Source organism: Fringilla coelebs, assembly GCF_963513975.1.
Source record: "Fringilla coelebs genome assembly, chromosome: 6".
NCBI lineage: Eukaryota > Metazoa > Chordata > Aves > Passeriformes > Fringillidae > Fringilla > Fringilla coelebs.
In genome coordinates this window covers 8,698,077-8,768,978 of record NC_140034.1, presented here as the reverse complement: position 1 = coordinate 8,768,978, position 70,902 = coordinate 8,698,077, and the positions used below count along the sequence as shown (strand labels likewise).

The 70,902-nt window shown below is 44.1% G+C and overlaps 1 protein-coding gene across 5 annotated transcripts; it reads left to right on the top strand.

Annotated features, from left to right (window-relative positions):
- The first annotated feature begins 12,001 nt into the window (after positions 1-12,001).
- Positions 12,002-70,379, top strand: CEP170B (centrosomal protein 170B). 5 transcript variants are annotated; one of them, XM_084208523.1, is made up of 21 exons: positions 12,002-12,082; positions 13,316-13,451; positions 25,389-25,478; positions 28,513-28,593; positions 31,208-31,264; positions 32,506-32,644; positions 41,011-41,112; positions 41,669-42,145; positions 44,372-44,434; positions 45,377-46,125; positions 48,140-48,325; positions 48,520-48,628; positions 50,082-51,857; positions 55,198-55,342; positions 57,562-57,721; positions 61,538-61,576; positions 62,123-62,266; positions 63,697-63,785; positions 64,326-64,419; positions 65,329-65,380; positions 66,107-70,379. In XM_084208523.1, exons 2-21 carry the CDS (start codon positions 13,347-13,349, stop codon positions 66,340-66,342), a joined length of 4,893 nt encoding a protein of 1,630 aa, XP_084064649.1. In that variant the 5' UTR covers positions 12,002-12,082; positions 13,316-13,346; the 3' UTR covers positions 66,343-70,379. The 5 variants fall into 5 exon arrangements, with proteins under 5 accessions (XP_084064649.1, XP_084064646.1, XP_084064648.1 ...); XM_084208520.1 differs by having other exon boundaries at positions 55,093-55,342; XM_084208522.1 differs by lacking the exon at positions 44,372-44,434 and having other exon boundaries at positions 55,093-55,342.
- Positions 70,380-70,902: the final 523 nt, after the last annotated feature.

Genomic DNA, 70,902 nt, shown 5'->3' with positions numbered 1-70,902 from the left:
TTCATGATATCCATTAGTAGTAAGCAGAAGTTGCCTTGAGACAGACTTTTTGTTAATTAACTTTCTGAACACGCACTTTTGTTTCTAGCTGGTGAATGAATTTGGTGTTCAAAGTCTTTCTCACATGCCCAGGCTTTTGTCTTTTTCTCTTCCAGGTTAATGGCTTTATAATTCTTCATGGATAGTAAAATAATCACCAAAAGGCAACAGCAATAATTACACAGAGCTGAATAAATGGACGTGGTCACGGCCTCAGCTAATGTTAAGAGATTTTGAGGGATCTGTTCCTCCTAGATGAGGGTGTTCAAAGATTTTCCTGCCCTTCTTCCTCCTCAAAAGAGGAATTTGGAGTGTGTGTTCTCAAGGATGTGAAATTGTGCTGTGTAAAGCTGTCAGCATCTTCAGGTTTACTTCTCAGCTTTTTAATTTTATGCTAAGGAAAGCATTCAGAGCACAGATGAAACACTCATATACTCATATTGTAAATGCATGGCCACCGATGAAGGAAGGAAGGAATGATGAGGAAGACTCCATGTTCTCAGGAGTTACTTTACTGTATTACTTTATTATACTATATTATATTAAAGAATACTATACCATACTATACTGAAGAATACAAAAAATATAGTTACTGAGTGCTAAAAAGAAAATAATGAAAACTTGTGACTCTTTCCAGAGTCCTGACACAGCTTGGCCCCAATTGGCCAAAGAGTCAAAACAACTCATACTGGAGTCCAGTCAAGCGATCACCTGTGGGTAAATAATCTCCAAACACATTCCAGATGAGCACAACACAGGAGAAGCAAATGAGATAAGAAATGTTTTTCTTTTCTCTGAGGCCTCTCGCTGCCTTTCAGCTTCCCAGGAGAAAACCCTGGGCGAAGGAATCATGTTCAGAGAATGTGAATGCCACACACTGAGATGTGCTAAATACTCCCAGCACCACTGCTTTGGTGACTGAAAACCAGAATCCCAGGTGCTGAGCCTCTTGCACTCTGGTGGGTCCATGAAGAGGCACGGTGGCACAGGGGGCTGGGAAGTTTCCAGGAGCAATGATCCAAATCCAGCCAGAGAGGGATTTCCTGAGCTGAGAGGGTTGGAGGGATATCTGGGGGGCCTGCATGGGCTCAAGAATGGAGCAGTTCAGATCAACTTGCTTCTCTGTCTGACCAGCTCTCATCCCTTCTGCCACAGCCCAGAGAGAGGCCCCAGGGCTGAGCTCCTGTCCTGCACCACTCTGGATTTCCTAAACCCTGAGGGACCAGCTGTAGCCCAGTTATACAAGGACATTTTTTAATAGCCAGTAGCAGGGAAGGCAGTGGTGCAAAACTGGCTTCAGCTGGCACCCCTACAAACCATTCCCCTGTTTTTAGCAGGAGTCAGTTCTACACAAACCACACACCTTAGAAGAGGCAGCAGAGTGATGTTGGCTGCAGTATCCAAACCTGGTTCATTCTGTTTCTTGCCAAGTCTTTACTGAGGCCTGTATTTCACTTAAGACTTGCCAATTTGTCACTTCTTAATTCACCTGCCTTAATGCTGTTACTTACTGTGATAACTCTTGCAACCAATAAAGCAATCTGCAAAAGGCAACTATTTCATATCAGTTTAGAAACTGTTATCAGCCAGGCAAATAATTTATGGAAATGACAAAATGAAGCTTCTTTCACAAGCCTTTTTTCCTGTAAATTGTGTTGACCCCTACTATATCCACTGACATTCTTCATTGCTGATTTCTATACTAATATTTCCTTACTTTGCCCAGAATGTCTGGCTGGATGGCCTAGAATTACTTACATTGCCCTAGTGATTTTCTTAATAATTTACCCAAAACGCAGCATTCCACCAGTCCTCTAAAACATTTGCAGTCCTCCAAGATTAAGTGGGAGTGGGTCAAAGATCCTTTGAGCCAATTCATTTCAGTTCTGAAGATGACAGTTGTCTGGACCTGTTAAGGTAATAATGTTTATCTCTAGTAATGCTGTTTAATAGCTTCCTTGGTTACTAATGGGATGGAAAGTGCATTGTCCTCCTGACATTTGTGCACGATTCTTCTTGTTTCCAAATTCAGAACAAAAATATTTATTGAACACCTCAGTCCTTTTCACATCATCATCAACAATTTTACCATTTCTACCACGTGATTCAAGTGTTTTTGAAGTGAGCATCATCTAAAATGTAAACTAGAGCCAAATGCCAGCTTCTTGCTCTGTTCTATTTAATGCACTTGTAACCGATTTAGGACTTGATTGTTCAAGACTGCAGCAATATGAAAATCCCACTAAAATCCTAGAGGACCTTCAGGGGTGAACTCAACCCCCCAGATGCTATTGGCTGCCAAAATTACTTAAAAGATTAAAATAGGCAATGAGTGACACAGCATACCAATTGGCTTTATTGATTTTGTTAAAGCTAAAAATGGCTACAATTCAAGTTTTAAATTAGTCTGAAAGGCAGCACGGTACTTTTATTAAGCCAATGGCATTCTTAAATTTATTTTCCCACAGCAAGCATCTTTCATATAATGTTTTTAAAAGCTGGTCTCTATGTGCAATCCTTTCTAAGTGTTTCCAATATTAAAAAAAATTAACCAGCTGTAGCTCAGAGAGGGAAGAAAATTGCTTAACTGCAATAGCACAGCACAGAAATGGCAGAGAGCTCCAAAAGTGCTCTGTAAGAAGTGCCCAATGGCCAGTGACATCACTGCTGCCACTGTTGTCATCCACAATCTGTGACCTAACCTGTGACTAGAGGTGTGCAGGGACTGAAACACCTTCCTGTGGGTTATGCTACATCAGGTAGACTTCTCTCCTCCTGGGCACTCCTGGGCTCAGGCTCCCTGCTGCTGTGGGAGCTCCCCACCAGCACAAAACCTTTCCTGATATTCCCTGTGCAAAGGGCTCAGCGGGCATTAGGACTGATACAGTCCCTCTGGTCCTCCAACTCCATTCCACTTTTCTGTAAGGAAATATAAAATGTTTTAAACTATAGCTATTTGGGAGGGTTGGTTGGGGTTTGGGTATTTTGGTGGCTTTAATTTTTTTTTTGGATGAATGGTTGGTTGGTTTGGAGGGTCTTTTTTTTTTTTTTACTTAAAGCAGGAAATGCCATCTCTTTGAAAGGTGTTGTGCCCACTTCTGTTTGAAAGGCAGATCTGTAGGGGCAAGGAAGTCTAAGCAATACTTCTGCATGATCCTTTATCCTGCAGGGTGGAACAAAGTAACCTGGCAAATTATTGGCCAATGCTCTAGGCAGAGTTCAAAATGCTTTCAAGTATTAACTGGAAGTTTCGAAAGTCCTTTTGTGTCACCAGTACAGTATTGTATTGCTTATTTTCCTCCCTTGAAAGACTTGCAAAAGACATTTGCATAAGTTTTGCTGAGCTCACTGTCAGAGGGCACTGTCAGAGCTCTCTGCAGAGTGTGTTAACCTCAGCTCCTCTCCTTGTCCAGACGTGTCCCCAGCAATCAGCTTATGGCTCAACAACAGATCACAGGACCAGTCAAACTACACACTGGAGGATTTCCTTTTCATCTTCTCCTTGCTCTAATAAGATGACTTGTTATAAATGTGATCATTTTTCTGCTCAGCTATTACCAGTCCCACAAAGAAAGAAATTATAGACCATGTCATCAACCTTAACTATTTTCACCAATTCTCTCTACTTCTCAGTTTATTGTCTTTGTAGATAAATTCCTGTAAGACATTATCTCTGGTTTACCTTGGGTCTTAAAGAGATCTGATTTACAGCCGTGCCAGGTATACGCCAGCTTCTGTTGAATGATTATTTATATTAGAGGAGTGCTGAGAAGCTCAATGCATAGTACAAAAACATTATTTAAGACAGTCCCTGATTAAAAATGGTTGCAGTCTACTTGGCAGAGAGGCAAAGCTGTAAAGTGGGACAATTCTTACGTCCCACCCATTGTTGTTACCTCTCAGTCTCCTACAAGACCTGTGTGTACTGTCCTCAGGATTTTTCTTGCTCTCCTTGCATTTTGTCTTGCACTTGAGTTTTGCTGACCACCCTGTCTCAACCACACCACTTGGAGAACCTCTTCATGACAACTCTGCTGTGCTGGCTCCTCTGTTCTCCAGCATGATGAAAATACAGGCCCAGCTACTGAGAAATGTCTCTTGTAGAGTGCCGAAATGAATAAGAAATTAAGATAAAATACAGTGCTAATGAATGTTTCTGCATTCAAAGTTAACTCATGGTGTGTGGAGAGAAAGCTCTAGGACGTTTCCTCAACATCCCAAGAGCAGAAATTCGACCTGTAGCAGCTAGTGGCAAAGGCAGGATGAGGGTAGGCATGACTGAGATGGGGATGTGCTGTGTTGTGCCCACTGATGTGATGCTGAACCTATTCTGCATGCCCCAGGACAAAAAGAAAAGATGTCTAAAATCCTTTAGTGAGATTTAGGAGTATAATCTGTTCTCATCCCTAAGTACACAGCCTGTGCGCAGGTGTGACCAGCATTGACTGGGGTGGCAGTCACTGCTTTTTCCTAGAGAAAAGCCTTGCTTGCTGGTGTTATCTACCTCCTTTTCTCTCTGGAACCGCTGCCAGGGTGTTTGAAAAAAGGAGAAACCTGCACAAATCTGCTCTGCCACAGGAAAAGGAGAGGCATCAGTCAAAGCTGGTGACTGGACCCGCCTCTGAGAGCTCCTGCACCCCCTGATATTAGATGTGGCCAGAAAGCTACAACATGGTCCTTCTGCCTGCAGTGGCCAGATGTGGTCAGCTCAGAATTGTTTCTGCTAAAGCTTTTCCTGCAGAAAATACAATTCAACCCCAAACAATGAAGCTGATTGTTAACAAAGGGGTTGTGTGGTGCCATTATCTCCCAGCAAGCATCCATCCTATAGGCAGAGGTATTGAAAGGGCCCAGAATTTCATTAATCTTGAAGAAATTGTGCAAGGTGATGAAACTTAGTAGAGGTGAGAGACATTCTGAGTCTCTTCTGGACAATTTAGACAAAGCAGCCTGTGTGTGTAGGAAGGGAACAGTTGCTTCATGCTTGGCACATAATCAAGACTGTGGTACCTCTCTTTTTTGTTCAAATGTCATTTAGCCTTCCTCAATCAGCTACCTCAACCTCCCACAACTCATTTTTGGGAATTAATTTCACCAGCATGGAAATACCCGGGAACCTGAGTCTTGCTAGGAGTGTTGCAATGACACAGAGATCTGTGCCCAGGTTACTTGAGAGCTTGTTTCAGTTGTGATCACTGTGTTTACCTGAAATGAATGGAACTTCTACTCACAAACTGTGCAGTGAAGACAGCCATGAGCTATGTGTGTGCAGTCAGAAAAGTGCATTTTTTGCATGGTTTTAAGAAAGTTTAATGAATGTGGAACACATGGCAGTTCATGCACCTGCTGACTAAAGAAGATTATTCTAAAGTATCCTGAAGCTTTTAAGAACCAGCATGTAATGAAGCCACCACTGCATCTCAAAAATACTGCTCTGCTGGTCTCCTGCTTGTGGCTTTTATTCTCCAGTGGTGCTGGTAATACAACTGTTTTCCCCAAAGAAATAAATATTATTCTGATGAGCTCTCATAAAATGCCTAACAAGCATATAAATCTCCAGCTGATGGCTTGTATGCTATAAATTACTAAATCTGCCCCTACAGCTGACCCCATCAAAGTGGGCTGGCTCCTCCTGACACTGCTGACCTTTTCTTCCACATTCATAGCATTCTTCCACCATTCTCAAGTGAAGAAAGAGCATCACTAAAGATCAACACAGTGGAGTATGGTTTTAACTTCACAGGGCAGAAAATATGTGAATCTCCAAGTGATTCAATAAATTATTCCCTGCAGGGCAGCAAATTATGAACCTTCTCTTCCTGAAAGACCTTTGCCAATACACTGGATATTACTGAAGACATATATTCTTCAATTTAAAGGGAACTATATTTTTTTACATGTACCTATTAAATATTTCATCAAAGCTTTTCATCTTGCAGGCAAAAATGATAATGCAAGAAACCAAGAAGACAGTTTCAAGCAGAACTGACATTTTCATTAAACCAGATGATCTAGTGTCAGTCAGCAGAGCAAACACTTGTTTACAGAGGCAATAATAGTGATTGCTTTAGAGATGCAACTGTGCTGTTACCTAAAATGTTCTTTATAACATCAGCAAAATAAGCTTATTTGTCTTGGATTTCCAGTAAAATGCATGAATTTTCTCAAATCATACAGGAATGATTTCTTTTCCAGAAGTTCTCATTTACCCATTGCTGAGTCTCTAAGTCTTGTCTTAACAAGTCTCTTAGGCAAGGAACAACCTTAAATAGTTCATAAATCAGTGAGATCCTGTTGAATGACAATGTTGGTTTTCTTTGGTGTAAACTGATGTTTCATTTTGAACTAGAATTTTTATAATCCTCATGTATTTTAATCAAACAGCCCCACTGAACTAAATATGAAGAGGATTTTCCTAAAAATGCAGAAAATTGAACCAATGGGAGAAATTTTATAAAGAATCTTCTGACTAAGCGGACCCTTGGGAAAGGGTAGCAAAGGATCACCCGCATGGAACAGAGTCTGCAATTAATGTACTTGCAAAATGAAGCTTGGGCCAGATCTGAAAATGTGCAAGTACATGACTGGAGTACAAGGGAAGAGGAAGGAGAAGAAATAGAGGGGGTTATTGCAGCAAAACTGCTTAAGGAAATCCTGCATTTCCGGCATTCAACCAAATATTCCTGCCTTAGCATTATAATAACAACCACAGAGGAAGAGGAGAAAGAATTTGTTCATGGTTGGGAGGGCAAAGTACAGCCCTCTGGCCATGTGTGTTGTGTTGAGTTCTCCAGGCCATGTGAAATCATTTTTCTGTTCAAACAGGCTTGCAACCTTTCTCTTAAGAAATACACACATATATGAAAATTAATTGAACGAGTAAGAGGGAAAAAACCTCCTGAAACAGAGACAATCTCAAGCTGCCTGTTGTTCCCATTCTCCCACACAGGAGGCCTCAAAACCCTGCTGCTTCTCTTATGAAACCAATCAACTTTCCCTGAGAAGCTATTTCTTTAAATGTGATATTGAAATGGCTCTGACTTGCCATAAGGTGATTCCCGTTTAGGATGCCACACCATACAACTATGTATAATCTGACCTAATCTCATCAGACAGCACGACATCATCATTGCTGAGCTTTTACTAATTAAACCCCCCTAAAACGAGCTCACTTAAGCGTATGTTTTAATTCTTTCAGCGAAGTTTTATACCACACAGATCCTAGATGAGACATTCTGACAATGTTCACACTAAACCAGCTCCATTCTTTTATTGCGCTGATAATTCTTCCTGCTCCCCTGCCACAAGATATGAGGGTCATAAATTAAAAATAGTTGTACAAATTCCTCTCCATATAAAAAATAAGATATTTTTTGTGGGTTAGCTGGGGAATAAAAGAGGATCACTGGAGAAGGCCATACTGCACATTCCAAAAAGAAGTGTTAACACAAATGGGGTTTTATTTTAGTGAATTCCATAGTAGTAAAATTAAATTTCATGTTGGTATGTAGGACTATGCCGTGGGTAAAAAAAAAATACAAGTAAAATTCTCCAGCTGGTGTAAAACAAAGACGCCAAACTAAAGCTGTTTTGGGCAATGCTACCACACTCCAGCTAAGAATTTCTCCCTATAACCTTAATAAACAGGTTAAAAACACAAGTATTGTAAAAAGCCATCTCATAGAACCATCCAAACACCAGAAGCCTGTCCCAGTCAGACTGTATCTCTGCAAACATTTATGCCAGGCAATAACCCTGCACATGAATGGTCTTATTGTTTTACAGTTGACTGGGCAGGATTGGGGCTTGTTCCTGGCTATACAGGAGAGGAGAATGTTGGCAACCAGCACAACTGAGGTACTGGGAAGAGTAAAGGATTGGTGCTTAGACAGAGAGGAGGGGCAGATTGCTTTTGTTGGTCCAAACTCAGTTCAGCAAGGTTCCTACAGCAAGCTAACTAAAATTAAGATAAACATCCATTTAAAAATAATTATTTTTAGTCATTTAAAAATCATCAATCATCAAGAAATGAACAAAAAAAAAAAAATCGAGGGAAATATTTTTGAAATGACACATAGGAGGTGTATATTCAGAAGGGGGATTATTTGCATTTTATGCTGATCCAGCTCATGCTGATACTCAGAACCAGTGATGAAAAGCTTTGGTTTCAGGCTCCATAGGAAAGGGCTCAGTGCTGCCCTTTCTGTTGGCAGCCAACAGCACCATTAGCTGTGTGAAGTACACAGGTCCAGACCTGCAGCATTCTCTTGCAAAAGCCCACAGATCTTTCCTGGTTACAGTAAAAATCTAGGCAGAAATCCTGACCTGAAGTGAGAATGCTGCAGGCACACATCTCCCTGCAGCAGGGCTCAAAGAGCTGGCATGTGTCCAATTCTGGTTTTCTGGGAAAGAAAGTAATCACTGAGGAGTGGAATCCGTTCGAATGAAGAAGTGGTTAAGAAACCCTGTGTGACCTACTTGTGAACCTCTCCTCATGCTTCTCAAAGTGAGTTAACAAAGAACAAATGAAATCATCTCGGGGAACAGTGACTGACAACCACTTCTACTGCCTTGGACGCAAAGCAGCAAGGAATTCATGAGCTGCACATGTACTCATGAATGTGTGTGCATACAGCTGTGCACACTGGATTTCAGCCAGCCTGCAAAGAGTTAATGAGGCCACGTTCACTTAGCAGTCCTGCACACCTTCATCTCTAAGCTACCCACCATGTTGATATCCAGCTCATGGACAGGGAAAACTGCCCTTCAGAGGGGAGCCTAACAGGACATCTGGATCAGGCTATGATCACTCTGGAACAGAAGCCTCCTCTGCAGCAAGATGCAGCTCTTGTTTGGCAACTCTGTCAAAAATCTCCTTCACATCAGAGCCTGCCAGCAAGAACTTGATTTAGCTCAGCTCCTTTGGGGATGGTAGGATCTTTGTTTTGAAGCAGGGATCTAAAGTGGTTCTGCTTCAAGCTGTGGGTTCAGGATGTCAGATAAGGTATTTCAGTGGAGTGGATGACCTGATTCAACATCTCTGGATACGGATTGCCCTGTGACCTGTTATTCTTCTGCCTGGACATTTTACCTTGCCCTCAATCTCCTTGTTTAGTGGGAATATGAGTGCTCTGGGACAGGGACTGGTCATTACTCTGCATCTGCACAATGTACAGAGCAGTGAACCTCCTGCCACCTGGGCCATGCAGGTTATCACAGCTGTGAGCATGTCCCCTGTAGCTGAAGGTGACAATGCTGTAGATGAATGTAGAGAGATTTACATGATAAACAAATGCCCCAAATTTAGTGGGAGCCACATGGTGCTGCTGCTACACCCAACTTTGTGAAGTCTTTCCCTGGCCTTTCCTCCTCCCAGCAGGAAGAAGTGGGTTTATGTCACTTTTATGGGGTTGTATTTTCCAAGACAGTTGTGTGTTTGGCTAGCCTGGGGGGTTGAGCAGCCCAAGGGCCACACTGCCTGCCAAAAGGGCTTGTTTCAATATGAAAAAAAAAGTAAAACTTAAAGTACAGCAGTGCAACAGCTTGTTTTCCCCATGGACACATTCTCTGAATGTGATTTAAAGATGACAGTGTAGCACCAGGATATGCTGCCCACGCACTCTTTTTGGAGGGGTGAGAGGTGAGGAGAGAGGACAAGGAAAGACACCACTTATTATCTTTTTTATTCCTTTTAGATCACTGGAGTAAAAGAAAGAGGCTGCAATGCAGTATTCAGCCAGGCCCAAGTATTGGCCCAAGCTTCATCTTCAGCCAGGTCAGAAGACACATGGTGGGAACAGGGACTTTTTTTCTTCCTTATAAACACTGAAGTACTGACTGACTGACTGCTCAAATAAATACACGTGGATAAATGCATGGTAAAACTGGGCTTAAAGAGAGACTAAAGCAAACACTAACCTTTTTATAGCAACTTATAACAAAGATTTGCCTAGATGGCAGGCTTGTATAAAGAAGTAAATTATCCTACTTCCTTCGAGGACTATAGAGATGCTCTAAACAGACTGGCTTATAGAGCAGCCTCACCAGTAGATAGATGTAGTTCATAAAGAAGTGAATAATATATATAAAAACTTAAGCAATAGGTCAGTTAAATCAATAATAAAACATCATTTAGTGACAGGATGAGCTGGCAAAATAGGGCAGAAGCCCATTTTTATTTATAAAGGATTTCTATTACTTCATGGCAGCTGTCAGTATAAAAGCCTTCAAAGTGCCATGGAAGTGGCAGCTGCTCCCTCCATCCTCCTGCCTGGTGTCTGAGGGACATGGCATGCTGCAAGGGTGTGGTGCTCTGCTCCAAGCAGAGACCAAGAGCACTTCAATAAAACACAGATGCTGCAGCTCAGCCAGCTTCCAAGACTTTGAAGATAATGATAACCTGAAATCACTCTGGGGCATGATGTATCTGCCAAGAAAGAAGACAAATGTTGATTTAAAGAAGGCAATAATACCATTAATTAAACAATAACAAAGTCCTACTGCTCTTCAGAAAGAGTAGGAAAAGGAAGAAATGCTGTTTTCCTTCCATCCTTACAGTCCTGCTGCAGTTCACTTTGCCGTTCCTGGTTCCTCAGCCTTGCCCTTGCAGCAAAAGTATAAATCAGGAGTAAGCCCACAAAGTGATGTGGCTAAAGGCCACCCCCTGCAAGTGGTGTGCCAGACCCATGGTTTCCATGCCATCAGACTTTATTAAGATTACATCCTGAGACAAAATTCCAAAGTACACACCACTGAAGACACCAAGAAAAGTTCTTGCAGGTGACTAAGAATCAATACTCAAACCCAACTGTACAGTGTATAAAAGCAAAGCTGTCTTTCCAGCAGGAATATGAGTCTGGGGAAACATCATTATGAACTTGGTGTGTTCCTATAGTCTTCCTTTAGCAGCCTGTGTCAGCTGGAGCCAGAGAACCAGTTCAGCTGCTGCTCTTTGCAGCTCCACTGACATCAGCAGGAGCTGGGGCTCTCTTGAGAAAGCTTTACCATGATACCCAATGCTCCTCACAAAGAGGGGAAAAAAGATGTAATTGCTTGCTGCACTTACTGTTCTTCAGAATTTTCTAGTTACCTACAACTGAAAAGAACTCATAAAATGGCATGTCCTTTCACAGCACCCATTTCAGGCTCTTGTTCCACGGTTAGATGCTCAAGATTAACTCAGTCCTGCCAACTGCATTTAGGTACTGCCCTGCAAGAGGACAAGGAGGTTATGTGGAGATGGATGCCAACATGCAGCCTGATGGAAAGTGAGAGAGGCTGGTGCTGAGGCTCACTTGGGTGGCTGGAGAGGCTGTGCTGGGACTCGGGCTGGAGAAGCAGCTGGTGTTGGGACTTGTGTGGGAGAAGAGGTTGGTGTTGGACCTCCCTCGTCCTGGTGTTGGGTCTGGTCCCGGCGTCTTGCAGAGACAACATCTCCAGTCCCATGACACCAAGCTTGCATGTTGGACCTTCCCAGACGGCTGCCCTGGTCAGAGAGGCGCCAGGGGCTCTGCTGGCATTCACTGAGCCCCTCTGAGAGCCCGAAGTGAAGGGGTGCTGAACCAGGGCACAGCACTGCCACAGGCTTCCTGGGGAAGCTCTGGAGGCCCCATCCCTGGAGATGTTCATGCCAGGCTGGATACGCCTTTGAGCAACCTGGTCTGGTGGTTGGCATCCCAGCCCAGGGTGCCAGGGTAATGACCTTTAAGGTAGATGACCTTTAAGGTAGATGACCTTTAAGGTAGATGACCTTTACGGCCTCTTCCAGCCCGACCCATGGCATGGTTGTGTCCCTGCAGCGATGACACGACCCAAAGCCAGGCCAGCACCTTCCGCTCAGGTGCCCGGCGAGCCGGGTGCGGGACCGGCCGCAGCACCGCCGCCTCCCCCGGCCGGGCCCGGCAGGGCTGGAGCCGCCTCCTGACGTCGGGAACCTGCGGCGCGGGGGCGGAGCGGGGCGGGCGCCGGGAGCGGCCCGCGGGGCAGGCAGAGCCGGCTGGCGGGGCGCGGTGCCCGGCTGCCACCGCGCCGAGGGCCGCAGCAGGTAGGACGGGCGGGCGGCGGCCGGGGGGCTGCGGGGCCGGCACACAAAGGGCTCTGCCGGCGGCTCCCGGCTCCCCTTCCCGGGCGCTTTGTTGGGGCTGCGGTGTGAGGGGCCGCTCGCATGTCGTGACACGGGCGCGGCAGCCCGGAGCGGCGGCTCCCGGAGCGGCGGGGAGGCGGCGGGGGCCGTGCGGGCTGTCCCCGTCCCCCCCGGGTGGCACTCATCCCCACCTGCGCGCCCCGCGGCCGCTGAGGCGGCGGTCGGGCCGGGGAGCGCCGCGCAGCCCGGGGAAAATGGAGATCTCCTTCCCCCGGTGCGCTTAGGAATGCAGTTGGGAGCCCGGGAGGTGGGTGAGGGGAAGGCGAGAGCCTGGCGTGTGCCGTGAATCCTCCTTCCTTCAGCCAGGGAGGGGAAAATGGGATGTTGTGGGAGAGGCGGGCGGAGAGGCCGCAGGAACAGGCTGCCCGCAGCCGGGCTGTGGCAGCGACAACAAACAGGTGTGGCCGGGAGAGCGCCCGGTGAGTGCCGCACGCAGGTCACGGCTGCCGCCCCTCCGCCCGCTGGGCACCGAAACCCCGCTGGGAATCGCAGCCTGTGCTTCCTGACCTGGGGTCCAGGGCGGTTCGGTGTTTGGACCAGCCGTGCAGCGGGGGAGGAAGGAAGGAAGGATTTGTGGGCTCCCAACTTACATCAGTGTGGAAGTGGGATGAGCAATGGGGAGGTTGGTCTCCTCCCTCCTAGGGCTGGTGTGAGCGCTCCTGGGAATGCACTGTGAAAGGGTAGAGGAGCCACGTTATGTCACCTCACTGATGTGCTGGTCCACATGTCTGGTGATGGAGGCTTAGGCTCTGTAGCACTGTGGTAGTGGTGAGGAAATGTTCTGGAAAGGAGATCTTTATTTTATCTTTTTTCCCCTCCATCATATTTCATAATTTCATTCATTGGATTCAGCTGGATGCTTCAATTTTTTAAACAATCCTTTCTGCAGATCCTTAGTCTTACTTTGCCATGGGAATATTTCCAGGGCTGCAGAGCTCCTACACATGGGCAGCAGGTCCTGGCAGACACTTCACAACTGCTTGTTGTCACCAGAGATTTAAGATAGGAACACAAGTGCATGAGGCAGCATTGGGTCCCACGGTAGAGGGAAATTTGGGAACGGCGGCTACACGCTCTTGTACTTGCACACTTCGTTAATAGCTAACTGTGTCTTGTGGGTTTTTCTGTGTTTAGGATGTATAAAGGTTAAGTGCCAAGCGCCAAAATGAGCGTGACTTCGTGGTTCTTGGTGAGCAGCACTGGCATTCGCCATCGGCTCCCTCGGGAGATGATATTTGTTGGAAGAGATGACTGTGAACTGATGCTCCAGGTAACATGGCTTTTTCTTTTTTTGTAATTATTTCTTCTGAAGATGCAGTAGATGTGTATGTAATGCTGGGAATGTGTAGAGGTGTTTGATGCTTTCAAGTAACACCTTTTAAAAGGAACTTCCTCTTTTTATCCTCAGTCTGTGTTTCCCCTGAAGACTTCATGTTTGTGACAGCACGAGTGAGGTTTTCAAATTGCCGTGTCATCAGAAGGATAGGATCTGTAGTGGTGGGAGATTAATCAAATAGATTAACTGTCTTGATGCTACTAGAAGCAGTAAACAAAGACATTACATTCTGTCCTGATCTGTGATTATGCTGCTGGCTTTTTTAGCTTTTAACACATGTGCTGTTTACATGTGATTTGAATGCAGGCAGGGTTTTTTGTTTACCCGTTTTTGTCTTCCAAGTTTGATTAAATTATTTATGCTGGTATTTTTCAGGTGTTTTTATCATGGTAGGAAATGCTGATGTTTAACAGAGGAAATCTGTTTTGGTGAGCTGAGTAGGCTGGTGACCTCTTCCTAAAGTAATTGTGTTACTTGGGCAAACTTTCAGCTTCTGTTAGTACTTTCCATACCAACATGTGTCTCTGCTGGACCTAATCCAGCATGTCTGAAGTGTTGACTCTGGTCTGATGTTTGACAGCATAATGTAGTAGATGTCACTCCAGATGAATGGGGCTGGAATCTTGCAAAGAGCTTTTGACAGGAGCAGTTTTGCTCAGGATTTTGTAGAAGCTCAGAATTAAATTAGTGATTCTGCTCAACCCATGCTATGAGTACTTCAGTGTACAAAAAATGTTCTCTTGCACCTGCCCGTCCTCCTTTTGCCCCTTTGTGAAGGTGGCAAATGTTCCTGTGGCAAATGTTTTGGTGGCAAAATTAGGAAGCTGCCTCCACAATGGAAACTCCCTCCTCATAATTTCCACTGCTGACCTGATCACAGGTATGCCCTAAATGCTGATGTAGGAGGCTGTGTTTGTAGTTGCTGCAGGGATTTTTTATGATATGTCAGTAGAAGGCCTGTTTAGAGATGTAGAAGTTCTTGTACAAGGTGTAGTTGAAGGACAAGGTGTTGTCTAGCTGTAATAAAGTGTCAGTGTCCACAAGAGGAAAGCTTGCAGTGTTTGTCCTGCTCTGCCTGCTGGCAGTGAGTGGCACAGCTGTGTTGCAGTGGTAGAGTTGGGACTCCTGTTCCACAGCAGATCATTTGTTTGGGCTCTCCCATGAATCACACTATCTCTTATTTCATGTTTCTATATGTCTGGCTGATGAGGCATGTAGAGGTGAGACATTAAAAATGTCCTGATATTTGCTGTACGTCTGCATTTGGGTGCTCAGGAACCTGATTGGCATCTTCTCTCATGACTTGAAGGGAGAAAACACACAGTGGCCCTGGTTTCCAGAAATGGTCTGAGTTTTAGGCTGCTCATCTTCATATCTTATGAAGAAACTTGAGGGTTGTTGTGCATTTTTCTTACTGTCACCTTTCAGTACTCTGACAGTCATGTCTCAAGCTGTGCATTCTAAAATAAAAGTACCCAAATACCTGTTATGCTTAAAATGCACGACTTGTTTCTCTGGTTGCTTATGGGGTTAACTGGATGTCATGGATTGTGAGCCACTCCATACCAATCAGAGTATTTCATGCTTCTTTGCAAGTCTGAGCTGGCTTGTCAGTGTTGCTTGTGGAGTACCCAACCTTGTGAGGCTCTTCATTTGCCATGCACTTTTCTGCAAGGTAAATGAATTGAGATTCCTGGAGGAGCCAGAAATATCTGTGAAACAGTTGTATCTGGGGGCTCATAGGTGGTGGGTGGTATTAAAAGAGGTTTCCATTATTTCACCAGAGTGAAGGCTCTAGATTGTCTATAAAAACCAGCAAGCTTGTGTTCATGGGGTGAGCTACATGTGACCCTTTATAAACATGCTGGTCTGCTATCTCCAGTAATGAAGCTTTTTCTAGGCTCACATGTAAGGTCTTGTTTTGAACAGCACAGCACATTCTTTTCCTAGCCATTTGCTTATGAAGATGTTTTCCAGCGCTACCTGGAGCTCCAAATGAGATGTTTGTAAGTAAGACTGAGTGCAGAAGAGAAACTGTGAGCAGAGACTTCATATCCAAGCAGAATTGTATGTGAGCAGATGGAGGATGAGATCTAAAAATAGACTTCTTCCCTTCTGTGACTGTCCATGTCACAAAATCGTTGTGAGGACTGGCACAATCATTTGTCTTGGGGGAAGCTTAAGAAGCAGGGCAGTGATCAGAGCAGATGGACAGAGCTCTTGTGGCAGTTGTTTGCACCTTGTAGTCTTTCTGTGGTACTGACCCTGAAACTGTATATTCACTGCACGGTTATTTTCCATATATATTTCAAGATACTGGCATTTAATCCTTTGAAGTGCACAGCTGGGAACAGACTGGCAGTGACTGGGTGACCTGGTCAGTGTTTTTTCATCTCTAAGGCTGTTACTGCTTATTGATTTCATCGTGATATGGTTTGTGGTTCCCTGTTGAGACCATGTGTAACACGGAACTCAAACACACAGCATGGAGATAATCCTTGTCCTGGAGACCTGCAGTCTTACCTTTCTCATTTTACTGTTTTAGGAGTGTCTTGTCTATTGATATTTTCTTGGAATGTGCTGTCTCAAGGTATCAGATCTCTAAACAGCAAAAAAGGATGGATTTGTCACCAAACAATTAAGCTTTAGTTATGTCTGGTTTTCTTATTTCATAATACAAGTAGTGGATTTGCTTTCTGATTAACAAAGAGGTGAAGGAACTCAAAGTCTTTAATCTTAAAGTAGGTCTGATAGTGGGGAAACATAATCTACCTTGGTATCTTCTATACCTACTAAGAGGATTAGAAATATTTTAAATGTTTTTGCAGCTCTCTAAAGCTTCTAGTACAAGTAAATGCGAGAATTACATTGGGTTTGAATGTTAATGCATGGGTGAAAATGCCATGAAGCCATGAAGTGTAGCTGTAGCTTGGCATGCAGTGTTGCTACCAGAGCCAAGAGCTCACTTCTGTCCTTTTCCTAAGAAAAAGGCTTGATTTCTTCAACGGCCTTACTGCTTCCTACAGGTAACAGGCAACAAACTGCAGGAGTGTGGAAATCTGGACCTTCACTAACCTGCCCTGCTGTGGGTTTTTAATGTGAAACTCAGGGGTGGTAGGAAGTAATGCTCTGAAAAGATCTACTCTTTTTTTAAAATCAAAAATAAAAGAATTTTGGGACCATCCTGAAGAAAATAATTTTTCCCTCCCCCCAACATCATTCTTTTGGGAAATGCAGCTGCCATTTTTATCAGCTTTGATAACTTGTTTAATGTGATGGGTACTCAGGGGACAAACATTTTGCAAACTCAAAAATTTCACTTAACCATTAAAACATTCCCCGCTGCTCCTAAACAAAACATTTTTTTGCATTTTTGCTAAATGTTAATATTTACAGAATGGAAAGCAGTGTCATGATTTCCCTGCTTTTGTTTGAGAGTGATGTTTACTGGAAAATTTGGGGAATAGAAATGTTTAACCAGTGCTCCCCTGATTATTTCCCTCACTTTAGAGTGATGCTCTGGGCATCACTGTGAGTTTGTACATGAGTGTGAGTTACAGTAGGAGTAGGTGCAGGCAGCATGGTGCTTTTTCTTTTATGCCTGTATCCTGTATGCCTTTTGAGACAGCCTGACATTTCCTATCAGGAGACACTGCTTGCAATTGCTTATAACTCTGCTAAACTTTGTAGCTGTTTGGGATGAGAGTTTACTTTCCAGGCGTCAGTTTTATGCAGTGTGTTCTGGATGCAGTCATTTATCTCCTCCCTTTAGTCTTTGCTGTGAGCGACTCTGAGAAAAATGCAGTTTTCTTCAGGTCAATTATTTAAAGGTATATTTAGCCTGTTCTTTGAAGTTCTGGCATTGTAGTAGAGTTGGGTCAGTGAAGATTTTCAAGAGTGAATGACTAGTTTGGAGGTGATGGGTTTGTTGGGTTTTTTTTTTGCTCACACCGCGTGGCTTTGACCAAGTTCCAAATCTTTGAATAAAATCTGGAGTTTGAATGTGGTCAGCAGGGACTTATTTGATAGTATTGCCTTAAGTAATTTCACCTGGGAGTGATTTTGGCAAGGGGATGAAGTGGAAAAGTGTCACAGGTTGGGCAAAGAGGAGCTGGGTACAGGTATTCACAAGGCTGGGGTGTAGATGTAACAGCAGCTGTGCTGGATTAGATCAGGGTACACCTAACCTGGCATCCTGACTCAGTGGTCAAAGCAGCTGTCGAGGAAAGGGCAAGAACAAGCCAAGAGTGCAATGATACTTCCAGAATGCTTGTTCAACCTCTTCACCTGTGTTTAAGGAAGCCACAGGTCAGATCTGTGCATGTAGTGGTTGGATTTCTCCTCTAAAGAGCTTCACCAAGTGATGAAGATTTGGCCAAGTGAGGAAGCACAGCAAGTACAAGTGAGGATTCTGATTGTGCAGAGTGAGAGGAGGAGCAGCAGGACTTGGAAGAGTGCAGAGGGTGGTGCACATAGGGCAGAAGCCACTTGGTGTGGGCAAAACGGGCATTACAGGATGTGGCTGCTGAGCAGCATCGCCCTTAGGCCTGAGATGGGTCAGGACTTGCTATTTATTATTCTGGTGTCAGAAGAGAGCTGTGAAAGCTCCTAGCCAAGCATCTGTCACTGGTCCAGATGGGACTTCGCATGCTGCTTATGGTACCAATTAGTTGGTTCAAGTGGTAGGGCCTTGTGAGCTGGACATACAAGTTCATTGTGGTGAATTGCACAAAGGTAACAATTCTGCGTTTCCATCTTTTTAGCTTGCTTTGTTAAAAAGACAGGGAATTGCAAGCATTCCAGGCACTGAAGGAGTATTCTTACAGCTGCTAAGTCAAGTGTTTATAACTGCAGAGCAGTTACAACACACTAGTGTGAAGGCTGCTGAAGGCTGCCTGTGTAATCCTGCCTCTGCCCCTGTGTACATAGGCATGAAGATGCAATCTGTTATTGTGTCGTTCCCGGGTATTTTTCCCCGCAGGATCTGTTCTATGTCTGGTATGCAGGGTGCACGGCATGCTCCACAAATAATAGAGTGCAAAGATGAACGCTGCCTATGTGTGACATCTGGTCAAATTAAGGTTTCATTGACCTGATGTATCCTGCCTTCCCTGGGCCATACTTCATAATACCATGTCTCTCCTGTGCAGTTTAGTGAGTGCATACATAAACAAGTGTGAATAGGTGTGGTGTGGGCTGTCTGCAGCATTATGCTGGGAAGAAGCAGATGGTGACAACTTGGTATATGATCTTTTCCCTGGTCCTTCTAGGTGGATTCACTACAATGCAGAAATTGTATCCCTCCATTGCTCATGTATTTTCAGCACTGGGAGTTCCCAGAAGAAGCCATGAGGAGTCTCTGCTCGTTTTTGTGTCTGAACCTCCCTCCCCATGGCAGTGTAGGGTGGAAGTGGGAAGCTGCAGTTGGGACAGGGAGATGCCCCACCTGTGCTGTTTGACTGCAATTATCCAGAGGGCGTGAACAAGCACCTAAGTTAGTCCCTGGGTATTGGGAATTGCCAAGAGTGATTCATTAGGTGTTATAAAGGAAGTAAGTGTCTTACAGAAGGGAATGGATCTAGCCTTGGGAAGGTGCTGCTTTTTGACAGGTAGTGTTTCCAGGTGCTGGGACAGCAGCTGTGGGAGGAAGGATGCACATCCTGTATTTCCAGGCCTAGAGTTGTTTTTTTGGCTCTTCCTTGTCCCATTGTGTTCTGTTAATGTGCATTTGATGGGAGGAGGTTATGTTGCCTGATGGCATATGAGTGTAGGAGGCTGGAGGCATATCTAGACTGGCAGACCTGGGAGGGGAGTTCATTGCTGGAGGCAGGGTAGGAAGCGAGACAATGGTGACACTGAAGGCAGGTGGTTATAAGAGTTGAGAAGGCTTCATGCAGCTGGCAAGGTGCTGGAAGCCTGGACTGCCAAGAGTTTGTCCCACTCTGGAGTGGGCAGAGAAAAAAGGGAGATGTATCTTCCTTATGTGAGATCCTGATCCAGGCAGTAGCAACTCAGCTGCACTATAAAAGTTCAGGCTTGTGTCCCACTTAAAATGATGCTTTTCCATTCCTCCTGGGTGGCCATGTAAAATAAGGGGAAAGCCAGTGCATCTGTGGGCAGCATGCTCCCTGCCTGAGGTCAGGATCTGACCCTGGGTCGCTTGAACCAGTTCACTTTGGAAATGGAGAACCAGCGAGCAAAAACCCATTTTAGCCCAAAACAACGGGTTAAGTTTTTATGGGAACCGTGCCAGCCTCCAAATCCCTTTGCCAAGCTGTGGGGATTACAGTTTCATTTTCCTGGGGGATTTCTCTCTTTTGTTCAATGCCTTATTTTTTGCTTGAATACTCAGGCCCTGCTTCGGCCACAGATCGGCAAAGTCCAGGATTTTGGCTGCAGCAGAGCCGAGGTCAGGAGCCTCTGCAGCCTGGGAGCTGTAAAGAGAGTCCAGCCCCAGGATGAGGTGGCTGCACTTGCTGAAGAGATTTGTCTGCTTAGGGAGAGTCATTAGAAGCTGGCAGCAGCTGCCCCTGGGAGCCATCAGGCTGCCACAGGGGTGACAAACTTGCAACCAGCCTGGGGCAGGATGGAGCATTCACTGATATTCTAGAAAAGTACTGGAGGGGCCAATGCACACAACGGCTGTGAAATGCTTTGTGGTGAAAAGAGAAGGACCCAGTGTTCACATCTGTCATTAAATGTTATCCAGCATATGTTTACTTTTGAGGAGCAAAATTCACATTTCAGGCCAGAATGCCTGGAAATGGATTTTTGTTGTTATTATTGTTGTTTTGTTGGGTCGTTTGTGTTTTGTTGTTGGGGTTTTTGTTTGTTTGTTTTGGTGTTTTGTTTTGCTTTTTTCTTTTTATTTTTTTTAAATTTGGTTTTGTCGGTCTCCATTCTAAAGTGGGACAGCAGCAGAGGTTTATATTTCCTTACTGGGACACTTGTGCAGAGCACAGTACTGGCAGAAATGTAACCTGTTCACTATGGAAAGTATTTGAATAACTGTTTTATTGCATGCTGCCACCAGAATGCTGCAGTTATTTTGTGCCAGAAGTGCACAGCAGACTGCAGTGAGGAACAGGGAAACTGCTTATGTTTGTTTATTTTATCTCCAGTGCCACGATGCCTCGCGGCACTGGCAGGGCTGAGGTCCAAATCTCAACCCCAACCGGTAGGTTTTCACCCATGGTAATTCTCCTGAGAAAAAAGTAGCATCTGTATCTGCACAGACAGCTGAGCTGTGTCTGCTCCCTGGCCCTGTGGGGAAACACAGGCTGTCTGGCTGTATTTCTCCTCCTGCCTTCCTAAGCAGGTCTTTTTGCCTTGTGGATTTTGCTTGGCATCTCTGCCGCTCATGCTTTCATCCCGAGATCCCTGTTCTCTGCATCAGACCCTTCACCAAACACAAAGCTGTAGGGTGTGTGCAGCACATGTAGCCACAGTGTGATCTGTGCCTCTGTGGAGATTCCTGCAAGCTTTTGAAGCCGATTTTGCTGATTTGATGATGTGTGCAGTTTTGAGAATCACAAGTGAGCTGCCTGGTTGCATGGCTGATTGGAAACTGGTGAGCCAAGGTGTTGGTAGCACTGTGGGACTGGCAGACCCCCAGGTACCATTCCTGTGTTTTGTACTATCTGCTTAACATGACTGTGGAAGTAGGAAGAGCCATATATAAAGTACCTCCATCCTCAGTTATATGCTGTGTATGCATTTTGTCTACTAGGTATTTAAAACATGATGCATGGTAGATAGTATGACAGAAAAGCAACGCAACCTTATATTAGGAAGTGATTTGAATGTCTGGAAATTCCAGCTCTGGATGAGGGCTGAGTGTAGTAACAAATCAGTGTCCATGTTTTCCCTGCAGAGAAGTGTAAATATTCTTAATCAGAAAAGCACATGTGTTTTCCTGAGAGTTGTTTTCATTTGATAACAGCTCCAGTGTTGGGACATGGTGAGAATGCTATGTGCTTCCTTCATTTCCAGCCTCTTGGAGTGTAGCCTTGTTTCTTGCCTGAAGATCACCATGGCTTAAGAGGATACCTTCCTTCCTTCTTTTCCCCTTCTCAACCTCCCCTGAGCTGCTGCAGCTCTGGTTTGGTTGTTTGGATCTCTTACCCATAGCTCAGGACTGCTGCTCACCCATCACAAGTACATTTCTGGTGAAACAGATTTTTTTTTTTTTGCTTTTGACATCTGGATATAGGTAATTGAGGTTTCTTATTAACACTTTATTGAAAATTCTGTCTTTTTTTATTATTATTATTTTGGATCCCTGTATCTATTTGTGACAGATCAGTCTTGCCTTTGGTTATGGAGGTCATGACTGATCATTAAGCAAGACTCAGTATTTGGTGCATGTGTGCATTTAGGCTAGAAGTCCTCTTATGTTAGTGATTCAGTCAACTTAATTGCAGTTTTTCAATTTATAGATGCCTAAAATCTTTCCAGTGAAGTTGCAGATGGCTGGGAGCTCTGCACTCATGGGCAGCTCTGTAATGTGTTGACTCAGGCTTCTTAAATCACTTTCTGTGATTCAGCAGGTCACTCCTTAGAAACCACTGGCCTGCTGGGCTGAAGTGACTGTCCCTGGGCTCTCAGCTGTTACCAGCAGGGAAACTGGTTAGTCTCCTCTTGGGAAGTGGGATTGAGGGAGCCTGGTCTTCTCTGCAAGAGACAAAAGCACCAGCAGCCGCTGGGTTGCTGCTGGCACTGCACACAAGAGCAGTTTATGTTAAATGTGACTGATGTTGAAATAAACCACACCTCAGTTCTCAAGTAAGAGTGACCTTTGGCAAGTCTGCATCAAAATAAATAAGGTGTGATTTTAGTTACTTTAAGTTGAGTTTCCTTGGAGACAGGCCCTTAGGAACTCCTGCTGCCAGTTCCTGTGATGTTTGCTGGCTTAAAGTAAAAAAAAAAACTAAGAAAATTCCTCTCTTCTCCACAAAAGCATGAAATTTCACAGAAGTGCAATCTGCATAACAGTTTGCCTTGTTCCTGATGTGCTCTTAAAGAGATGTTGAGAGGTTGGATGAAGACTGTGGGACAGATTTTGCATGTTGTTTTAACTCTTTTTGCTGTAGGTTTTCTTGAACACAGCTGAAACTTCCTTGGAAAACAGGGTGGCAAAAATTGGTTCCTTTGGTGACCTCTTTCTCCATTTATGGAGCGGAATATCATGTTGCAGAAATACATGTCTGCTCCCCTGAGATGACCCCCATCTGATTGGGGACCCCTGAGTGGCTGAAGTCAGCTGTTGTAGAACACAGCAGACCAAGGGCTGGGCTCAGTTACATCAGGGTCAGATGCAGGGCAAATTGAATTTTTCTGAGACAGCTGGTTCCCAGAAATAAACTTCTTTTTAAGTGACCTGTGATACATTTAAAATCAGATACCAGATCTGTCCCAATTTTCTGTCTGGGTTAACTTTTTGGGCTGGAAACCTTTCTGCCCTTGGAAGGGAGCTGAATGGTTTGCTCTGCCTTTAGAATCTGTTAATCTTTAAATGAGCCTCCATGACGTGCCTGTAAAAAGCTAAAGCAAACACTGCTGCACCAGTTTATCAGTATTCCCTTGTATCTCATTGGGAACAGTGGCATCCACAATTTTGAGCAGCAGAGGGATCACAGGGGTGACAGACCACGTCTGTGCTGTGCAGGATGGTCCCCTGTGCACGGCTGTCTTTGACTCCAGTGCCATGAAGCACAGCACATAAATGCCCATGGACAGGGAGAGGGGATGGTCATCCCCCTCTGCTTTGTAGGTGAGGTGTGGTGAGCTCTCCAGGAGCCCTGTCCAGAGCAGTGCTCAAACAGCCAGACTGTTGTGGGGACAGATTCTGGGCTCACATCCTCCAAAGGAACCATGTGATAGATCAGGAACAACCCCAGCTTATGTAGCATCAGCTGCTGTGGTACCTGAGGCTGTGCCTGGAGACACTCCTGTCGTCAGGGCCATGTGCTGAGGTGCAGGGCCTGGGCAGTGTCCTGGACCATCCTTGCCTTGCACTGCCCACACCTGCCACAGCCACCTGGGTCATTGGAAATGGACTGAGGAGCTGCATTTGGTGTGGATAAGAGAGAGAAGCGGTGCTTGAGATTTTGGTGTTCAACCCCCGACTTGAGATCAGGGCTCGGACACCAAGGGTGGGAATGGCATGAATGGTACATTTGTGTGTGCCCCTTCTGGGAGGGCTTTGCTGTGTGTTGCTTCTCCTGTTTAGTGCTCAGCATAGCAGGAGGCACATGTGGGCTGTCCCCAGTCATGTTGTCCCTGCCTGTCCCCCCTCTGTTTGTGGCTTTGGGGGGTGATTGCTGTTCGAGCAGCATCAGTTGGGCAGCAAAGAATAAGGTGCGTCCTTGGAAGTCCAGCAGCATGTGGATAACTATTAGTGAGGGAGCTGGAGGCAGGGGGGCACTTGCTCCTGTCCTCACTGCCTCTGCTTGGGATGACATATCATGAATAGTGTGAGAGATGTTTCAAGGTGGAAGGGTAATCTTATGGCCAAGTATGTGCTTGCTTCATATTGGTACTTCAGGGTTATTCAGTGTCTCCTGGGCTGACGGATACTCTGCAGGGGAAGGGGATGCCATTTCTCAGGTGTTGTGGTACTTCCCATGTGCTTGACATTGGCTGGGCCAGAAGAAATTCCTGCAAATAGTAGCAGTTTCTGTGGAAAAAGTCTCTTTTGTTTTCACCAAGGAATTGCCTGAAACAATCTTTGCCTCTGCATGCTTGCAAGAAGCCAGATAATGGCTTGCTGAGAGCAGTGCTGTGGAAACCAGTGTGTCTATACTTGGCAAAAGGAAAGGACTTTCAGCAAGAACTTGTTGGTTGGTGCCCAGGAGGATGAGGATTAGCTGACTTGGAGCCTGGCTGCTCTCCCTGCTCTGCTGGCATAGCCTCCCCTCCCCTGGCCTGAGGTACCAGGGAGGTCTCAGTGCTGTGTGTACGTGCTGATGGAGTGACTGCTTCCAGTGTCTGCCTGAGGTCAACTGCAGCAAGGATTCAAGTTATGAGAGGCAGCAGGTCTAAAAACAGACAGTCTGGTGTCTTTATAGCTGTAACACACCATATTTCAAAATTATTCATAGATCTTGTTCTAGCACTTCTTTCAGAAGTCTGACATGATGCCTGCTCAAGTGTCACGCTCTGTTTTGAAGATAAGGTGCATTACTTGTGCATTGTGACAAAGCCCGTGGCACCAGATCACTGTTAAGTTCAGTGTAGTCAAACCCAGTTTACAATTTAAATTTTCTTGGAGTTGCTTTCTGTCTAATTCCAGGTTTACTAACCTCTCTCTAGCTTGGAACACATCCTAAAATTTAAATCAATTCCAGGACATAATCCCGGGAACAGTATAAATTTTTGGGAAAAAGTTTGGTTTGTAACTCAAGACACTGATTTTTTTTCTCTTTGAAAAATAGGAAGAAATGATCCCAAGTAGGAGCATCCCTAGTGTTGAGGCCACTGGCCTCAGCAATTGAAAAATTGAGATCTTCTAGCTCTTGCTGACTCAGATCCTGGCCTCCAGGCTTTCAGTTTGATTTTGTTCAGTGTGTATTGATATAATTTATTGAAATTGTGGCATTGTCTTGACAGCCTTCAGCAATTTTTTAAAAAACTTTTTCTTTTCCCTTCTCCATGAAAATAGCGTATTGTCTTCAAACTCTGCAAACAACCATGGAACCATTTACTGCTTATCCTTCCATTATTTATAGTGGTAAATAGTAGTTAATCCTTGCTGCTTTCCCCCTCTGTCCCCCTAGCCCACATGAAGGCCGTTTAATGTCTCAGTGTTGCTCTGATGAGCAGTGTCTCTGTGCCTGGCCGCTCTCACGCTCCTTGTGCTTCCCTTGCCAGTCCCGCAGTGTGGATAAGCAGCACGCTGTGATCAACTATGACAAGGAGAAGGATGAGCACTGGGTGAAGGATCTCGGCAGCTTAAACGGAGTAAGTACCAAACCTCCAGCTGGCAGGGTGGCCTGGTGATGTGCTGAGTCTGCAAGCACTCATGTGCTTGCTGAATCCTGCTCTCAGACCCTTTTGGGTCACTGCAGCTGTTGGCATGAGTTAAGCTAAACATGCATCATTTGCAAGGCCTGAGGTGGAGGTCATGTAGCATCTCATCTTGGGAGGGGCAAGCTTTGGTGAATATTGTATTGCTTTTTCCCTCTCTGCTGGTGTCCTTGCAGAATGCTTCAGGGCTCACTAAATTATAAAGCCTTTTGCAAAAGGAGAGGAAATAAATTCAGTTTCATGTTGGGGATGTTACCTTTAAACTGGTGGAGATTCTGTAGCAGCTGTTCAGCATGAGCGGGGTGACCTTTTGGTGGTTTCATTGTCAGTGCATGGAGAGATTTATGGGGTGGTGAGACATTTAATTTCATTGGGGAGAATCTACTTAAAACCACCTCTTTTTTCTTTTTTTTCCTTTTTTTTTTTTTTAATAATAAAAATTGCTCTTTTGCTTGCCTTGAGCCTGGTTTGCATGAAGACCGAGGAATACTGTGAGCACAGAAGAAGGAACTGAGCCTGACTGGATGTTGACCCTTGCTCTGATTCAACTTATGCAGTAGTGTTAGACACCTGAATTCCATGATACTTAAATACACCATTGTTGTAAAAAATGTCCAGATGTCATAGCATCCCTCTGTTTTGGTAGTTTTTTTCATACAAGTGGATCTGTTCCTCTGCTGGAGCAGGCCTAAGCTAGATTCACATAATTGTCTTCCCAGTGGGGGTTTTACTGCAGCCATTGTTTTATTGTTTTGGACATAGAAGCCCTCCACCATCACAGCCACAAAACCACAAGATGAGCCCAGAAACTTGTACAAAAACAGTGGCTAAAGCAGCCCTCAACCAATCTGCCTCTTCTGGCATCTGAACACAGCAAGAATGAGTGCTAATCCTTCTCAGCCTAATAGCTGAAGGCATGGAGCCCTGCTGAAATGGGAATATTTCCAGTAACTGCTCTGGACTCTAGCTGGATCCCTGGTTCAAAAGCTAGGCTATTTAACTCATGATGGCAAAATAGCAGCTGAAGATTCTGCTAGCAAGGGAGGGAAGACTTGTACCACTAATTATTTTCTGTCTTCACATACTAAAGCATAAGAATTTACATCATTTTAATGGTAGACTTATGCTTAGAGAGGCAGTGGAGTAAAAGGGAGTTGCAGCAGTGCCTGTCTTCTGCAGCTGATCAAACACTTCTGTTGAAAAAGTCTGTTGTGGCCAAACCAAATTTTGCATGCAATAAACATATTTTATTTGAAAATTGTCACAAAAACTTACGTTTCAGGGGGGAAAAACTTGTTTCCCCCTCCGAAACTAAAGAAATCACTTCTGAGCACTTTGATTTTCAATCCATTTTCAGAATTTCCTTTTATTTTGTATTTGAGTAGTCAGCAATGCATTATATGGCTTTGCTGGATTATCTGGTTCATATTATTGTCAAAGTGTTTTATATTGTTTTTATTATAATGTTCAGGTAATTCTGCTGTCTCTATTCAGAGGTTTTTGTTTTTAAGGGCAGCATTTCTATCCAGATTAACAATTTTACTGAAGTTACTTTATCTCAAGTAAACATGAACAAATAGGTAACTATCAAAATGAGTTCTTGCAGATTTTTTTTAAGAAAATTCAGTAAACAATTATTCCTATTCCAGATGCAACTGTTGTGGGTTTTTTAAATTTTAAAAACTTTAATGCAAATTGGAATTCTGTGCCTTTTAACTAGCTTCACTGTTTTTATTCTGAAATTACAAGCCTGTTTCCCAGCTCTTCTGTAAATTGCCAGGAAACTGGGGGCTGTTGTCTGCTGAGGTTCTAGTTTCCTGCTCTACCGTTTATTTTTCCTCTGTGGTTAATACTAGGTCTTATCATGCATGTTTGGCTTGGCTGAGGTGAGAAGACAGAAGGAAAAGACTGCGCTGCAGTCATGAAAACATGTAAATTCATTTTCTAGTATAATTTTGTTTCCTCAGCTGCATTTGCATTAATGGCACAAAGCCCCAGCAGCAGGCTCCTGGTCTGAGAGGCTGGGTGAATCCCACCTTGCCAAGTAGGGTAACTCCTGGTGTCTGACTGCCTCAAATCCAGCTGGGGGAGTGGCTAATCCCCATCAGCACTCTGGGGCTTCTTCAGCCCCTTCTTATTTTTGTTTGGCCCAGGTTATTGCAAAGGCACATGGGTTTATTTGTGAAAGATGTCCATGCTTGATGTGCTTGATGTGATCCTCGATTGGTCTGGGAGAATTGTTTCATAGTGGGTCCCCTCAGGAAGCACAGACATCAAAAGACATTTATCCACAGCTGTGAAATACATGTCTTGCACCTTTAGAAGGATGTTAGTTCCTTTCAGCGTCAGTTAACTGCCTGGAGCATGGGAAAAAGGGGTGGGGGAATTTTTAGCACGAGGGGTTTGGTTATTTTGGACAGTGTGGCCTCAGGTGTCATGGTGATGCTCCTTCAAATTTTTTCCCCATTTCCCTGTGCATTTTCATTTCCCTTTCCTCTGTGATAGGCTTTGCTTGTTAAATTATCAGGCCTTGGGGCTGACACCAGTCTTGTTTGCCATCCAGCAGAAAGCTGATTCCTAGCTCAGTAATTAAGGGCATGAGTTGCAACCGTTTGCTGGTTGAGACGGGTGTAGGAGAACCAAGAGCATTTGAAGTTCCTAACTTCAGGCACCTCATTTACCTGCTCAAGTCAGGGACTAAAATTGCATTTGCAGTTGGTGCAAAGGAAATCTCCCTAAAGGTCCCTTCACAGCACCTTGCTTTGAAGCATAATTGGGGTGCTCTGACTTGCCTATGGGAGCCATTTGCTGGTGTTGGTTTTTCCAGGGAACTTAGCTCCTAACTCCTCTGAGTACATGCAGTGCCATCAGCAGATGGACATGGGTGCCCTCCAGGAGCACCATCCCTCTGAGATCCATCACCCTGGTACCCTCAGTCCAAACCCATTCCTGTGCTTCTCTCCTGCAGACGTTTGTCAATGATGTGAGGATTCCTGACCAGAAGTACATCACCCTGAAACTGAATGATGTCATTCGCTTCGGCTACGATATCCTTTCTGGAGAGGATTGGGACTCGGGCTTTGTTTGGGTTTTGTGCTGTTGGATGCATGAAGAGGTACCAGGGCTAATTGTGTCTACTGAGTAAGGTGTTTGTTTTGCATCTTGGAGCCTTTGGATGGCTCATGAGCTTGTGTTTCTTCACCATCAACCTGATTCAGAGCGCATTAATTATCATGCCTGCTTTTTCAGATGCCTGGACTTTGGATCAGGCTCTGCACCAGCAGTACTGACTGTGGAAGTGCCTCTTCAGTCTCCTCCTAAGGAAGGGTTCTGGTTTTTTTTTTTTACTTGGGTGGCAACTGTAGCTTGTACCAGCTGGGAGCAAACATAGTTCATATATTTTGTATGAACTAATATCTTCCTATTTTTTTTTCATTCAATTTGCCTTGTTTTATTAGTCATTTCACCCAGATGCTTTCTTTCAGACAATTTTCAGGCCTTGAGCCTTCAACATTTAGCATTGGAGCTTGTGGCCAGACCTTGACTGTGTACTGATTAAAGTTTGCCTGTGCAAATTGGTTCTGCCACAAAATGCAAGAGTAAATCTTTAGCAATAGCACATTTCACCTCTAGCAAGGGAAGCTAGGTTGCAGTTACTGCTTTATTTATAGACCACAAATCCTGCCAGTGTCTACTAAAACACCTTTGCTTTCATCCCTTTCCTTTTTTACCCTGATGTGACAGTATGGCTGGCTATAAGAATAGATGTTGACAAGCCTTTCTGAGCCTGAAGAGCAGTAGTGATAAGTAGAGGCTCCTATTGCTGTCTTTTCATGTAATCTAATACTTCTTCCACTTCTTTTTCAGTTGCTTCTATCTGCCAAACTTTGCCCACTCAAGCTGAATTTAGAAGTAGCAAGTGTCTTCTCCAGGGCTTTTTTTTTCTTTGCTGGGGAGATGTCAATTAAAACAGTCCAGACATTTCTGAGAATAGAGGCAGAGACTAAGTTTTACCATTTGGTGAGGGAAAATGTTTGGCTGGAAAACTCTTGTGCATCCTTGACCCCAAGGCCACATTCTTCCGCCTTTTGCTGTCCCCATGATAATCCATTTGTGCTTGGCCATGTTTTAGCCCTTGAAATACTCCCAACCTTTAGCCTTGCTGGTCTTCCAGGGATCTGGTACTTCAGCTGTCAGCAGTGACAGTGCAGGAGCACTCACTGTTGCAACCAGGATTGCTTAAACTTGTGTGTGCCATCCTGGATCTGCAGGAAAAGAGAGTTTTCTGGGCCATGGATCTGGGTCTTGGTCACTCTTTTCTGGGATCCTGTCATTAAAGGTGGTGTCTTGCTGCATATGTGATGAAATCTTTTACAGGCAACCTCAGTTGAAGCTTTTCTTGACTTTGCAAATGTTTGGGGTTTTTTAATGTAGCTGCTTGTGTATGTTCTGGTCTCTTGGTGTGTGAGGAAATGCAGAGAAGACTTGCTGTGAACTCCAGTCCTGGGAAGGCAAAAGTCAGTGCCTGGAGCATGGGTGGGTTCAAATGGCTGCAATACCAGTTTAAACTTTTTACAGAAAGCAATTCTCAGCAATGAGCAGCTGATTTTAAGTATTTAGTCCTGCAGCCCTTTCATGGATATTCAAGTGAAATGAATGATTATACTTATGAGCTGTAGAATTTATTGCCCTCAACAGGAAAATTTTAAAGAATGTGGGTTTTAGAGTAAACTTCATAAGATGTACTGTACCTATTGCAGCTATAAGGTCTTTCTCTGCTTTGCTGTTTTGGTGCCACTCTGTTTAGCAGAGCTTTCTGTGCACACTGCAGTCAGCTTGGTGTGGATGGCAGCATCTCCTGAGATTTTGAAGTCACTGTGTCCCATTGCATGAGAGCATTTCTCTTTTCCATTTACAGTTTCACTCACAGGCTGTGCAGAGTTTCCCTGCTAGGCCAGTATCACTGGATTTATTTTTAGTCTAACATTTTCCATCTTTCCTTTTTCCTCCTCTTTTGCTTTCTGCTGTGCTGATTGGGTTGTTCATGATGACATTCCAGATGCCAGCTTTTTTCTTTTTTTTTTTTTTTTTAATACAGCATTGCTGAGGATTATTGCCTGGGCTCAACCATGTGAATGCCTCCCTTCCTAAGAGGTCACAGCAGCTCATGACCTGATTTACTTTTCATCTAGAAAACTGCAGTGACTGAAAGGCCTTGCCAGGGCAGGAGAGCACCATAGTCCCAAGGATTTGAGCAAGGAGCTGAACTCTGCTCCTCCTTTATCCAGCGTGTGAGACTGGCCCATCTTGGCCGGGATGCTGAGTGATCTGCCTGAAGCCACCAGCCAGGTGGAGAGGATCAGGGTGTGCGCTGAGCTGGGGCTCTGGTTGCTCTCCCAGGTCCTGCATAGAGCTGCTGGTGTTCCTCCAGGCTTCTCCTGCTCAGGTCCCCATGTCTGCTGCCCCTCAGGTGTCCTGGATCTGCCCAGCAAATGTGATTGTGCACAGCAAAGACCGTGCTGGGCTGCAGCACAGGCAACTTTCACTACCATGTGTATTTTAAGACTTTCTGGTTTTATGATCCTATTTTTTCTGTGATTAAGTGCTAAATTTCTTTGTCCATTCAAGTCCTTTGTCTTTTCCTTAATGAATTTTCTGTACATTCGAATATGTATGTCCTGGAACAAATTCAACACAAAGTCCCAGAAGAAGCATTAAAGGTAAGACTGGCTGGGTGCAGTGCACTTTTTAAAAAAAATCTTCTAACTACTCTAGTGATGGTCAAGCAGAGGGAAATATTAAAATACTCTTGATGGCAGTGAAGTGTTTCAAAATGTGAGGCTCTCCTTGGATTTGGACTTAATGAGACCCTCCTTTGAGGAGAGATACATTTCCCAGTTATCTCAACTCTGATCTCCTATCCCTGTACTAACATGTAGATCAAGTTCTGTATGTTTCATGACTGCCAAGAAAAAATAGGTTACTTAAAGCTGTAACATGTTAAAGAATAACCAGCACATGAACTTGTGGGTGAAGCACAGCAGAACTTTTTTCTTCCCAGAAGTGGAGCACAGATGTCTTTTTCTGAGCATGGTGACTTATGCCAGCTCCACCACACCTCCTCAATCAGGCTGAAGTTTGCTTAATTTATTCATTGGTACCATCTCATTTTTTGTCTTCAAGCTCCCAATTTTTACTTACTGAGCAGTCAGTCCTCTTAGGAGTGAGTTGTTTTTTAAACATTGTTCAGTAGCAGGTAAGAAATATTCAAGCATCCCTTTATCTAAGGCAGAAAAGCAACCCCCTCTAGGCAAGAAAGCTATAATGTTCAGCTGTGGGACTGGGCTATCAGTGCCATGCATCAGCTCTTGGCTAGCAGATAATGCCTTCCTAGCCCTGGTTCCATGTTTAGGACTTGGCAAGAATAGGAAATTTAAGAGCTAGAATTGGGCAAATGATTCATTGAACTTATTCAGGGATAATCTGGATGGGTTCACCCTTTTATTAATTTACTTGTAATAAACCAGCTTCTAAATAGCTCATTTACTGTGGAACCTGTTTTGAGGCAGAATCACTTTCCTAGCTGGGAAGAGGGTTTGGAAAACATAATTAAATAGATTACAATTGCCTTTGCTGAAAAACTGAGATAATGCAGATGGGCGCCCTGAAATAATTTATAATGTTCCTTTAAGGACAAAGGGGATTTCAGGATTTGAATCTGAGAGGAGAATGGCCTGAGATTTTTCTCAGTCTGTTTTTTAAAGGATTTTCTAATTAGCTGTTTGTCAGAGCTAAGTCACAGTGACCTTGTGTACTAGAATTGTCACTTAATGGCTTCCAAATGGGGTACTTCTCCTGTTCTCAGATGTGCATGCTTTTTGTTGAAGGACAGAGCTGCAGTGGACTTTTGGGTGTTCTGTTGGTGGGGAAGAGGGGTTCACTGCTGTTTGTGTCTCTGCAGCATGAGAAGTACACCAGCCAACTCCAGATGAACTACAAAGGCACGGCCATGAAGAGGGCGGAGCAGCCCATGGAGCACAGTGTCTACACAGAGTCCCCGCAAGCAAAGCTGGAGAAAGGAGAGAGGAAAGCAATTACAGGTTGGGAACCAGTTCATCTGGATTCTGAACTAAGAGCAGCTTGAGCCCTGTGCTGGGTTATGATTCTAACAGTAGAGTCTTGTTGGTTGCATTTGGGAGCAGTTCTGGAAGGATCATCTTTCTAAACTCCTGGAGTATTCCAGACTCTGGGTTTTGGAGATTCAGTCTCAAAAAAAAATCAGCTGGTGTGATGGCTCCTACATGCCTTGTCGCTGTGTGTGTTCTGGAAAACCTGTGGGCAGAGCAGGTTTGGTAAGTTCTCTGGCACCTGTCTGGTCTATTTTTAATTTCCTAATCGTGAGCTGGTGTTTGAACAGAGAGGGTGACTCAGAGTAGAAAATGTATAGCTGCTGTGGCATGGTGCTGGCAGGCAAAGAAGCAGCAAGCCATTTCTTTCACAAAGCCCTGGATGGTTTTAAATGGCTTTATTTCCTAACTGCCAGTATGTGGATTGAAGCTGACTGCCAAACTGGGAGATGTTTGCTTCAGATTCACTGTTCCCTGGCTTCAAACCTTTTCTATTTGAGAAATTCCTTCTCTTCTCCATTTTGTTAACCACTGCTGCCTGCCTTTAGAGATTCTTTGTCGAATTTGGTTACTCTGTGTTCCCCATTATGGTTTGCCAGGACCTTCCCTGCAGTCTTGTCTCCCCCATTTCACCCTAATTCCTGCCTCCTGTGTGTGCTGTCTTGACAGGTCTCTCTCCCCAATTCTGGTCAAGTGTCAGTTCATGACTTTCTGGAGCTTGCTGGTGCGTGAAGGAGCAAATATGGTTTTGAAGCATACTGGTGACATGACTGCCAGTGGTGGTCTTGTGGCTTCAGAATGGTAGAGCAATTGGAAAGCTTTAGGGTTTAGCAGGGGGAGTTGCCCACTCTGTTGGAGGAAGAATCAGGGAGGAGAATGGAGGGAAGGGGATGGCAAGTAAAAGAGTGAGGTAAACATCTTGGGTGTGTTTGCCTAGAGAGAGGTACAGCAGCTTTCTAGAAAAGTGTACAACTTTGGGTACATCTGTTAAGGCTTCATGATAACTAATTGGGGTGGGTTGATTTGCCATAATCTCCCATGTATTGTCCTTAGGAAAATCCCCCTAAACTGGCACACTGCACTAAAACAGTGAAATGTTCCTCACTGGTCTCCTCACTGTCTGCAGCTGTGTGGGGAAGTACATGTGCCTGTGTGCCTGACTCCCATTTTTTGCACCAGAAAACCTTTCTGTGTGTTGCTTTGGCTGTGTCTATGTGGCTGTGTTTGGGACTGAGCCTGACAAGTGTGAATGTAAAGGGATGGAATTGTGGATGATTAGGTGTGACACTGGGGAGGATGAGAAGAGGTGAACCCCACCGGGGGAAGAGCTCTCCACTGTCTTTCAGGGGGCAGGAGGTTCTTGGAAAGCTTTGTGGAAAGCTTTGCCAGTAACTGGAACCACTTTGTGTTTGCTACTGCCTGGTTCCATGAACACCCAGTTTTTTATTCTTGCCACCTTCCAAAATACACTCACATTGATTTTAACCTACATAGCATAAGCAGTGGATATTTGGAGCACCTTCAAAGCCAGGACATTGAGTGACTCTTCAGCAAGGTGACCCGTTTCTCTGGCCTGTGATTTGCAGACCTGCATTTTGTTTCTGTCATCTTCAGTGGGCACAGACCAGAGGTCTGAGGCAAAACAGGCTCTGTGTTCTTACTGGGGACCAGCACTGAAGTATGTCATATGCAGTGGGACTGATGGGAAGAGCTAAAAAAAATCTGTAAAGTGCTGCTAACCCCGCTGAACTATAGAGGAAATCAGGACTTTTTGTTTGAAGTATTTTGCTGATTGGACTGAAGCCTGTGGAAACAAGAGCCTGAGCATTAAATCAGTCCCTGGCTCTCCCAAAAGCATCTGTCATGTGAGCAGAATGATCAGTGGATCCCTTTCTCATCTGCGAGGTGACTAATTCACCTTGTCCTCAGCTGCACACATGCCCTGTTTCTCCTCGGCTGCTGGGAGGACTGGCAGCAATTCGAAGCGATTAGTGAAAAGAGCTGTAGTGTTCTTAAGGGGAGTGGGCTTGCTTAGTGGCAGCAGAAAGGGGCTTTAGGGAAAGAGCTGTTTTGCTAAGCCTGTAGGTATTTAGGAATTTGCATTGACTAATTAAAGCAAGGTCTGGGCTGACAAAAGCCTTTAGAGGGATCGGTTCCCAGGGCCCGGGTGGAAGAGGGGCAGAGGGAATGCAAGCTTTCAGGGAAAAGGTTTAACAAAACAATGTGAACAATTAGAGCTGCTTAGAAATGGGAGGAGGTGAGGGGCTGAGGATAAGAGATCCAGAGAGTGAATGGGAAACAGTCAGTTTAGTCTTTATGCTGTTGAATTTGCAGTTTTTGGGTGTATGTTGCCTGTAAGCAGAAAATCATCAGGCTGCAAAATGTTTAAAGCAAGGAGCCTGGTTAATCCTATAGCTTGGAGATGGATATGAATAAAAGTGTCCACAGTTGAGCTAGTTAATGCTAAAAATATCTATTAGCTCTCATGTCTAAAGCCTTAAGTTATTAGGAAGCCAGGTAGAGCCTTGAACTGAGTAGATTTCAAGACAGTGACAATCCCTATTCCCATCTGTTGCTACCTGAGTTGAGGTACTTGATGAGATAAGCTGCTTTGTGGTCTTCTGTTCTCAGCACATGGTTAAATCCTCAGGGTGGTCTTAATTTTTTGTTTTTTTCAAAGCTGCCACAGCCTGATGGGACTGGGTAATCCTGAATCTGATGACAGATCTCTGAATAACTGCTGCAGGCCTGAGTTTCCAGGGGTGGAGGCTGCTTGCAGGGAAATGGGCATCATCACTTGCAGGAGTAGGACCAATTGCAGGAGCTTCTCCCAGGATCTGTGAAATAGGTTTGCTCACCAGGTCAGCGTCCATGTCATTAGTTAAGTCCTCTCAGCAGAGTGGACAACTTGAAAGTCTTGCTGATGTCCAGGGCTGAGGTCAGCAGGCAGCATGGATGGAGGCAGTGGGAGCTGTGCCCAGTTGTGAAGTGGTTTCCATGGTCTTTGGCTGCTTTCCCCATGAGATCATGGCAATAGCTGTTTAGACACACAGCTCTGCCCTAGCCTTTAATTTAAGGGAGTGGTGTTATGGCTGTTTTTTTGCCTGAACTAGAGTGGTGGTAACTGTAGCATGTTTAAGGTTTGACCATGTAATTGATACAAGTACATTTGTGATCATCAGCCTGATTTGAAAGTCCCTGGGATCCGTGTATGTTCAGAGCAGGTACAAAAGACCAGGGCCTAGATTAACCATGCATATAGGAAATAAATTGTGTGGCTAAGAATCAGAGAACTGCTTTATGATTATTCCTGCTAGGTCTGAATTCTCTATTTTGGAGACGAGTGAAAAAGCAGAGATGTAAGGAATTAATTTTAAAATGCTGTTGCTAGATCATCCTTTTTTTTTTCCCCCGAGGCCTCTGCTGTAAGAAACCTACTCTGCATCTTCTAGAGATGGACATTATTGTTATTAATAATGAATCAAAAACAGTTTGACTTAAAGGAAGCTGGATTTCTCATGCTTTTGTTATGACTTGCAGTAGCGAGCTTCAAAGCTGTGTGTGCTTCTGTGAGCAAAGAAATTTGCTGTTGCTGACTGTCTCTCTCGTGATTGTGTGAAGCCTTGTGAAGATTCAGGCAAAGCACAGTGCTCAGTCCTGTCCTGACCACAGGGGACACCTTCAAGGGAAATCAGGCCCCTCTGTTTAGTGGGAGCTGTGTGCTTGTCTTGAAAGCTCTTCTTCCTGCTTGATGACGGAAAGGAGCTTTAACACAGTCTTTCTCCTTTGCTTTCATCACCTGGAGTGCATTTCTGGTTGTGGCCCTGTGTTCTGTGTGATTCACTTCTCCATAAATACACCCTTTGTATTGACATGTCCCATGCTCTCTTTTGGTGCCTCTCCTTCAGATGATCAATAGTTCTGTTTTAATTTTGTGGGCCACATTTTTTCAGACTGTTAAGCAAATGGACTTCCCTTGTTCTGTGCTCAAACAGCCTTCATTTTTCCTTTTAAGTGACTGCCCCAAAGACTGAAATCCAGGAGCAGAACACGTGTATGTCAGTGGTCTTCTCTGTATTACACCATTGCTGGTAGCTCAGTGTTTATCTGGCTGAATGCTTGTGCTGACCTCAATTCAGTTATCTAAAAGGATGGTTTTCGGGCTGCCTGCCTGAATTGATGAGCCAAGAAATATGTCTAAATGAATTGGCACCATCTGGGCAGCCTGGCACGGAGTGGAGAGAGGTGGTAACGAGCTGCCATCAATTGGAGGAAGTCTCATGTCATTAAAATGACTGAGCAGTTCATTTTCATTGGTGTTCCTCCTTTCACTGCTGACTTGAGCAAGCCCCGAGTTTCTCTGCTCTTGGAAGAGCATCCATCTTACACTAAAACAGAGCAGGCAGAAGGTGGCTTTGCATGTCTCAGGACACAGGCAGACACGCTGCTCTGGATGCTGCAGGTCCAGGTTGGGGTTGCTACCCAGAATGGATCCCAGCTGGTGAAGAGCAAAGCCCGCTGGCACAACTGCATGTGTAGCTGCTCCCTGGCCCACTTCTGTCACAGCCATCTGTTTTAGCTGCCTTCCCCTCGTGCTTCTCCCCCCTCCCCTCCCCTTTTTCTACAATATTGTTGTGTTAGAGCTGGAGCTGGGAGAGGTGTCAGTTGTGCTGGCAAATTAGAAGGGACAGAAGCTTCTGACATGAGCAGGGCAGCAAATTCATGTAGCTCTTTGTGCTGGTTTTGGCTGGGGTAGAGTTAATTTTCTTCCCAGTGGTTGGTATGGAGCTGTGTTTTGGATTTTTGCAGAACACAGAGTTGTTAATACAGAGATGTTTTTGTTATTGCTGAGCAGGGCTTACACAGAGCCAAGGCCTTTTCTGCTCTCTGCGCTGCCACGCTGGCGAGGAGATTGAGGCTGCCTGGGAGGCTGGGAGGGGACACAGCCAGGACAGGTGACCCAAAGTGACCACAGGCATATTCCAGACCATATCACATGCTCAGTATATAATATTCAGAAGAAGGAGGAAGTGGGAGGGGATGTTTGGAGTGATGTTGTTTGTCTTCCCAAGTCACTGTGTAAGGGAGTCCTGATTTCCTGGAGATGGCTGAACACCTACCTGCCCATGGGAAGTGGTGAATGAGTTCCTTGTTTGGCTTTGCTTGTGTGCATGGCTTTTGCTTTCCTTAGTAAACTCCCTATATCTCAACCCATGCCTATTCTACCTTTTACCCTTCTGATTCTTTCCCTGATCCCACTGGTGGGGGAGTGAGTGGCTATGTGGAGCTTGGCTGCTGGCTGGGGTTAAACCACAACACTTTTCTGAAATGAGAGAAATTTTACTCTGGTTCAGGATCTGTCTGCTTTCAGCAACAGCCAGGAATGACAGTGACTGTGTCACTTGACAATGTTACTCAAAATGCAAATTAATATGAATGCTCAGGGGAAATACTAATTGCTCTTAAGATATTGAAACTGTCCTTGAATAGCAAGATACTGACTCCTCAGCTTTCCACCTGTGCTTTTTGCAGTTTTAAAATGAAGTTCCTGTTCATTGTGGAGGCTGGGAGAGGAAAGGAGTGAAATGCCACACACACAAATGTGCAGCTCTGTCGCAGGTGCTATAACAGGCATTGCAGCTGGTGCCATGTGAGCTCTGTGTCATGGGGCATGAAGAACCTTCTGCTGCAGTGCAGTGAGTGCAGTGCAGTGTCTTCCACCTGATGGCCCCAGATCTCTGCATTCTGGCCTACCTGGTGCACTCTTTTTAGGTGTTCCTAGACCTGCCCTGGGGTTTTGACTTTGTGCCAGCTTTTGTCAGAGGAGCAGTTAGGGTAATTTCCAAGTACCTATTGGGCCCAGGGAAATTTGAGACAGCAGAGGAGCTGGATCATTATTCTTTATAAATCCTATCTTTTCTCCCTTCAGCTTCAGTTGTAATCCCAAAGTTCCTCTTCAACGGAAGAGGTCTGACCAAAAGTCTGACTTACTCCCCTGGCTGCCTTTTCCCTGTTGTGGAAAAGCTGCTGGCCAACAAAGGCAGAAGCTCTGTGTTTGTACTCAGATGGGACACAGATCTTAGAGCAGTTTCTGGGAAGGTTTCTGTCCTGCAGGATGGGTGCGAGCTCTCTTAGCTCTCTTCTGCCCCTCTGGACACAAAATTGTCTTGGAATAGATCAGCATCTTCTCGACTAGGGGGCCTTTGGGTTCCCTTTGGGGCTGGGGTATGCTGGAGAGATGAGTTGTTATTGAGCTGCAACTCCTTGCAAGATGCAAGCAGTAACAGCACCTTGGGAAAGGTGCTGCTTGTGCAACAGTGGAGTGCAGGTGGTCTTTGCATTTCATCTGTGGGGTAGTTGATCCCTTTAGGCACAAATTACCTCAGACATCAGTGGCTCTTGCTAATGGGTTTGTGTTAAAGTGCTGATCTCCTTCTCCTGACTTCCCCCAGATAGCTGCCTCTTGGCCATCAACCCTAAGGTCTGTATTGCAAGCCACAGGGTAATAATCCATGGTGTGCACAAAGTGTCTGACGCCAGTGGAGCAGATCCTTCATGGGTGGGGTGGGGTCTAGTGAGCGAGTTACAGCATGAAAAGAGGATGGCAGATTTCTGCTAGGCTGTGTGACAGAAGCTCTCAGCCTAGGAGAAACCAAACCCTACACTGGAGTAGGGTTCACTGACAACCTTGTGAATATGTTTTTTTCTTATTTTCCCCCCTCTCCCATGAGTGGTTTACCCATCAGTTATGAAACATATTGCTTGGCAATTCCAATTTATCGTGGTGAGAAATGCTTCCTCCTTTGAACTTTCAAAGGCTGCCCACATAATAGGAACATGGTTTATCTTCCATGCACTCTAGGCAGGGAGGAGAGCAATACTTTCAGCCTCTTTTGATCCTCACTTATCTTTGAAACACGAAGAAGGTCTCTAGAAAGGGCCTGTGGACTGCATCTGTAAAGCAAAATTTTTGCCTGTGGACTGTCAGTGTATGAGCTTATATATCTGGAATGATCCTAGAACAAAAATATCTGAAGTAGTGGCCACTGGGCCTGTGTAGCTTTAGAAACATAAAATCAGGCTGCTTTTTAAATTTGAGTTATTTAATTCCCCTTCCTCTCCTGACTTCCCTTATGCTAACAGCTGCTTTCTGTCATGTCCCTACTAAAGCAGGGAATGCAAAATTGCAGGGCTGTTTGAGAGCTGCTTTGCACAGAGCAGTGTGTGGCTTAAGAACCACAAGCTGAGCAGCAGCTGGCAGTAGAAGCCCAGCTATGGCTCTTGGCTGGAGCCAGGGTTTCAAGACCTGGCTAGCTACAGCTGCTGTGAGCAGAGGCAGAAGCAGCCTAACAAAGCTGGATCTTAACCTCAGCCCCTGACCTATCCTGGTGTTTCTCTCACCTCTAGATGAAAGAACAAAACCTACTTTATTTGCTTCTCTTGAACTATGAAAAAATTGCAGTATTAACTGTACCACGGGCAAATTGGATGTATTCTTTTTGTTTGTTGCATAAACATCAGCACCCAAGGCACTGCCAGAACACAGCCTTGTTTTGTGGGATACAAAACAAGGATCAGCTCCACTGAGTGGGTGCCAGTTGTTGCAGTGAAGCCCTGATCTTGCAGTGAGTGCTCACTGAACAGAGAAATAATGTAAGCCTGGCTCTTCTAGAGGAAATTCTCCATGGGAAAAACCTCTGTCCTACAATGACTATGCAATTCATTTGGTTTAATATAAATAAGCTTTACAGAGCAAGAGTTTACTGCTTCTTTATGAAAGCGTTAGGAGATGGTTTTACTATTTTCCCTAAGTGTGTAATGCTTCAAGAATTTCCTGTTGTGGAATGTGTGTCACTTACAGTGGGAGTGGTAAATAGTGCAAAAAATCCGTAGCCTGGACACATCCAAGGACATGGTGGGACAAAAAAGGATAGAGCTAAAGTTTTCCCTATTAAGGTGAGGAAAAAAGATTTTCACCTGAATTGCAGGTGAGTTGAAGACAGTTTTGTGGTTAGTGTTTTGTAGTCTGTCCTGCCAAAAGTCTTCCTCTTTGTGTGTATAGTAAGGCAAAAAAGGGACAAAAGCCAGTATCTGGGAAACACAGCTATGGAAAACAATGAGAGGAGGTGAAGTTACTATCTTGCAATAGAATGTGAAAAGGAAAAAAGGGCAAAAGAAAAGCCTGAACATATTATTATGTATAATTTGCTGTTGTTATAGCTGTGGTGTCACAGGTTCATGGTCTCATCTGGCCCTGCTGTTTTTCCCCTTTTGTTGTGCAATTGAACCTGGTAAATTAGTATTTTCTGTGTTAAAATATTTGCTTATCCTCTTCCTAGAAACGAATACTTATCGCACCCCTCTCTATGGGCAGCCGTCCTGGTGGGGGGAAGATGATGCAAATAACAAGGAAGAGAGAAGGCAAGAGGAACATTACTCAGGTAATGGAGGGGACCTGGGGTGGGAGAAGATGCAGGACACAAAATTTTGGCACACTTTTTATATTTACTGTTGGAAGCCATCCTGTTTCAAGACTTCTAATTACTACTTTCTTTGTGCTTGTATTTGTACACTCCTGTGTGTAGGTTGCTGCTGTTGAAACTGGTATAAGGGGGAATTAAAATGTTTTCCCTAAAACATTTGACCAATAGAAACAGCAGTTGTGGAGTAAATCACTAAGTTTGTTTTAGAATTGGTTGTGTAGCTGTGTCTGTTTCTCACCTCATCATCCTTGGGAGCCCTTTGGTCTTAACACTCCTGTTGTCAAATCTGTGTGTATGGAAGAGGCATCTTGTTTTCACTTGTGCAGTAAACCTTATGTTTCCATCAAACATGTGCTCTACTGCACAAAGAAGTGTTTTATTTCAATGCACACACAGTGTATCTATTCTCTGGCAGAGAGGAGTTGTGATTAGTAGCCCTTCCAAGAAGTTGAAACAAGTGAATTAAGTAGTACTGAAAAAATGTTATTTTATCCTTTTTTTTCCACTCTTGTAGAGAGATCAAAAGAGATAACCCAACATGAAGAGGAACTGAATGGGAATATTTCTACTTATAGAGATGCCCAAGAACAATCTGTGTTTGCCTTCCGGAGAGAGCCAAGTTATTTTGAGATTCCAACTAAAGAATTTCAGCAGCCATCAAAATCTCCAGAAACACAGGTCCATGAGATCCCAACAAAAGATGTTGATGCTGTGGTAGCCCCTGTGGTACAGAGTCATGCCTCTTTCACCATTGAATTTGATGATTGTACCCCTGGTAAAATAAAGATAAAAGACCATGTAACAAAATTTTCACTCAGACAGAGAAGACCCTACAGTAAGGAACCAGCTCATACAGAAGTGATGTCGGCAGAGAGCAAAGTGGCTGACTGGCTTGTCCAGAATGACCCAAGCCTGATGAGAAGGCAGTCTGCAGGAGATGATGTTTACAGTACCAAGAGTGACCTGCCAATTCATGTAAGGACACTTAAAGGTGAGTGAATGTCTTGTCATGTGGACATAGCTCTCTGTTGGCCATGCAAAATGCAACCTTTCATAATAAAATAAGAAAACCCTTCTCCTATCTAGGAGAACTGGACTTAATTATTTCTGCTGCAAATTTGCAAGATGAAGAATATTACTTTAATGACTGTTGATATTTTGAATGCATCTAGCATGCTCTTCACCTGGCCCTGAAGTCATGTGTGATGTTGTGATGTTGGCTTGGGTCACTAATGTGACTCCTCTGCATCTATAATGCCAGCTCAGCAGTAATTGGTTGAAAAAAAGATTTTTGTTTTTAAATGTCTAAAATAATTTCCGTATGGTCAGACAGACTGATAAACACAGATATTTCAATGAATTTGGTTCTCTTGGCTTATCCTAGCTGATGCAATGGCTTTTCTTTTTAACTGTAGTCCACAGCAGTCTAAGCATGATTATTCTGTTGCCTTAAGTCTAAGTGTGATCATCTGGTAATGACCAGAGCCAGTTGGTTGGATGACAGAAAGTGCTGACAGAGACAATACTCGTAGATTTGAGATACACATGATCACTAGTAGAGGAAATTGTTGTGCTTGTAGGACAAGGTTTCTTCTCCTAACCCAAAGCTTCTCTGAAATCCTGCTCTGTTCAAAAACATCAGATTTAGTGAACCTGTGTCTTGTTAAGTGTGTCACTTGTGAGGAATTCTTTGGGGATTTTCAAAGATCTGAGGTGAAGTTTGGAGCTCAGTTCTTAGAGCAGCTGGTGGGACTTATATGATTCTGATGCAAGTTGGAATACATTCTGCAAGATTTGTTTGGGTGTCTCTCTTGGGCCATCCACTGAACAGCTCGGAGGAGACCAATGATTCCTACATTCTCACTGCCTTGCCTCTGGAACAGCTATTGTTTTGAACTGCAGCTTGAGCTGATGAAGTCAAATTGAAGGTTACCAGACCTACTTGTGCTTGAGGTCCTACTTAAATAAGAGCTATGACTTGTTTTCTCTTAAGGAATATTTGCTTTGACCTTCTTGAAAAGAAAACCCAAAACTTGTCATAATATGAGGAGTGTTAGTTATTATACCTCCAAATTGCTGGTTTGGGTACATATTTTTGGGAACCTGTAGGATCATAAAGGTTTTATGTTCAGGCATGGAAATTGAACTACTTTGTTGGCCATTGCTTGGTTCTAGTTCTGCCCAATAAGGGACAGTGTTGAGGTGTTTCATTATTTATGGTCTTATTTTCACTGTACTGTGACTGTGTGAGGAAAGGGTTTGTGCTGGGATTTTTTATGTTATTGTCATACTGGATTTTGTTGACTTACTGGAGAACGTTGTCAAGAGTAGAAATGTGCTTCAGTGGTTTTGCTCTTTCCTCTTGAAGAAAACTAGAGGGTTGGGCAGCTGTTGCTGTTGTGATGCACAGGAACACTAGAGACTGGCTGCATTTGCCTCTCTGCATTCCATAAGGCATGGAAAGAAGCTGAGGTAATTCAGGGTGTAATTTGCATATCAAGAAATCAACGCTGGACATTTGATTAAAACAGAGAATGTTGATGGCCTGAGGAGTTGATCCTTCTCTGCTTTGGCAGGTGTCATTTACCTACGATAGCTGTGCAATGTGTTCTTCTGGCAGGGCTAATGTTGAAGATGTCTTGGAGGCTGCTGCTGGCTGCCTACCAGGTTTGGGTCTCCAGGTTCAGAAATGCCCTCCATTTGGGGCTATCTGAGTAACATTTGTTCGCTTCCAGCAACAATGTGGTGAATGTAAAGCCCAGTATCAACACTACAGGTGTTAAGGTCTTAGCAGCTTGAGGGGATGTGCATGGTGTTCTGCTGGGGCATCCGTGAGCATGGTGCATGTTTTCCTTGTGTCCTCACCGTTTTGCATTCATCAGAGCTCTTAGTCAAGACCTTTAATCTAAGAACTTTCCCTTCCAAGGGTGAAGCTTATCAGCCCTCAGGGCACAATGCAAAGTTTGCTGGCTTTCTTCATCAGTGTATTAGCAAACTCTTCATAGAATTGACTCCTGGGTTGAATGGACCTTGCATTAAATTCTAATCTTTTGCAGTTAACTTGATGTAATAAATGGTCTTCACCCATGAGTCTGGAGAACTTGCCAAGTTGGTTTGAGCAGTTTTCCTTCAAACACGTGGTGTTTTAGCCAGTATATCTTGCTACATATTACAGTCTAGAGCGCAGAGACCTCTTTCCCCGTTCTCCCGATGACAGGTTCCTGGTCGTTGACTGAATCGTGTTGTGTGCCTTCACACCTGTTTCCTTCTCCAAAAAAAGGTTTGTTTTTGTTTTACTTTTAACTTTTTGTTTTAATTTTGACTTTTTGTTTTACTTCAGCTTACTTTCTGAGAGTTCTGAGCTAAGGTGCTGAGAGGCAGGCAGGCACTAGATACATAGACACGGTTGTTGCTAACATAAGTGAAAATAATTATAAACTTAGTTTAAGCTTAGTGAACTCTTAAGTAATGATTTAACCTTTGCTTGGCTGGTGATAGGATGGTGTAACTCATGGGGGTGTCATGGTGTGATTCTTAAATCTCTGGGAAGAGTAAAGAATCCTGCAAATCCACTTTTCTGTTAGCCTTTGGTTTATCTCCCCTTGTAGAGGAGGGTGACATGGGTGCTCAGAGATGCACGTATTTGTAATGCAGTGATCTGGTCTTTCATCGTGGGGATTTGGTTTCATGGTATGCAGTGTGAGGGTTTTATTTCCTGATCCTTCAGAGGTATTTCTGCTCTGTAAAAGAGAAAACCCAGTGAGGTCGTCTTGGACTACAGTAATTGGATAGAGTGGGAAAATAGTCTCATCATTTTTATTTGAATTGAAAAAGTAAAGAAACAAAACATTAGGTATGTAAACCAATCACCACCGGAATCAGAAAAAATCAGAAATCCATGAGGTTGAAAGTACTTCTTGAGTTCTTTTTAAATAAGAATAAATAAGAGTAAAAATAAGGTTGAAAGTACTTCTTGAATTCTTTTTAAATAAATAATTAACTTGGTAGCCAACCAGCGGTGAAAAGTGGGGTCAGGAGAGAGCTACCGTCTCTTTATTTCTTGTGATGGGGTGTAATCCCTGTACCACACAGATGTCTTTGTGGTTTTTAATCTTACAGAATGCTTTTCGTGTAACTGAAATTATAAATTTCAACTGGGAGGCAATGACAGGCCCACAACAACTGAGAGTATGAAGGTCAAATCTCCATACCTTGTTTCCAGGCAACAGGCACGAGGACGGGACTCAGAGCGACACGGAAGACCCCAAGGCAGAGAAGGAGACGACGACGACGACGAGTGGGGAACGTCCGACGGAGCAGACGAGGCTGCAGCGCCAGATGAGGCGTGACCCCCACGAGATGCTGCACAACAAGCAGGCCTTCGTCATCGAGTTCTTCGAGGACACGCCGCGGAAGAAGCGGTCCCAGTCCTTCACGCACAGCGCTCATTCGTCCCAGAGCGACACGGATCCGGGGCTGAAGAGCAAGGTGGAAAAGCGCAAGAACGCGTCGCTGGCGGAGAAGCCGGGAAATTCGGTGCCGCCGTCCCACCTCACAGCCCAGGCGGGCAAAGCCACCAACAACTCCTGCGGGACCCAAAGAACGAGCTCCTTCAAGAGGGACAAGACGGAAGATCGGATCAACTCTTCATCCTCCTCTGCTCCCAGAGCCAAAAGTTATGGGAGCGTTGGGAGGAAGTCGAAAATGGCTCAGGATTTTATGGCTGAGTACTTGCGTGAGACTGCTCAGTCTGGGAAGCCAAATGCCGAGAAAGCAGCGCCTGTGCCCATAGCCCCACGCGTGGTTATATCCTCAGAACCAGAGCCTGCCTCTGCCCCACCTCCAGAGGTGAAGTCTGCCCAGGGCAGGAGGAATGATGAGGAAGACAGTGTAAGTGAGACGGGCACGTACACCATTGAGACAGAGTCACAGGACAAAGAGGTGGAGGAAGCCCGAAAAATGATAGATCAGGTAAATGCTGCTTTTCTGTGCTTGGCCGATGAGCTGAGGGCTGAAGGCTTGGAGGGCTTAAATTAACTCTTGCCATGGAGGGATGCAATTGGGTGCAGCAGGGCATTATGGTTAGGAGTGGAAAATCATCCTGGGTGATGTGTGCTAAGGATAGGCCCCAACAAACTGTGACTCTTGTCTTTAAAAAATCCCATCAAAACAACAAAATTACAAACAAACAAAAAACCGCAGAGTAAAAGAAGGCAAAATATGCCTGTGGCAAAGAGCTGCTTGCTTAAAGAATGGAATTTGGAAGCAAAAGGGAAGGAGTGGGTTTGCCATCTGTTTAGAGGAAAGGCAACACCTGAATAAAGATCAGGCTGATCCTGCTGACAGCTGTGGCTGGGAGCAGCTCTGCTCTCTAGGACTGTTCCCAGCCTCTGCCTTGGCATTGCATCACCTCCTGCCCACTGTTATAAAGATGGCAGCTGTAGCCCATCACTGATGCATCATCCCATGGTAGACCACAGGAAATGCCAAGGGCTGGTGCTTACAAGCCTTAGTGGCAGATGTTTCTGTATTTGGCTGTGCCTGATTAGAAAGGCAGTGCTTGCTGTCAGGGCAAGCGGCAGCTGGCTGAGATAGCAAAGGGTGTGATCTAGGGCAGAGGCAATCCCAGATGGATCTGTACTTGTTTGGATTTTGCAGCGTGAATGATTGCATCAAAACTAAACTCCAGAGATGAGGGAGGCTTAAGAAGAACCCACCCAACTAACCAACCGCAGGGCAAACGAAAGCTTGGCTGATTTTCAGGTTTAACTCTCATCTGCGGTCTATTATGAAAACAAAACTGGCAAGTTATTAGGAAGATTTAGTGAAATGTAGTCAGGAGGATGGCAAGGTTTAAAGGAAGCCTTAATTAAACCTGGCTTTAGAGCTTTGTATACAGTGTTTATGAGCCCAGATCTAGCTTCTCTCTTTTGTTTTTGATTACATTTGTTCCTTCCATCTTATTTGAAACGTGATCGGAAGCTTTCAGGGCATGGTATTTCGGTCACAGCAAGGTCCTAGTCTTGACAATAGTTGACTAATTGTTCTGGTGGGGAAGTATGAGGGAAAATGCCATGAAAATACAATATTTCTGGGGAGTAGTCTTGGCAGCCATGTGACCCTGGCAGACAAACTGGCCAGCTTCTGGCCTAACTGTGCCATAGACTTGGTGCAGTGCAGACCTGCCACTTGTGAAACAGCTGATAACTGAACCTCAGTGCTTCTGTCCAGGAAGAAAGAAAATGAATTCTGGACTTATGTTCTAAGGTGTTTCTGTTCTTAATTCCTCCACCATTGCAAGCACATTTTTTTAACAGCAGTGAGAGTTGAGAACCTGTATGGCTGTCTCTGAACAGCCAAGGCACCCTCTGTGGTGTATCTTCCTCTGAACTTCTTGCAGTCAAGTGAGAGGAACAAGCCCTTCTGAGGCATGAGTCTTGGTCACCCCCCATAGAAGGCATGTTTATCTTCAGGGGGAATCTGTCCAACAAGCTCAAACACTCACCATGTCAGAGGTGCATCCTGTCCCAGTTCCTTGTGGCAGTGCTGGGCTGCTTTGCTCAGCCCACTCACAGCTGCAGTCTGTGAAAGGCACTAGGGATGGAGCTTTCCCATTTTCTCAGTCTAAATGTTCGTGAATGAGCTGGTTAATAGCTTTCCCAACACTCATCCTCAATTTCTCTGGGCTGAAAAGGGACTCCTTTTCAGTGAAAGTTACTGCTGTTAAAGGCAACACCCCTAAATAATAAGGGAGAGAGGAAAGGTGGGTGTGAGTGGAATTGTATGATTATGTATATTTAAAGCTGCTGCTGTGGAGTAAAGAATAAAATAATTTACATGGTTTGCATGGAAGCATTGGCAAGTGTTTCTGGTCCCTTAAGATCATAGTTTATGTGTGACTGATGTTTCACAGATCATCACAGATTTTGATTAATGTTGTTCTGTTTCCTTGCATTTTTATATTCCCATGCAAACATCTTTTCAGGTTTTTGGCGTTCTTGAATCACCTGAGTTTTCCAGAATCTCTTCAACCTTTAGACCGATAATTAAAGGTGAAAAAGATGACTCCGGTTCTCAGCATCTAACCAGTGAAAATGGCACTAGTCAGAAGTCACCCTTGCTCCAGGCATTTTCCTCAAAAGCTGTGAATGGGTCTCAGGCTGAAGCACAGGTATGAGCAGTCCAGGTGGATTTCCTGGGTTGGTGGAGGTGTAGATGGGTTTTCTGTCTGGGTGTAAATGTGATGTGTAGCTTGATTTCCATTTTGAACAGACCAAGCGATGTCAGTGAGAGAGGAGAGATTTTGTGGCTAGGATTTTGTGTCCAAACCCTCTTTCTGACCTCATCTTCCCCGCCTTGTTGTAGATGTCTGCAGCATCTCAAGGGAGTCAGAAGTGGGTGTCAAGGTGGGCAAGCCTTGCAGACAGTTACTCTGACTCTGGATCTGTCTCTGGGCAGGGTGATGGAAGTGCAGGTAAGTCTCATCTGACACTGCAGTTTGAGGGTATCTGAATCTAAACCAGGATGATAGGAAAAGTAGAAATTAAGGACATCTCTGCATCTGGCTGTAGCTTATTTTCTGTTTTAGCTGCAGTAGTTGGAGATGGGAGGTACAGAGTGAATAGTTCCCAGTGGACTGAAGACAGAGAGAGCCTCTGGTTTGCACTTTGGAGTAATTTGAGAGGTTCTTAAATGTTAGGTTTGACATGACTAAAGGGAACCTGGGAAGGAGAAAGCTTGTAAGGGCTTTGGGTGTTAACCAGTCCCAAGCTGGGATTCCTTAGACTGCCTTATGATGCCGGATGAGAACCCTTTGCACATAGCCTTGGAGTTAGCTCCTGACTTGCATATTTTTGGGTGCTTCTCCTGTGTCTGGCTGTGCTGAGAATTCAGGCTGTTCTGGGATTTGCTGTTGAGTGGCCAGTTTAAAGGGTAGAGATCAGCATAGAAAACTAGATATTGTGGGGGAGAAATGATGGGAGTCTGATATCCTCTAGCTTCCTAACTTGGAAGACACCTTATGGACCCTCTGGCCCTCTTGTTGTGTGAGACAAGGAGAAAAGCACTTTGTTGGCTTTTGCAAATGTTTTCAACTTTTTTTTTGTTGGGGTTAGTTGTCATACCTTCTTGCCATTGACAGCTATAGATAGATCCACTAAAGATTAGAAGGAATCTTTGTTTCAGAGATCATTGCTACTGTTTTCACACCATGTAGGATACCTAACTCCTGGAGTGCTTGTAATATTATCATAGCCAAATAACCAGTTATCCTGGTATTTAAAGGTGTTATCAGATATGGAGGCCTGGCCAGGAGCATGGGAGCAACAGGAACACTCTTTCTATGGAGTGTTAGTGTTCCTGCTGATAAGCCCACACATGCTGGGGCAGCGAGCTCTAATTCAGAGCCTCTTGATTATTACAGGGTCTTTCTCCTGGGACTTTGTTCTGGAATGTGACTCTAGGGGAAGTTGTACTGTGAAAAACACAATCTGTTTAGTCAAATGGGCAATGTTGTTTAGAATGGCACTTAAAATACTGCATCACTGATGTCTGATGGCTTTTCATCTCATTCCTGTGGCCTGATTGATGCTAGATGCCAGCAATGTCATTATACTCCATAGGGCTTATACTGAGAGGTATACTGTGGGAGAATGAATCTGACATACTACCTTGAGAAGGGAAGGTGTTGAGCAGTGTGATTCAGCAAAGGAATTAACTTTAATGTCTGTGTTGATAAACCTGAGCGAGCAGGGACCAACTAGGCCCTGCTGATGTTCATATTACGTAAAACCTTAGTTCTGAGCACATCTTGTGAGTGCTTTTGTGGACTTGCATTTACAGGATCAATCTCCTCCTAAGCAAATAAATAAATAAATAAGTGGCACAGTTTTACAGTAGTTGATTCTTTTCCACTTAACTCTCTTCAGAAAGTGGGGTACCCCCAAAACCTGGGGAACCAGAAAACTCTGTGCCCTCGAGAACAAGGCGCCTTCTTCCCCAGCTCCCACCCAGTGATAAATCAGACAGCCCCACTCCCACAGTCCTGGTGTGCCAGGAGTCCTGTTCAGAGGTTAGCAAGAGAACCATCGTGAAGGACCACTGTGTGGAAGCCTATGGCGATTCCAGCAGCCGCCTCTTCATCCAGGAAGACCTGGATCCGGATAGCCTCAGTGATGCCAGCAGATCTGACGATGGCTTCAGCACTGAAAAAGGCAAGAAATACAAAGAGAACAGCAAAATGCTAGAGCAGATGAGGGAAGACAATAGATCAGAGAGCCGGCAGCCAGGAGCCACCCGGATCTCTCACGTGAGAGCTGTGAGTGAGCCAGTTTCTACTTCGTTCTACATTGGTGATGACAGCAATGATGCAGAGGTTCCCTCCAAGCTCTCTATGAGTATATCCCATGCTCGAACAGACAAGGACAGCAAGGATCCAGAGTTTTCATTCAAGTGTGCTGGTACACCAGTTTCTGGAAAGCCATCGGTCAAAGATGTTAGTGCTTATATAAACACAGCTGGAAAAGTTGTCATTTCCCTTCATCAGAGTCTTCCTCAAGATCAAGAAAACATGTCAGGAAAGGAAACGGCATCTTTTGTTAGACAAGAAAGTTTTACCAAAGATAAATCAAGCAGTGGTGTTCCTCAGAAAAGACTCCCACATATTTCAAGTCACCCTCTGCTTAAAGATTTAGAGGCTGTTCGGTCAACTCAAATGGACTTTGGTCAGGACACTCATCTTCTGCTTAAGGACACTGAAACTGCCTTGGCAGCGCTGGAAGCCAAATTGCTTGGTCAAAGCCAACAGCTGGAGCCGTCAGAAACTGCTGGTCAGCTGGAGGACTCCTTGTCAGGGGACTCAGATGTAGACACAGCCAGCACAGTCAGCTTGGTGAGCGGCAAAAACGTCCCAGCAACTGCCCCGAAACGCAAAGCAGTTGTGAGCTTGCAGAAGGAGAAGTCTTCCTCCACGCCATCCATCCAGGACCAGTGTGGGCAGCCCAGTGCTCGGGACAGGCTGACGGAGAAGCGGAAAACACAAGCACCAGAGGTACCCAACCGAGCAGAGGCCGCCAAACGATTCCAGATGAAGCGGAGCACTGGGACTCGAGGGTCACTTGACTTTACAGATGACGAGAGAAGTTCAAACTCACCCTACCTGCCAGTCCCAGATGCCGTTGTGTCTGACCACGAGCACTCGGTAACCCGGCCTGTTCCCAGGAGGAAACCTTTCACTCAGGCCACCAAGGAGGACCAAAGCAAAACAACCTCAAACGTGCAGAAAATCCAGCAGGTTCTCACCCGGTCCAACAGTTTATCCACCCCACGGCCCACGAGGGCCTCAAAGCTACGCCGCGCCCGGCTGGGAGACGCTTCGGACAATGAATGCGTGGATGCTGACAAAACAGCCTCCAACTCAGATGCCGCTGCTCAGGGCGCCAAGCAGCCCACGGAGACGAAGAAGCTGTCCCGGCTGGACATCCTGGCCATGCCCAGGAAACGGGCGGGTTCGTTTACAGTGCCCAGTGACTCGGAGACGGCGCAGGCGAGGACGGGGTTTTCGGGCCGCAGCGCCGAGTCCTATCGGAAGACGGGCGTTTCGGAGGTGAGAGCTGCGGCCAGGAAAACGGCAGCTGCTGCCTCTGCCAAGCAGCCTTTCAGCAGGACTCGTTCAAGCAGTGTCAAGTATTCCTCCTCATCATCCTGTAAGTGCTCCTGCTTTATGTTTCTCCCCTCTTCCCCTGTTTCTGACCCACAGGCTGCATGTGGTTGCCAGGGATTAGTATCAAAGTAGTAGAGGTGCTGCCTTGGTGAATACAAAAGTCTGCATTAATGAGCAGCATGGATGTTGAGATTTCCTGTGGATTTGGAGACAGCAGAGCACTCTCATACTCAGTGAGATGGTATTGTGGTTATGTCTGTGAGGATACTCCAAATAGGTACTTCAGTGGTTTGTTTTTTGAACAACCAGTTGCCATTTGATAGGTTTTTTTTTTAAGATAGAATTTAATGCCTTTTTAGTGCTACAAAAAAATCTGATCTGTTTTACTTGTAAGATTCAAAGTTTTCTCTCAGAGGGTTTATAATGATGTTGGTGACAGCTGATGTCCAAGGTGGCAGGTTTGAAGGCATCTGAAACTGCAGAACAAGCAATATATGTCTGTGCTGTGAAAGCTGTTCCCTTGTTGTTCCTGAAACTGTAAATACAGAGCTAGACACTGCACGTTGATTACCCCAAGAGATTGACACTTCTTTGCATTTTCACTGACTTTTGCCTCAGCTAAGGCAGGTTCACAGTTGGTGCTCCCATGAGGCAGAGGTGTGGGGACTACATCACCCTATAGTTGAGCAGTCAGTAGACCCTTGAAATTTTAGCATTTGCCATATTGAAATCAGAGGTGGGGACAATTCAGATGACAACTATAGGATGGTTAATTGGTAATGGGAGATTGTTCCTGAAACCTTTGATCTAAGTTCAGGTCTATGCTTGTAGTCCTTGACCTGCCACAGATGTGGCAAAGCAGATGTGTTTGCTTAGGATTTTAGGAATGATTAGCAGCCAAAGGGACAGGAAGATCCCCTTTGGCTGGATTTCTCAGTCCTCTTGAGAAGAATGCTATTTTCAGCAGTTTCATGATTTTGTAAGGGGTCTTGGAGTTCTGGATGTGTCCTTTAATGTATTTTCATACAGCTGAGTATTTATCCCTCTTGCAGTATTCATTTTTATTGCATGCTAAAAATGTTATTTGCTGCTTGTTTTAATTTGGATTGTTTTAGTACATTCAGCTTCACCTTTAATTTTAGTGATTTTTTTTCTTACACACTTGTATATGCATGTAAATTAGAATGTGATTAAGCTAAAAGAGTATCTACAGTCTCTTCTCTTGCCTTTTTTTGAGATGATGCTATTATTAACTTCTTGTTAATGCTGATAAGCAAATTTCAAGCAAGATAATGTGGTCAGTTTTCCAAATAGGAGGTGCTCTTTGCACTCCCTCTGCCTTTGGACCACAGGCTTCAAATCATTCGGAGAAAAATTATAAGTGTTGGCCAGTTCTTTGTTTAAATGAATTGGTTTTTGATTTCCACACCTCTGTAGCAGCATGCTAACACCTTTCCTTGTCCATTGTTGCAGCAGATGATGCTAATCCTTCCTCTGAATTAGTCACTCTTAAAATACTAACCTCCTAATTCTTTGATAGGATTGTGAACCTTGTGCAAGCTCTAAGTACATGCTGGTGTATTTTGAGCTTCATTGTGCTTGCTGTTGTGTGATCCATGTTCCTGTACTAATGCTGTTATAGGCATAGCAAATCAGCAGCTAGAACTCCTTTCCTGCAGCAAGAGTGACTTGTTGTTAAACTGGACTATTGCACTGTGCCATCAAGACTTCCTTTAGCATGATACAACAACCCTTGAAAGCTTTGAGTGTCAAGCCTAGGGGATAAGGAGGCAGATGTGGCTGATTTATTCCAGGAGTTCTTAGTGTTTAGCTAACCACAGGAGTTCCCAACTCTCCCAGTGGGGGAAAGTTAATCTCACTAGTGGAGGAACAGCATGAACTGTCTGCCCATGAGACGAGAAATGCATGTATATTATATTATATTTAATGTTGGGCCATCTGAAGTAGCTTTCTGTGAAAGTCACAGATAGCATCTGAATTATCCAAGTTACCAGTTCTGAGAGCTAAAGGCCTGTCTCCCGTGCTCCTCTGTGTACACAATTTGTTTACTCAGGGTAATTTAAATGATACTGAGAGAGCTGATTCTGATTTCCTTTGGCATACAAAGATGGAAAATGAGTCTCATCATTTTAAAATTGCTGTTCAGTGACAGGGTAACCTCTTGATTCTAAAACTTCATTTAAAAAAGAGATATAACTCTGTGAATTGAATATGAGCAAATTTATTTTTATTTTTTACATACACATATATATATATGTAAATGTCCTAAGCCAAGGCATTGTTATAGCTATGGGTGAGATAGCAATGTCTAGGAGTTCTTCTTTCACTATACAGTAATTATCTATAATTTCTACCTGCATCTTACACACCAAATGAGTTGGTTTTTTTTGTATGGTGTATGATGCTGACTTAATTCACAGGTAGTGTTTCAGTGTTAGGATTGTCTTGGTAACACAGTGAAGTTTTTCGGTGTTGGAATTCTAAATAACTTGTCTGATTCTGTGTTTGGTGCGTCTACAGTCTCCAGGGGTGGACAGAAGGGAATGAAGCAGTACCTGTAGAGAGTATAGTGAGGCAGCAAACATTGGGAGCCCAGTTTTAAAACAAGGACACCTTGACATTTCCCATGCAATGAAGACCTGGGTGTCTACAGATCTGCAGAACAAGTTGGGATAAGTGAGCAGCTTCCACTTGGCTCCAGGGCTTGGAGCCAGTCCTGACTGTGAACACTTTCTTGTAGAGTGTCATTAATGGTGAATTGTGAGGCAGGAGGTGAACACGGGGTGTGGACTCCTGCAAATAACACCAAGCACCAACAGTCTACTCTTCACTCAAAAACCCCTCCTTCTGCTTGTACTTGAAGCTAATGAGAAAGGTATCTGCAGGCTTGAAAATTGGGCTCTCTTCAGAAAAGGACTTCTGTGGGACTATGAGGAGTCTGAAGTGTGTGCTACTTATACACAGAGCTTCTGTGCATGGAAAGCCAAGTCTGTGGTAGTAATTTACTACAGTGGAGGCGTTAACACAAGTCATTATGATTTTCCATTGGAATTTTCCACTCCAAATTTGTTCAGTGAATGGGAGCCATAGAGGGGCTCAACTTTGAAATAAGCTCAGAGAATGTGATGTTTTAACTTAAGATCTGCACAGAAACTCTCCTTTCCTTTCCTCTTGGGCTAGTTTTGTGTTACCTTTCAGCCTTTTGTAGTTACTCTTGACTACTGTCCTTAGTCTGAAACCAATTCATTTTTTATAAGCATCAAGGCGGAGACCACAGGGTTCAGATTACACTTCTACTTCGGAGGAGGAATATGGCTCAAATCACAGCTCCCCTAAACACAAACGCTCCCATACTTCAACAGCCACACAAACACCAAGGATACGTGGCTCTGGGCTGGGCAAGCAGAAGCACAACGGCAGAGAAACAGATGAGGATGAAGATTTTGATGACAACCCTGACCCCTACAACTTCATGGCGCAAACAGCAGAGATAGCAGAAATAGCCAGGTGAGGTGGGGCTTTATCTGTTAACCCACGAGATGAAAATGGGTTGTTTTCTCCTTGATGTTCAAATCAAACCCAGGGGTGGGGGTAGAAGGAGAGGCTCTCTCCTGTTGTTTGTTTGCCCACATCTCCTTTATATATGAACATTGACTTGGAAGGTTTTCATGAACCTTTGCAGCCTGGATGTGCTAGTTGTACCTTGTATCTACAAAAGGCCATGGTGCAGGGCATTGTCTCTTGGTATGTTTCTTGTTCAAGCTGTGGGAAGCCTAATTGTTTATACCTGCATAACTCTGCTCTCTGCTGGAAGTCACAGTGTGTGTGTGTTTATAGTGTGGTTGGTGTGAACTCTCTTAATTCTCTGCAGAGGAAGTCAAATGGATTAGCAAAGACTGAATATGTAAACTGTTGAAGCTGCTTTGCCTGAAGCTGGTCAGGGAGCAGTAAGAAATAGCTGCAGGGCAGAAACCTCTTTGCTTGGCACAACTGAATCTGAACCTGTCTAGACCTTGTATATAAATGAATCGTTGCTTAGCTTGATGTCCCTGGATACAGTGCTTGCTGTGTACTGGTGGTCTGATGGTTGCCTGGAGGACTTCAGCAATAAAGCAAATAGATTCTTTTTTTAAACAGTGGCATTTGAGGTTTGTCATCTCTAATATGCAACTGTGTTATGCCAACTTTCCAGAAATACTGGTCTTCCATTGTACTGGCCATACTTGAAATACTTTTGCCTGAGGAAGCTGCCTCGTGTCTGCTTTTGGCCACATCGCCCTCGCCGCTGCCGTGCTCACCTCAAAAGGGCTTTTCTTGCCGAAAGTTGCTGTCAAACTGCTAGAAAGTGTGTCAGCCTTCAAACCAGGCTGCTCTACCTGTGCTGCACGAAGTGTGTGTGTATGTGTGTGTGAGATGCCAGCTTCCCTCCCAGCAGCATTCCCAGCAGCGGGGAGCGCTGGGGCTCTCAGCAGCTATAAATAAAGGGTTGCGTCAGACCCGTCTGGCGCTGCACCGAGCAGGGCTCTGACACAGAGTCTGCCTGGTAATTGCAGTTCTGATTTCCCTTGCTGCTCCCGAATTAACTGGGAGGGGTTTAGAGGAGTCAGGGAGAGTTAAAAGGGAAAATGCCACTTGTTTACAGTAGTGAGTCACATAATGGGAGTGTTTGGTGACAACTCTACCCAAACCAGCGCAGAGAGGGGTTACCTTATGCAGGCAGCTCAGCCTGCATTTTATTAGTTCAACTGTGCATTTTCTTTCCAAGGAAATGTTTTGATGCACTGACAGTTTTATCACATTGCTTGTTTTCCTTGTGGGTGCCTTCCAACTTGGAATATTCCATAATAACATGGTTTTTTTTCTTGGGTGGGGTGTTTTGGGTTTTTTTTTTGGTTTGTTGTTTTGTTTTTTTTCATTAAAAGAAGGCAGTTGTTTCAAATGAATCTGACTAGCTGTAAGATTATTTTTCTCGTAGAAGTTTTCCTTTAAAATTACCACAACAGCTATTTCTGATCTGAAGGGGTTTTTTAAAGCTCTACTACCAACAATCCAGAGACTTAGGAACTGTTTTTGAGCTGTAGAGTAGATAGAGCAAGGTCCTGCCAACACTGAGTGTTAACTGGACACCTGTCAAGGGGCTTGAAGTTTCAAGATTTGGTTTCTGAAAACCAGATCCCTCTAAGGTATGGCACCTTATCCTCATAATCCCTCAGCTCTTGTGGAGAATGTTGAGGCATATTGTGATTTTTCAGTCTACAGACCACAAGCAAACTGCAAGAGGAATTGAGTTTTTTTTCTTTTAGTAAAAAAAGAAGGTTTTTTCCCCTGTATGTACTTTATAATGGAAAACAAGACCCAGGAAAAAAGTTAACTGTACTGTATTAAGAAAACAAACAAGAGAAAGAAGTAGAGTGAATGGGTGGGGGAGCAATAGCAATTTTTTAATGGATTGTTTCTACTTTCTGGCAGTGTGTAGTCACTAGAATTTGCTTTATATCAATTCTCCACTTTGAAGCTGGATTCAGGAGGGAAAGGGATTTATTTTTTATGCAGCTAGAGCATTCCTCAGCACCCTGTCAAGGCAGCTCAAAAAAGCCTGCTTGCCCTAGCTTCTGCAGAAGTTATAGTTCCCACAAACCTTCTGTGGCTTCTTTTTTATATGTTATGAACGTCAGGCATGTTGTATTCTGTGTCCTGATGGTGGTTCTTCATTGCCTGTGCTTTAGGCTCAGCCAGACCTTGGTGAAGGATGTGGCCATCCTTGCTCGAGAGATTCACGACGTTGCAGGAGATGGGGACTCGCAGAGTTCCTCGGGGACGGGACCGAGCCCCTGCCTCAGCTCTGTGCCCAACACTCCGGCCTCCACCATATCCGCCAGAGAAGAGGTGAGGTGGAATCGCTGACGCCTCTGCCCCTCGGTGCTAGCACGTCCCTGGGGCATGGCTGGGGTGGGACACCAGGGCAGCATCCCCAGTTGCTGCAGCACTGAAAAACCTTCCTTCCTTGTCCTCCTAAAAAGCACCACCAGAAAGACTGCAGCCTATTTAAGGTGCTTTTATTTTCTCCTCTCTGCCGCAGCCAGCCTTGCAAGAATCATATAATTTCCCAAGGCTTCTGTTTGGATGCTGGTCCCTGAAATTTGCATCTGAGGAATAGGATGGAGGGGGTGTGTTGTGCTGCTGTGCCAGGGAGCCAGAGCCTTCCTCTTTGTTTCACATAAGGCACTGACCGTGTGTGCTGGCTGCACTCTCTGTGTCAGCTGTGTTTTGTACTTCTGCTGTGTCCTTTCTGCCAGGACTGTTGAACTGATGTGCAGGTGTTGCTTGAATCCCTTCCCTCCTTCTGAGTATTGATGGAGGAGGGCAAGAACTCTGGGAGCTGGGCAGGGAGGCATGCAGGTAGCTTGGGAAGTGCTGTCCCCCAGCCCTTCAGTGAAGCTGTGGCTTCCTCCCAATCTGTTTAGCTCAGTTTGTCCACACTGGGTTGGGAAGGAGAGAGGCAATTTCTTAATTTGGTTCACCAGTGCTGCAGTGCAGGGACCAGCTCAGCTCAAATTTGGCTGCAAGGTCACCAGGAGGCTTCAGATGCTGAAGGAAAATTGCCTTTGCTACTGTTTAAATCCAAATTCCCTCCTGTGTACCACCAGTGTGGGCTTAAAAAATACACAGCTCTCTGCTGCTCAGATGGTTCCCCTGGCCCCCTGTTGTCTTTGACTGTTGTGAGAATTGCAGACCCATCCTAGGCAGGGTTCAAAGCTGAGCCCAAGCCTGTTACTCTGCCAAGAGAGTCCTTGGAGGCCCCGAGATTCTGCTGTGATCAGCACTAGAGGTGCAAAGCAGAAGTTTAGGGAGATACCCAGAAGATCAGGCGAGCGTGGCTGTGGTTGTGCTAAACTGAGATCAGCTGCAGCCTGCTCAGGGAGGGGTTTGTCCTGGGGCCTTTTGGAGCCAAAGTGCACAAATGTTTCACAATAACTGCAGGCTCTGAGATAAAGTGTTTTATTGCTTTGTTTCCTTGCAACTGCCACACCTGCCAAGCTGCCTTTTTTATTATTCTTTTCAAGCAGAAAAGGTGGCATGCCTACTGTACTTCTGACTTGAAAATGAAACATTTTATTGGGCTCCCACTTGCTTACAGAAAAGCAGGGGAGGAAGAGCAGCATCCCTGCTTTTTTTTTTTTGGAGTGCCACTGAAGGGTTCAACCGTAATTCAGCTCATACAGAAGGATGTTCCCTGCTGCTAGAGGAGGACACCTAGAAAACAGTGTTTCTGCTCTGTGCAAAATGTGCTCTGCTCCTAAGTGTGGTGATGAATAGCAGAATCACAAACCCAGGATTGCTCAGACCTGGATGAGGATTTCTCTGTGGCTTTGCAGTTCTGCTGTGTGGAACATGCCAGTCAGTCCCTCACAACAGTCAGGAGAGCAAATTCAGGACTGTCACAGTGTAGGAACTACTCCTGGCAGTGCCCACTGCTAGAGCAGTTTTTGAGATCTTACAGTGGTGTGAAGGACGAAGCACTGATGGGAGCTTGTGAAGACAGATCAGCAGCCTTAACCTTTGGTGTGTTCAGGTAGTGGCTGAAAACTCTAAAGGCTTCTAATGAGGTTTCCTCTGAGCAGGAGTGGATATCAGCCTGATTTCAGCAGGGCCAGCATCTGGCAGGCCATTTGAGTACACCCAAAATGCCAAAATGCATCGGTGTTGCTGCCTTACGTGATCGATAGCCAGGAACAGGTTCCGTCAGCAGGGCTTTCTGCTGGCAGTGCTGAGGTGTGGAGCCAGATCCTGAATAGCTTGGGATCCTAAACAGTGCAACCTGGGGGTCTTGTTATGAATGCCAACAGTATAAACTGATGTGAGTTTAATAAACAGACACCTCATCTTTGCTACTGGGCCAGATTCAGCACCAGGGCACCGTCACGCCTGCTTGTTGAAACTGTGCTGAATTAATAATTTTGGCTTGATACAGAGAAGCTGCTGGGAAATGTCTGAAGATCACTGTATGTGATGCTAAACACTGTGAATTTTGTGAGTGTTTATCAAAAACACTTTATATTAAATACTCTAGGAAAGGACATAGTGATGAGAAATAGCTGCCATGGTTATAATAATAGTAATATATTAAAAGATCTCATAGAAGGAATTATGTGAATAAGAAAAGTTTTCTGTGTGTGGGTGTCTCTTATGCTGCAATGGCTTATGCAGTGTTGTATGCCATTCTGCATTCTAGTACTAAATATTTATATCTATTCCAAAAAGTGGGGGAAAATGCAGGAGAAATAAGTATTGATACTGGAATCACTTTTGAGTGTTTAATGCTATACCAGAAATATCATGTGGGACCAGTGCATGGCACAGCATTTCTCAGCCTCAAAGGAACTGCTTTTTAAATTAGTTTTATTAAGAAGCTTGGTTAAAGTTTAATTGAGGAGTATCCTCTTATAAGTTAAGGTGAAGCCTTAGATTTAAACCTTATTCTTCAGTTTCTGTTCTTTCAGGTTCAGTGCTGGCTTGGATGTTTGCCAAGGAGACTTTCCATCTTTCCATTTCCCCAGTGTATGTTTGGGGTGGTTTTGTTTTTCTAGCCTCGGCTGTATAGTTTATGATAAGATAGATTCTTGGCATACAGAGCTGAGTACTGCTACAAATTAAGCAAATTTTAAAAACAAACACCCCATCCCCCCCGCAAAAAAAAAAAAAAGAACAAAAGAAAGAGTTCAGCAAGGGTGAAACCTTAATGATTGCTGTTTACCAAAGCCTTGGGTTGTTCAGGATGCCTTGCTTTGGGGGTGTGTAGGTTTTGCAGGACCCAGTTTTCTGCAGAGCTCAGCCATCTAACTTAAACCTCAGCTGCTGCAAACACAGTCAGGTTGGATCATCCCAAATCATTGGCTCCTTCTGCAAATTTAACCCTGCATAAAATTATTTTTGCAAGTCTTTTTAAAAAAAAGTTGATAATGATGTAACAAAAACTGAAGCGCCTGATTAAGTTTGTTAAATTGTTGTGTAACATACTCAGTATGAGTTTGATACAAGAGGAAATGCTTGCGGGTGTGACGGAACAGAAAATGTGAGAACAGAGCAGGTCATGTACAAAATCTCCTGGGATGGTGGAGCAGGTGCTGTCCTTACCTTGTTTTCAGCTGGTTGTGCTGAGACCTGCTCACTGTAGGAATATCTCATTCCCTTCTGACACTTGTACTGCTGCAATCAGCCTAACTTACTGTTTCTGCACTTGATGAAAGGAAGCTTATTAGCTAAATATTTTAGCTGTTCTGCCCCTGTGCTATAATATCTCACACCTGCTGCCTGTGTATAACCCAAGTGCTGCTGCATAGTGTGGGGAGCCTGGACCTTGGATGGCACACAGTTTCCTCACAAGGAGCTGTGTGCTTTGCCAACCAAAGAGCCTCTTGGGCTGGGTGTTCATCCCTTTCCCAGAGCACTCTGGATTTCACTCAGCAAGTCCAGTTTGGAGTAACTGGGGATCTGCCCGAGGCCACCTCAGCAGAACTCGCTGCTGACCAGGATCTCCGTGGGCTTCAGTGCATGATGGGGGGTGGGCACCAAGGGCTGGTCCTCAGGAATGTGCTTTTTGGGAATGTCAACCCCAAATAACCCCAAACCCTATGTTCTCTTTGATACTTGCTGTCACAGTCATTCACTAGCATTGATCTCTTTGTTTCTGTTTTAACACAGATTGCTCGTAGATCTTTTCGGCTGGCATATCCATCTCAGGTGCACTTTCCATCCCATTATTTTTGTATCTCTGTCTTGTCACCGTGATTTTCTTCCCCTTCTTTTAAAGTTTTTGTCAGTAAACCCAACAGGAGTAACTGTCTTGTCATTTCTGTTCTTCTTGTTAATTATTTGCTTTTTTAGTGGTTTTGTATTGCTTTTTCATCTCTTTCATGTGTTACTAAATGGTTTCTGATTAATTTGATCGTGTCTTTAATGTTGCATTGATATATTAAGACATAAGATGTGGGAAAACAGGGTCCTTTTGAGTTTTAGCTAAATTCAAAACAGACAAAGATGTACTTTTCCATACATGCTCAAGACTCAAAATTTTAAAGTAGAATACCCCTACAGAGTTTTGTGGTATGACTCCAGTGGGTAGGCACTGGCAGGATTGGGGTCTAGTAATTTGCTTACGAGCCCATACCTGTCTGAACAAGACTTAAATGAATCAATGTTCCTCTAAATCTGCAATACCTGCAGTGAGTGCCTGTGAGCCTGCTTTCCCTACTAATTTTTAATGACTCATTACTCATTATTTCCAAGTTGGTGCAGCACATTCCAGAAGCAAGTCTGAACTACCAGAAAGTGCCTCCGGGATCAGTGGAACTGAAGGATTTTGACCAAAATATGAACGACAATAGAGAAGAGGATCCCTCAAGAAAAACAAGGACAAGAAACCGTGAGGAGGCAGGCCACCTTTTCCTTTACTTTATATGTGACATGGTTTTAAGCTGCTGTTTGTCTTCTTGTTCTCTGTAAGCTGCCAAAGGAGGCTGCTCAAAAAAAAAACCAAACCCACACTTCTCAGCAGCACTGATGTGTGGGTATAGAAACAGTGTTTAAAAAGAAAAAAGAGGAACAGAACCACCCATCTTGCCAGTAGTGACTGGAAGTTTCCTCTCTTGTGTAAAATGCCAGTAAAACCTGAGGCTTGGTCACCTGTTTTTGGGAGCACACATTCAGTGTCAGAGCCTTCTTAGGCTGTTTCACTGCTGTCTTAGAGAACTCAAACATCTCAGCTTTGAAATCTGAAGCACTGATAGTTTAATGGCACCTTACTGTTCTGCAGCTGGCATCCTGGTTAGAGCTGCTCATGGAGCAGCAGTGGCAGGATCTGGACCTTAGGAGGGGGTGTGTGACTGGTGCTGTGCCCTGCAGTCTGTGAGCATTGCTCCCTCCAGTGTTACCTGCAGGGTGACCTGCAAATCACTGGGGTGATGCTGTAGGGTGAGAAAGCCTGGCCTGCACTGGAGGCTGGGGATGGTGTTGGGATGAGGGGTGTAGTGGGGTGGTGGTGCCAGGAGGAGGAGGAGGAGAAAGCTGCTGATCCCGCACTGGCTCCTGCTTGCTTTCTGCCTGCCAGCTGTGGTGGGAAGGAAGAGCTGGGCAGAGGCTTCAGGGAGGCAGTGAGGCAGGAGGACAGAGCTGGCTCCAGCAGAGCCACTCTGGAGGTGGAGTGTGACTCACACAGGCACATACAGGGCACTGTGGGCTGAGCCACTGGAGCTGATCCTGTCCTGTGACTGCTTTGAAGCAATCCCTTCCTCTCCTGTAGAGAAGTGCCAAGGCTGGATAAAAGGGGCAGCTTCAGAGTGCCCCCACCTTGGTGTGGGCTTTCCTGGCAGAAGCCTGGAGGCTCTGCTAGGCCACAGGACTTGAATATTTGGGGTTTGATAGTATTTTGTTGTTACTTGTAATAAAGCAGAATGTAACATAGTGGGATACCTGCTTGTGAAGGTGGTTTGACCTTGTATGTGTCAAATTAGATAGTTTCAGTGAGACTGCTTGTGAGGCTTCTTGCATTCTGATTTGACTTTTGGGGTTTTTTTTGGTGAGGTGTGGAAAATCCTAAGTGCTGTTCTTTCAGAAATGCTTAAATGCTTATGTTACTGCAAACAGCTCTGTTCTGTCTCTAGAAAAAGTCTGAACAAGTTAGTATTAACTTTTTTGCCAAAGTGCTGCAATAAAGCTGCACGTCATCTTAATCTCCCTTGAACTTCAAGTATCATCCACACAAAGAAAGATGTTTCAGTGGAGATGATTTACTGTACAGAAAATTCCTGTTTTGTAATATGGTACTTTTGCTAAAAGTTCTCCGATCTGTCCTCACATTTTAGGTAATCTTTGACAATCTGATGTTGAACCCAGTGTCCCAGTTATCACATACAATCCGTGAAAATACAGAAAACCTCGCTGAAAAAATGAAGTAAGTAACTTCTTGTCCCTGGCCTGAAATATTGACTTGCTAGTGAGTTTGTTAACTTGCTACTTATGGAAGATATTGTAGTGGTGTCTTGGAAAGTTCTTTAATCAAGATGCAGGGAATCTACATGTAGGAAATTGTGTGTGTGTAGCCAACCAGAGGTAATATGATTATTTGCTATCACTTTTCCTCATATCTTTGGCCTTTGGAATTTTAATGCTGGATTTGTCTCTTGATGCCTTGACTTTGAAATGCTGCCTATGCAGGAGATACACCAGAAAACTGGTGGATTGTCTCTTTTTACAAGGCTCTTGTAAATATGCAATATGTTACCAAGCTTGTGAAATCTTTTCAAAGTTTGTTGTTGCTCTAGAGACATCAGAGGGAAGGACTTTGGATAGTTCCTAAATCAGCTGAAAGGAGCTTTGTCCAGCTGCTAATCCACTAATCTCTTTTGTTGCCACATCTTGTGATAATTAAGTCTTTTAAACAAGCAGGTTTTTGATGGCAGTTTTAAGATCTGCTCTACTTTTTGTATTACAGGATTCTGTTTCAAAACTCAGAAAGGACCTGGGAGGAAATGGAGGCCAAAATCAATTCAGAAAATGAAGTGCCAATTCTGAAAACATCAAACAAAGTAAGTCCATGCAAACCAGTGAAATACTAAAGACTTGATTCATGAAAACGTTGTAAAAAACCAAACCAGCAATTTCTGACCCTTCTCAAATCCATTTCTGGAATTTCTGGTCCATTTTCATGTGTTGAACTGCTGAATTTCATTACTATTTGAAGTGTCACAGAGTGAGTTCCTTCTGTGGCTTTGCTTCATCAAACCCTTTCCCAGTTCCTTTGCAAATGATCTGCAAAGACTGGATCCCTTAACAGATGTTGAAGTTCCAGCTCATTAGGCCTCCTTTAAACATTTACCAAAGGGTCACCTGCCATGTGGTTGCCACAGCTTCAGTTGCAGACAGGTGTTTCTCATGAATGTTTGTTTTCTTCACCTGGAACTGTTTGATATTAGGGCAGTAAAAATCCACCTCAGGGTGCATTCACTCAGGTGATTCAGCCTCGAGATGGTGCTTGTGCTCTCATGGCCTTTCATTGTCCTAGAAAGGGATTTAAGTGCAGTAGTAGACCCAGTGAATATGATTAATGCTAAACAACCTCATGCTGGGCCTGTGCAGCGTGGTGCTGCAGCAGTATAAATGTGGCCAAATACCCTGTCTGGTCTAGGAGTTGAGTTTATAAATATCTTTGTGTATTTCATATTAAGGAGGAGTCTTTGTACAGGTGTAGCATTTCATATCTAAAAGCCCCTGTGGCTGTGAATGGGGTGCTGTAGTAGCACTTGGTGACACGATGCAGAGCAGGCTCCCTGTGCACTGACCAAATGCCCCTCAGTACAACTTTTCTGGTAAATGAGCAAGGTTGGGCCTGACCTTGAATCTTCTTGATCAGATAAAGCAGAAGCAGTAAGACTAAATTCCTGTGTCAGTTGAGTACTTTGTTGCTTAATTTTCCATTCTGGTGCTTTTGTTTCTAGGAAATCAGTTCTATCCTGAAGGAACTCAGGCGAGTTCAAAAACAGCTTGAAGGTTGGTCATCAAAAATGTTCCTGTTGTCTCTCAAATGCCAGTAGAGTTGCACAAAATAAAGTATTGTTGGCCTGATTTGTCAGTGAAAGCTGGGAAAGGATGCAGAAGTTGAGGCTGTTACCACAGTGCTGTCTGATGAATGCATAGGGAATTAACAGTAGATTTATCTTATACTGCCTGTTTTTAGGAAAATTTTTTGCTATTGAAATGTAGAAGCTGTTGCTATGGAAATGCTTTGTTTGTGGGAATTAGCATATTTCCATAAGATTAAATGGTGCAGGACTGTTCTGATGAAATAATTCTTAGCAGCTCTTTCAGCCAGTAAAGCTGTGCTATGCTTTTTGGACTTGAATTTTGCACATAGATCTATGCACTAGGAAAAGCAAGACAAGCTCTTGCATCATCTAAAAGCATAATAAAGGCATGTAAAAACACCCAGGCATCATTTTGTGCTCCTGCTAAAAGCTTGCTATTTGACTGCTGTAGTTTGTCTTTTCCAATTTAACCAGAAAGTTGAGAGTCCACATCTCTTCAGTCTGGAAGAGGTTTTGCGTTTAAAGCTGTTTAGACCTGAAGGTACTAATAAAGAAAATAACCTGACTAAAATGAACAAAAGTACTGCTTGCAGTTCTACTGCCTTCAAAATGAAGGCAGCAAACTTCTGTTTGGAAACTTTGCTGGCTGCTGCTAATGTGTTTATGTCTCTCTTTTTTTTTTGTTCCCTAGTCATAAACGCTATCATTGACCCTACTGGAAACTTGGATATAGTTGCCAGTAACAAAGCATCTTCTGCTGCTAAACAATCTACAGCCACTAAAGTCAGGACTGCTAACAATTCTGGGTCCACACTGGAGACTTTGTCCCTAGCACAGATGAGAAGCTACGCTCAGAAATCGAACTGTGGGTCTTCTAGCTTACAAGATTCAAATTTCATTCCGGATGGAGAGAAATATGTGATCTGATACAATATTTTGTATTGCTGTTATACTGTAATCTACTGTTGCATTAGTATTGTGTATGAGTGGTTTGTGGACAGTTTGTGTGGAGCAGTTCTTTAGATTGCTAACATGTTGCACAAAAAAGAAAAATCTATGCTGTGAGGGTGAATGGAAAGTCTGTGTATGCCTTTTAAACAAGACTAGCACTGTGGAGCAGCACATACTCAGCACAGAGGCAAACTGATTTTTACTAATTTACTCATTTATTCTTCCAGTGTGCCATAAGAAAACAGGCTTTGCCTATTTTCCATTCAATACTGCTGAAGCTAAAGTGCTCTTGCATTGGCCTGTTTATAACTATTAAGTTGTGATGAGGCTCAATTTGAAAAAAAAAAAAACCACACCTTTTTGGTACTATATTTGTTTGGATTTTATTTGGTTGAATTTTTTTGAAGTGTACAAGTGAAGCATTACAGCTCTGTTGGAATCAACTTGCAAATCCAACAGAACAATTGTGCAATATCATGGGTTTCTGAGAGAAACCCTTATTTGCAGTTGTGTAAGATTTCCTTTCAGCAGTCATAAAAAAGAAGCCACACTGAAGTTGTGCATCTGTTTTTCAGTCCAAAAACTAAAACAAGACAGAATAAACCCTTTTGTTTTTTCTCTTGGGAAGGTATAAAAGTTAATAATGGTATGAATGTAAAGACTGCCGATACACCTACTATTTTTGATTCTCTTTCAGACCCAAAGCTTGGGGTAGGTGCAAAAAGTTATATTTTATAATTTAGCTTGCCAAATTTTCATGATTTTGGTACAAATGCTGTCTTTAAGATGCTTTTCTTTTTTAATTTAAATATACAGTCTTTTCATAATGAGCTACAAATGTTCTTGGCTGGGCCAAAGATTAAGATGTTTGCAATTACCCAATTGCAAAGAAAACCCTCTGTTCCAATGGCTCATGGAATAAACTCAATTCCACAGTTGCTGTGCACTAGTGCAATCACTTGACAGCACTGAAAAAATAATGGCTTCAATGTAGCTCCACCTTTATGGCTAGTTCTGTTATGAATTTTTTTTTCAATGCAAAAGTGCTTGTGAAGACCACTGTTGTGGTGTTCCTCAGAAACTGTTCAACAGGGTCAAGCACTTGTATAGGTACATTTGGGATTTTTGTCTCTGGATTTAATTTTTGGTCCATTATAATCCTAGAAACACTAAGGATTGTGTACAGTTCTTTGAGCAATTTCTTATTTAACAAAAGTTGGGGTTTATATTCTGTCTTTGTGTTAAACTGCAAAACACTAAGCAACTTTTGTTGCTTTAAGAGCAAAAATTTTGGTTTTGAGGGGATCTCTTCCAGATGTGTTTGCTCCCAGTTTTTTCTGTCTTGTATCGATTCCTTTTTCATTCTTCCAGGTCAAAAAATAGTAATCAGGTAAAGAAATTCTTTTGTAGCTGTGGAGGATACGTTTACTGGGAAAGGTGAGCAGATGAGTTCCACTTTGCCCTCATACAGTATGTAGTTTAACCAGTGAAAATGGTTTCCCAAGCTTGACTGCTTCTTGTGTGCTGACTCTATATTTTGGGGTGAGTAGTGGATTCCTTAGTTAGCTTCAGTAGTTACCTGAGCTTTTCTGCTAGGATGTTGTAACTGTGGGAACCTGTTAAAATAATTTCAATAAATAGAGATGCTCACAAAGTGTTTAACCTTACTTAGTGAAGAAGGTGATTGCTTTCCTGGTGGAGCCAGTGAGAGCTTTCCATCAATTTCAGCAGAGACAGGATCGGTCCCAAAATGAGAGTATGTCAACACGCCATTAGTTTATTTTTGAGCCTGCAAGATGCTGGCTGGTAATTAGTAGGTGCAGATATCCTTCCAAGATTTCCAGTAGGCTAGAAGCTCATCTGCTTGTGTGGAGATGCCCTTCCATGAAGAAATCTGCTGGATTTCACATAGATGAATGCAGAATAAAAAGAAATTGCCCTTGATGTTGTTCTGCCTGTAATATACGCACTATCTGAATGTGTTAATTCAGTCGTTGATTCTGATCTGTCTTTTCTTGAAATACCTGACTGTGTCCTTGGTGAATATCATAAGTGGTGGTATCGTTCCTGACATATGAAACACAATTTTTCAAGCTCTTCTTAGTTAGGGTTTGAACTGCCCAGGTGCTACCCCAACTCACTAGGAGTCGAAGGACCTTCACAGATAAGGTGTTGCTGTTAGTTTCAGTTTTGCTGTAGAAACGAGTGAATTACTAAGACATAAATCTGACTTCTCTGATTATTTGTTATTTCCACATCTTCATGGCTATGTGCAAGTGGATTCTGTTTCTCTGCAATGTGTCCTTGATGGGATTTCTGTTTACTTTCACTTGAAAATTGCTTGATTCTTCTTTGATTCTTGAACACATCAGGGAGGGATTTTTCTCCCTTGGTTGCTCTGTTCTGAACTAGAGAGAGCAAGCCCACAGACACCTTGCATAAATTAAATCAACCTGCAAAATACAGTACCTCTTCAAGTGACTAATGAGGATGCAACAATCAGTGTCTCTTGATAATTTGAAAATGAGTGTGTGAAGGCAGGGAGGATGCACAGCTTGATTTGTTTTATTTGTGACTCAGCCAAACTGTAAAATGCTTCTGTGTCCTGACACTATGCTCATTCTTGGATCTTTGCATTTGAAAAGGTTTTGCTAGTCAACAATGAAACGCAACATATTTTTTCTTGTGTTCACTGCTTCTGAAGTACTGTGGTTTGCACTTGTCTGCTCCAGATAAGCCAAAGAGCTATCCACTCCTTTGCTGATTGTTGGTTCTTACAAGCAGTACCATATGCAGCCATGGAACCATGCCTGTGTGACTCCAATGTGAACCTGACCCATGTGTAGTGGTGTATCTGGGGGGCCCAGATCAGTGCACGGGACTCCTGCTGCTCCTGTGAGCTGTGGATGGGCCCTGCATTGAGCTTGGCAGGGGTGACACTGCCCTGTGTGTCACTCCTGGGCCACTGCTTTTGTGTCTTTTGTGTTTGACTAAAGCAATGTAACGAAGGGTGGGATTTTTGAAGTCTTGGGGAAGCAAGTGCTCAGGTTCTTTTGGGGTTTCCGTATGCTTTGGGTGCTTGATGCCCTGAGCACCTTCCAAAATCCCAGCCCTCAGCTCTTCCACTATACTTGAAAACTTTTCAGTTCCACGCTTTCAAATGTAAAATCCTGTTACTCTGTTCTGATGGGGTGAATGTAAATTCCTGTGAGGGTGTGTAGGAGCTTTGGGAGCAAGGACCCAGCTGGATCTGTGCTGGTGTCATGTTGTGGTCATGCTCCAGGAGGAGAGAACGTCTGCATCATCTTTGAGTATTTTAGTAAAGGTACAATTAGTGGAATGTTTACATACAGCCTACTGACAAAAAAGGAAAAGATAAAAAAGTGTAAAGTATTTAAGTGCAAGACTCTGCTAGTTTTTTCTTGTTTTGCAGATCGCACTAGCTATTTTTGAAGTTGGTAAATGTGTATAACTTTTGCAAAGACCAGACAGAACTACCTGTTCACTTTCAATGTGCCCCGTGCTGAATTGTGCCTCTTTCACTCTCTGCTGTTGTTATGCTGCTGATTCTGCTGTTCTGAACTGTTCACTGGATCATTCCATTTGCATGCAACACAAATGCAAGCTGAGCTGTCTGAGAGTAAAGCTGAAACACGTTTGTATAACTTGAATCGATTAATGACTTTCTCTTTTCCACGCCCTCTTGAAATGCTGTGTATAATTTTGATTTGTTTCTTCTGCCCTGATTTCTTTCCACTTTTGGTTTGTTGTGTTGTTTTTTTTTTTTGAACAGTAATTTATTTTTGTTTGGATTATAGGCAGTATCTGTACATTTTGTTTCAAGGTGATATTGTGGATGTCTTTAAAAAACCAAATTGTTATTTTATATAATTTTATCATAAAGTTGCTCTAATAAATCATTCTTTTATCATGTGACAGTGATGCTGTATTTTGTGCATTAATTTGGAGGAGGATGTGTGTTTGGTGGATGGGTTGTTTCAACTGCTTTTTCTCACTGGTGTTAAATGCAGTAAAATGACAGAATTGTCAGCAACTGGAGACTCAGAGCACGACTGGATCAGTCCTGTGACACCTATGGCTGGGCAGATCCCTCTCCAAAGAGCAGGAGTCCCCCTATTCCCCCAGAACCTCCAGGATTTAAGTCCCTAAGTCCCTTTAACATGAAGGTAGCACATCTCAGTATTGTATGGTGATACTTTATTTAATTTTTAGTGCTGTTTTGTTTCATTGCCATAATTAACATGGTGGTTGAATCCAGCCTGGAAGTGATCGTTCCCCAGGATGTATGTGATTGCAGATACATTAGTAGGCTTGTTTTGTTTTTATTTGCCATCACCTTAGATATATCTATATATATATAGCTTTTGTGTCTGTGAAATAGTTTTTGATGTTTTCCTTCATTCCACCAGTGTCCTCCTTCCCTGCTGCACTTCTCTCTGAGCTTTGCATCCTTCCTGGCACTTTAGAAATAATGTTAATTCCTCCTCCTCTGCACTGCCTTCAGCCTCCCCCACC

Coding starts and splice junctions, on each gene's coding strand:
- CEP170B (XM_084208520.1), top strand. CDS start 13,347: ATGAGCGTGACTTCGTGGTTCTTGGTGAGCAGCACTGGCATTCGCCAT. Junction 48,326..48,519: donor GGTCTCAGGCTGAAGCACAG/GTATGAGCAGTC, acceptor GCCTTGTTGTAG/ATGTCTGCAGCATCTCAAGG. Junction 62,267..63,696: donor GGACAAGAAACCGTGAGGAG/GCAGGCCACCTT, acceptor CTCACATTTTAG/GTAATCTTTGACAATCTGAT.